This window comes from Pinus tabuliformis, chromosome 6, assembly GCF_031772625.1.
Source record: "Pinus tabuliformis cultivar Carrire ecotype Pingquan chromosome 6, CPIR1, whole genome shotgun sequence".
Lineage (NCBI taxonomy): Eukaryota > Viridiplantae > Streptophyta > Pinopsida > Pinales > Pinaceae > Pinus > Pinus tabuliformis.
Window position 1 is genome coordinate 1,781,123,102 of NC_142292.1, and position 72,089 is coordinate 1,781,195,190.

Genomic DNA, 72,089 nt, shown 5'->3' on the forward strand with positions numbered 1-72,089 from the left:
GGGATTCATCTATCTGGAAAAAGAGCAAAATCCAATGGCAATCGTGAGGCAAAAAATTGGCATCTCCCCTCAGGCAAGTTCGACATAGTATGAGGCAAGTTCGGGAATGTTCTACGGCCAGATTTCAAAGGCAAGTTCGATTTTGTCTAAGCTATTTTTTAGGCAAAGTTTGGCCTTGTCACTGTGGCTTGGCTCTGAGGCAGATTTCAGTGCTCTCCTGAGGCAAAATTTCAGTGGTATCCTCAAGAAAATTTCAGTGATTTTTTGAGGCAGTGAATTGAATATTTTTTATGCAAAAGATTCCCCACCCCCACCCTTAGGGTTGCAGCCTACCACACGGAGACACAATTTTCAAGACAATGAAGGCAACAAGAAGTTCACACTACTACATCATTGACATTTAGCCCTCCAAGGGCTACTGTTACAAGGAAAAAAAATCACCCTAGGATATTACAATGAGATCAAAGTTGCGCATCCTGCCAACCTGTGAGTGCATGAACCTTGTATGCTTCTAGAAGATACTAGTGACATTACAATAAAAAGAAAAAGGAACACCCATCATTCAACTATGTGAGACAAAGTAGGGCAAGTAGGACGGTTACCCACCACCTGTGAATGACACCCAGGAGAATTTTTTATCCAAGATTGTCTTCATCCAATAGCCCCTTGCAGTCACCAGATAGCTCGATGTGCCACCATGTCCGCCACCTAAGCCAGCCATTACGAGCCCTTGCTCATTCTGTCATGATCATATGTTTAAAGGTGAGCCTTCCAATCCTAAAGGTATGGCTTTTCATTTTTGTGATTCAGTATCTTTGCTTATTATGGACACATTTGGACATGGATTAGTGGGGGAATTCAGTGGAAAGAGTGGGCTTGGTTTGTACTCTAGTTCCTTTGTCCAATTTCGTGGTTAGTCTTGTATTCTATGTTAGGATATTCCGACACATAGGAAATAGTTAAGTATAACTTGATCTAGTGATCCGACGGTTCATTCTCTCCTCGGTATTACCGACACTTGATCCGTGGCTTAAACACCCGATTGGTCCATGATCTCCATTTAAAGAGCATGGAGGGTCATTTGTAGGTTAACTGTTCATGAGAGAAGCTTATGTAAAATTTCATTCTTTTATTAATAAATTGCCTGAAGTGGCCGCGTTGGCTCAGGCCGTGGACTGTTTCCCTCTTTGAGGGTTTTAACCACATCAAAAGTACTGGTGTATTGATCTGTGATTTGTTTGTGAGCAGTGTCCTTTGGTGTTCTGTCTGAGGAACTTACCCTGTAAATTCCTACATTCTAGTCCCATGGGATCTCCTCTATTGGCTCTTAGCTTTAGGAATGGCACAACATGGGAAACCTCGATTTTGGTTGTGTGGTCCCGCTTCCTAACACCACATGCATCACTCTCCTCCACTCATAATAGCCAATTTCCACATGGGCAAAAACCCAACATGAGCTCTACCTCTACCCCCTATCATTATGGCCATCACCCTAGTTCCTAAGGCCCCTATATGAAACCATTGTATCATTAAGGAACCCATGATTGTCCCAACCCCTGGTTGAGTGATGAACTGCCCAACCTTAAGGGGGTAATCACTGCTATATCTTACACATCGTGCTCTCATTCCCTAAATCCCTGAGAAGTTATAAAAAGAAAAATCAATAAAAGGCAAAAGGCATATGAAGAAGGGTGGAAAAACAAAGGTCAAGATAAATCATGTACCATGATACACCCACATATACACCTTCATCTATACACCCATGTGTGGGCTTCCCTCGTTATTGTTGCCCTTGTACCATGGCATGTGGCTTAGAGCCTCCCCTGATGCTCCCAAACCACTCATCATTATGTCACATGACACCTGCCATTTAAGGGATGTACCATGAACCTGTCACTCCCTTGGAGGTTGAAACCACCTAATAGGGTCCTTGATTAACCTCTTTCTTGTACCTAGGAACACCTGTACATTCTAAAGCCCGTTATGGAAGGGCATGCCACTATGAAGTATCCACTTGGTTCCATAATTTGTAAGCTCAATTACTCAATTTCATTAATGAATTGTTGTACTGGAAGGTGAGGAGACACATTGGATCTTATATATGATTGCAAGTGGGTCTTCATCTTCGGGTTTGGTCTCCCTATACAGGGTCCAAGCCATCCAGAGGGTCATATTGGCATTTATAGGGTGTGTTGAAAGCCATGGGCCTCCAACTATAGCAAGGAGAAAATAGTCATGTCATGGGATCCTTCAACACCATTCATTGCCCGCTCATGTCCCTCGTATTTGATGATGATGATGCACCTAGACCTACACAATTGCACCACATACTTGGCAATTGATCCAGGGCCTAGATGGTGTTGTGTCTCACCATGGGAGACAAACGGAGGGCTTGCATCATTGTTCTAGCCCTTGCAGATGGTATTCATGCCTGTCTAATTCAGTTGGAGGCCCATGAGGATGATTTTGTGCCCCAATAGCCACTTTGGGCCAATACAAGTCATTTGCTTGGAGATCAAGGGGCCACCCCCTTCATCGCTATCATTGGAGCCCTTCTCATTTTGGCACATGAGGCCTTCCAAAGGGCCCTCTTAGCTACTTGTCTATCATTTCAGCCCTCTTGAGAGGCTAATTATTCATATTGTGGAGCAATTTGGTGGGCTTGTCACTAAAGTATTGTTATTTGCAAATTATTTTACTGTTAACGGCATCATTAGTCTAGAATAGGCCATTCGAACTCCTTAAAAGAGTGTAAAAATATAAGAGAGGATCATTTGATCTCTCATCATCACTTAGATTTGTATCTCTTTGGAAAAAAGAACACAGACCTGCTATTACTGGACAAATTGGGATGTTAATTGATGCATTTTGATGTTTGGAAGATTGTTATCTTCATTGTTGCAATTCTAATGATGGATATAATCTTTTTGTCATGTAAGTTCTCTTTTATGCGAAATTTTTCATGTTTATTATCTAATGTGTGGAACGCTATGCTTTGATTATATGTGTGCCCTAATTATTGATGTGAAATTCTTGAACACTTGATAATCTTGGTTTGTTGCATACGTTACTCATCTTGACAAGAAGATCGAACTATTCCTAGGGGTGGGTTGATATCTTTCACCTTGAAACATCGTAAATTTGCAAAAATGAAGTATAAATCCTTGTTGTGACCTTGTAGTTGCTTCTTTAAGGCATGTGAAGTTACAGTAGGGCTCATTGAAAGAGCGAAATCCTAAATCGAACTCTCTTTGACTGCATTCTCTAAAATTGGCTAGGCACTGGTCTACAAGCCCTTGGTCATCACCCTAAATTCTCCTCCTTTATCAATGTTTTTTCCCTAACCCTAGATAGCCTAGTTAGAGCATCCAACGAATTCCATTTTAGCCATCTATTTGTTGAGCAAGTTGGCAAGGAACTGCTTTGGGGCGTCCTCCACTAGCCCTCAAAGTTTGAAGCAAATCCCGTGATCGATTTGTAAGAAACACCAAGCCCTAGCTCCAAAATTACTTGGATTTAGGTCTTTCTAGGTTAGTGGATTTCCAAGGGGTCTTTTGTGCTTGAAAACTCAAAGGAAGTTCATCTATTATTGATCCCTTCTTCCCCCTTGCTTGAATATTGGTTGAAGATTACACCCTAAACCCTAGGTCTTGTTTGGGTGCCCTCGGGTATCTTTGTGGTCCCACATGTCTATCATTCCTTATCTCCCAATGCCACTTGGAAACCTTGTTCCTAAAAGGAATCTTATGTCTAGGGCACCCCTCATTAAAGAATACCTCTAATCGATAGGCCTAGGCTTCCATTGAGCCTTTCTTAGAGAGCCCCTCACCTTGCATCTAAAGCAAGCAAGCCCTATGATTTGACTCTCTTGTGAATGGGATTTAGGGATCACTATACACCCTATCATTAGCTTATCATTTCTTGTGATCTCCTTGTACCAGAACTCCTCCCATTAGTGAAAGTTTGTAAAGAGCAAGGGACATCAACTGAGGTGACAGCGGGTCCCTGTCTCATTGTTGCCACTTGATCTAGTAGTAGTCCCTTAGGAACCCTTCCTAGGACCCCTGCTAAATTGAGCGGTAACAAGGACAAGACCCTGGTGATCTCTTGCAGGCAATAATTCTGGAGCAGCAAGGAATGACTAATATGCTCATACAACATCAACATCAGTTAGTCGAAGGGCAACGACAAATAACGCAACTCATTTTCCAGGCTATAAATGGTTTAGGAAACAATGGTTTGAATGTTGGTAATAGGAAGGGTGTTGAAAGGAGCAACAACCACAATCAATGTTGTTGCTTAAGCAATCAATGGGGTGAATAGTGGAAGAATTCACAGACCCTTACTTCCACAATTTTTAGATAATCTAACAATGACAACCCAAGGAGTGGCAGAACATAATGGAATCTTTGATGAATACTTTCGGGAATGTGCAGCACTATAAGAACATACAAAGGCAACCATGTCTTTCTAAGAATTCAGCAAGATGAAACACAGGAATAGACCTAGAGGACATCAGAATTATGATCTAATGCACAAGGTAAGTAAATTATCCCTCCCTTATTTTGATGGATCATTTAAAAGTTCAGTAAGAGCTTGGGTGCAAAAATTGGACACCTACTTCCAACTCAATCATATGCTAGAAGCAAAGCTATCCAATTTGCCACACTACATTTGGAAGGAGAAGCACATGAATGGTGGTATCATGGACTGGTTACGTTAGGGCATGCGAACATCACTTCTTATTAGACTTTACACAGAGGTTGATAGATCGATTTGATTGGAAAAACCCAGACATATACTTTAGATCGTTGGAACAATTCAAACAGATGAGTATATCATAGAATTCAAACGAACCGTGATCATGGTTACACATATCTAAAGAAACACTAATCATTCTCTTCACAGAGGGATTATTTGAACCCCTACATTGTTGGGTTAACGCATTCAGTCCCGCACCCTAAGAAGAGAATATGGGAAATGTAATGACCAAATCTAAGACCCCATCCAAGCCTTTCATCCCTCAAAAAGACAAGTGTAAAAAACCCTTTCAACGTGATTGGCCCAGGAAGGTCAAGTTGGATGATGAAATTCGAAGTGAGCTAGAGAGAAAGAAACTATGTTTCACTTTCAAGGAACCATGGGAGCCACAACACCGATGTTTAGGCAAAGGAAAAATCCCTTACATTGAAGTAGTCTCTAATGGGAGGATGAAGAAGAAGAGCCCACTCCAAATGATGAACCTAGCTACCGAAAGGATGAACAGCCAAATGAGAAGGAAAATCCCTATGAGGAGAAGAAATCTCCACTGAAAGTTAAGATTGCTTGTCTATCAGGAACCCCCAAGTATTAAACTTTCAAGATTAGGGGAGTTATCAAGGGACAACACATCACATCCTTGGTTAATGGAGAAGCTATGCACAACTTATCGATGCAGCGTTAATAGCAAAAAGTGGTCTTCCCACCGAAGAATTTGAAAGCCTCAATGTGATAGTAGCAAATGGGTACAGCTTGAATTGGACATGAGTAATTCCAGGTGGGAGCATAACTCTCAATAATTACACTCACTAATGAATTTTATGTAATAAATCTTGAAGATATCAATTTAGTGTTGGGGATTCAATGGCTATACTAATTTAGGAAAATCACTATGGATTACCAAGAAATGGAGAATGAATTCAAAGCATTGAATGGCAATGAAGTAGTATTGGGAGGCATGACTAATGCCAGCCCTCAAGTTGTTTCCGCCAAAAGAATGGAAGCCATATTTAGCAATGGAGACGTAGTGTATGTTGCAAAATGTGTGATTACAAGCCGAAAGACACCCAGTAGCAACAACCCACAGCACAAGGCGAACATTCAACAAGTGTTGAGTAAGCATGGTCAGGTATTTGACGGCAGCCATAGAAATTCAAGGACAAGATAGAGAAGTCAATCCAAGAATTCCAAGCTATGGGCCACATTAGACCCAACTCAACATTTGCCTCATTGTTAGTTTTGGTGAAAAAGAAGGATGGCACATGGAGGATTACCGAGCACTCAACCATAAAACCATCAAGAACAGGTACCCCATTCCCAATATCGATGAATTACATGTAGTAGTATACTTTTCAAAGATTGACCTACGATCAAGATACCATCAAATTCGAGTTCGAGAGAAAGATCGTTTGCCTCATTGTTAGTTTTGGTGAAAAAGAAGGATGGCACATGGAGGATTACCGAGCACTGAACCATAAAACCATCAAGAACAGGTACCCCATTCCCAATATCGATGAATTACATGTAGTAGTATACTTTTCAAAGATTGACCTACGATCAAGATACCATCAAATTCGAGTTCGAGAGAAAGATGTGCCAAAAACAGTTTTTCGATGCCACTATGGGCACTTTGAGTTTTTGGTCATGTCATATGGGCTAACCAATGCTCCTGCTACATTCCAGTCTTATATGAATAGCATATTCAACAAACAGTTAAGGAAATTCTTATCAGTATTCTTTGACGACCACCTCATATACAGCAAGACATGGGAAGGCCACTTGGAACATCTAGATGAAATTTTGGGCAAATGAAAGAACAGCCACTCTATGCTAAGGCATCAAAGTGTGAATTCGAGAAGACAGAAATTCTTTATTTGGGCATATAATTAGTGCGTAAGGAGTGCAGGTACGCCAGAAGAAGATTCAAGCAATATTGGATTGGCCTACACCCAAGACCCTGACAAAGTTACGAGGATTCTTTGGAATTTGCAGCTATTATTTACAGTTTTTCGGGTGGACAAAATAATCAAACAAGGCATTCAATAAGCTCAAGGAAGTAATGGTCCATTCCTGGTATTGGCACATCCCAATTTCAGTCAACCGTTTGTATTAGATTGTGATGCATCTGAAGAAGGAATAAGAGTTGTATTGATGCAGAAGGGACACATTCGAAAGTCGGAATCTCTAAAAGATTCGGAGAGGCTTTACTCCATATATGACAAAGAGATCCTAGCTATTATGCATGCTTTGGCAAAGTTCAGGCAATATTTGGTAGGAAGCAAGTTCATAGTCAAAATAGAACACACTAGCTTACAACATTTCTTGGAACAAAAAGACATGAACAAAAGACAGCAAAAATGGGTAAGTAAGGTCCAAGCATATGATTTTGATATTGAATACGTAAAAGGATATAAGAATGTTGTGGACAATGCACTTTCCAGAAAACCAACAACGTGTTCCCTCATGGAGATCATCAAAGATGGGAAGGCTCACCTATTGGTAGAGTACTCCAAAAACAAATTTGTCTATGTACTAACAAATGGACACATCCAAGATGATAGGTACAAGATAATTAATGACATTATTTTCTATAAAAACAGGATGTATTTGGTCCCTGAATCCATGCTCAAGGAAAAAGCCTTTAAGGCTACATATGACATAACATTAGCAAGACACCAAAGGTTCTTCAAAGATTACCGATAGACTAGGGAGCAGTTTTCATGAAAGGCCTCAAAGATGACATATTAAAATACATCTAGGAACACATAATATGCCAACAAAATAACGTCGAGCACACACATCCCACAAACTTACTCCAACCCTTACAAATTCTAGAACAAAAATGGGAAAGCATCTCAACGGACTTCATTATAGGACTTCCCAACGTACAAGGCAAAGATTGCATCTACATAGTGGTTGACTAGTTAACAAAATTTGCACATTTATTTGCAATTCCCACTGATTATTCAGCCAAGCAAGTAGCAGAATTATTCTTCAAGTATTCAAACTCCATGGACTACCTAAAAATATAATCAATGATCGGATAGCAAATTTATGGGTGCATTTTGGTAAGAAATCTTTAGGCTAGTGGGAAAGAAATTGACCCCCGGTGCTAGTTTCCAACTGCAAACAAATGGCCAAACAGAGATCGTGAATAAGTGGATTGAGTGATACTTACATAACTACGTAGCTAGTCAGCAAAAAACATGGAACAAGTGGATGTACCTCGAGGAGCATTGTTACAACACCACTTATCATTTGTCTATTGGGATGACACCTTTCAAAGGACTATACGGCTATGGCACTCCGTCTTTTATCGACTTGACTTTTGGAGATCGCAGGGCCCTATTGGCCTAAGACTATATTCTCAAGATACTCAAAGAAAATGTGCAGGCTGCCCAAATACCAACAAAAGCTATACACATACTAGCATCAAACAAAATGCAACATTGAGGTAGGAGACCTTGTTTTTTTTTAGATTGCAGTTGTATAGACAATCTATAGTAAAGAAAAGCAGTGCAAAAAAGATGAAACCAAGATTTTATGGGCCTTACAAAGTTCTCTGAAGGGTTGGAAAATTGGCTTATGAGTTATAACTCCCAAGAGAAAGAAAAATTCATAACGTCTTCCATGTATCATGTCTCAAGAAGGTCGTCGACTAGCAGGTCACTACTTCTATCAAAATGCCCCCTTTGGGTGAAGGACAACTAGAGCTAATTCCAGAAGCAATCATGGTAGTATGAGAAAAGAGAATGAGGGGCAAAGCAATTTTAGAATATCTTATTAGATGGAAAAATCTACCGAAATAAGACGCCACATGGGAAGGAAAACGAATTTTACAGCATCCAAATTTGCAATTGCTTGAGAGCAAGCAATTTTAGGAAGGGGGACTGTAATGTCCTCTCCCAATTGATTGGCTAAGGGAGGACGAAATAGCCTATCCAACCCCATAGGCTATAGTCTTGATAAAGGTGTAAAACCCAATTTTTCCAATGTTGGGACAACACTGTATAAATTTTGGGTCGCCTAGCGCAAAAAAACCCAAAATTGGGTGTTGCATTCACAACCCTTCACATCTGGGAGCCCATGAAGGAATCTATAAATATAGCACAATTGGAATCAAATTGGCATTCATCAAATTGGATCAAATACATTTGTTTTCTTGAGTTGTGGCTCTAAGGGTTTTAAGCCCCATTTCCACTATAACTAATTTTGGGGGTGAAAGATTCCACCCTAGTTTGTAAATTTCTCATTTATCTTTTGTTCTAGTTTAAAAATCATGGGATTCATCTATCTAGGCAAACAAAAAAAGCAAAAAAAAATTGATGGCAACCCTGAAGCAAAAATTTAGCATCTCTCTTCGGGTAAGTTCGACATAGCTTAAGGCAAGTTCGAGTTTGTTCTGTAGCCAAATTTTTTAGACAAGTTCGGTTCTATCTCCAGCTAGATTTCTAAGGCAAAATTCAGCTCTATTATTGCGGCTTAGTTCTAAGAGAATTTCAATGCTCTCCTGAGGTAGAATTTCGATGGTATACTCGGGTAGAATTTCGATGGTATCCTGAGGCAAACCTCTATGGAATACTAAGGCAAAGTTCGGTGGTATCCTGAGGACAGTTTCAGTGGTTTTCTGAGGGGGCAGAGAATAGAGTTTTTCTATGCAAGAGATTGCCCCCCCCCCACCCTCTAGGGTTGCGACCTACCACAAGGAGACATGATTATCAAGACAATGAAGGCAACTAGAAGTTTGGACTGCTACATAGCTGACATTTAGCCCTCTAGGGGCTACAAATTGTTACAAGGACAAAACAATTACCCTAGATATTTCAAGTAGCTAAGTTGCACAAAACGTTGAAACCCCTAGAATTTTTTGAAATGGTTACAGCTGGAACCGCAAACCTTGGCAAATGAAAACGTAAACCAAAACATTAAGTTGACAACACATTATCTTGCAAGAAAAGAAAAAGCGAGACATATAAATGACATTTTAGAAGGAAAACCAAGTCTATATTAACTCTCATGTGATTCAATGATGCAAAATCCCAATATTTCACCCCTACAAGACAAAAGGCATAGGTTTGAACAGACATATACATGATCCTCAGCCTTCTATAATCCCCACATGTTGCGCTTCATAGAGTGAATGAAATTAAAAGTGTTTGAATTATGTTATGTTGATGAAGAGCTTGCCACTTGATAGGATACAAGTGGCAAGACTTTGCAAATAATTACCATTTACCCCATGATAAGTCCACCACTTAAACAAGTTCATGGTCGCCCTCTCATCCAAAGTTGATATGTCTGCAAAATCCTCTAATTCCGCAGCAAAACATGCAAATTCCTCCCTTAAATCAATTTGTCAAGAAGCTGGAAACAACCTCTAAAAGGATTTCTTCACTCAATCCGCCACCTCCTTGTCCTTATGTGGCCTTCAACTTCCCATTGACTTGAGCAGTGAATTCTTCATCATTATTGAACTAGAGCATGTGCGCAAGTGTACAATGGAGCGTTGAAGGCATTCCACCTCGTAACAATGATGGGCCTCACTTGCTCAGTAAAATCAAAATCCACAAAAAGAAGAGTGGGAACCTCTTGTGTAACAATGTCCACAGTTTTCTCAACCATGGTATCCATGCCATCATAGACCTCTCCTAGGAAAGATTTCTCTATGTCTGCATCTCAAATAAATCAATCTTATTCCACCAATCTTCATCAATCAACACCCTCCATACTTCCCTTCTCTGAATCTGCTTTTCTCCACTCAGCCCAAGTTGCACCCATCACCATACTTGTTACAGCAATTTCAACTTTAACAAGGTGATGCAACTTGATGAAGTCGGAGGAATACCTTTCCTGATCTTTGTCTAAATGCAATCATCCCAAAACCTCTCCCATGTGGGAAGGGTCTCATGTGCACAAACCCCATCAGCAAAGTTCATCCATGACCGGGGGAGGCCATTTACTACAATCCGCACCAACTCAGTGGGTGGAATGACCTCTCCAACTTCTGTCAACTCATCTCTCACATTAGTAATTTTTGTGAGATATCCAACTGCACTATCATTACCCATCTTAATGGTCTTCAGCTTCTCCTTCATGACCATTTTCTGGTTCTCATTGGTACTCTGGTAGAGATTGGACAATGCTGTCCACATCTCATGGGCATTTCTCTTTCCTCTCACATGAAGAATGCAATGGTCTTTGACTCCGTCTAGAATCAGTCTCTTACCCTTGTTGTTCTTTCTATTATAAGCAGCCAACTGAGTAGCATCAGTAGGCACAACAACAGGGTTCTGTGGTATGCACCATGATGTCCCAGACTTCTGCCTCCTCAAAGATACTCTGCATTCTCTCCTTCCAAACGCTGTAATTTGTATGCCCATCCAACCTATCCTCCACCCTCAATCCCAATAACATCCTGCTGTCCTAAAACTGAAAAATAGCACTGCTGTAGTAAAGATAAAATTGTTGTTTGTGACGAATCAGCTTGCTGGAATTTTCTGAGTGAAAAATCAGCAGACTGTAATTTTCCTCCTTGCTGTCCCAAATTGCACTTCAGCACTCAACCTCTGATACCATGTAAAAATTTCTCATTTCCCACCACGGTTTTCAGTTTTTCCTTCTTTCTACAAAATAATTAAATGCCCTTTCCCATATCCATACATTCAACAACAGGAAAATAAATTTTGCTGAAAACACAAATTTTGGAAATATAACAGAATGCTGAAAAATGCAGAAATAAATATCAGCACATACAAACAGCCATTTAACTCATTTAAACACAGTGATTTTTTGTCAAGGTGACCCTGGAAAAACCCCCTACAACTCTTGGGGAAAACCAGTTCGAAAGCTCCTTATTTCTGGAAAATGCTTTTACAGTAAGAGAAATATTCAGCAAAAAATCAGCAAGCAAACTTTTACAACTTATCTCGTTTTCCGTGCCTCACAACCAATTGGAAAAACTTGCAAACAGCAAAACAGAACAGCAATAAATGTTGTACAGCCTCCTCGATTTTTGTGCCCAAATTTCAGCCTTAAATGCTATTGTACGAACTGCCTAGAAAAGCGTGCAAGCTGCCATAAATGTTGTTGTACAGTTTTCCTCGATTTATGTGCAGAAAACAGTAGTATGGCTGTACAGATTTTTGCCTAGAAAAGCATGCCAAGGTACAGCCACTTATTGTACGACCTCCCTCGAAAAATGTGCCAACAAACTTTAGTTTTTCTTCTCCTCGATTTCTGTGCTAACTTGTTGTACGGCCTCCTTGGAATCTAAACCAAAACTGTTGTACGGCCTTTCTAGAAAATTGTGCCCAAAACCTGCCTTTCACTGTGTGCTAACTCAGTTGTACAGACTTGTTGAAACGCTGCCTTGGAATGTGTGCCAAGCTGCTACCCTCTTCTCCTCACTACCCAGAAATCTCTCTTACTCTCTTGCTCTCCTTCTCTCAATCTGCTCATGAAAGAATGAATGACCTTTTCCTCCTTTTCCTCTTTTAATCTAACCATAAGTGACTTTTGGGGAATCCCTAAATCCAATGGCTGAAATAGATTGAGATCTAGGGCTGAGATTAAATGCTCATTTAAATCTCACTTTCTATTTTTTAATTCACTCCACTTTAATAAAGACCCACTTAGTCATTTATTTCCAAAGTCACTTTTCCTTTTTAATTTTACATTGACTTTATTAAAGTCACTTTAAAATTAGACTTTAGTAACTTTATCACTTAAAGTCACTTTTAAATTAGATTTGACTTTATAAAAAATTATAAAGTCACTTTAGGAGAAAAATTAAATTCTTTTGGACACTCTTCCCTAGGCCAAAGATCAAAACCTTAGGGAACCACCTGTCCTCCGGTACCAAATTTTAACATAACTAGATTTGATGCCTTGGATAACTCTTCTTCTACTACTAGCATCCTCTTATTTCTTTCTTCATGAACAATCCATGGCTCATTACTAGCATCAAAGCAAAAATTGCTAATGCCACCCATATTGACTTTGCTTCTTCGATCCTTCAACCTTTGAGCATCATCTTGCTCTCTCATGAATGTAGCCCTCACCTTTGAATTTCAAGTGTGTGCACAAACTTCCATACCCTTTATATCTTCTTGCAAAATGTGAGCCTTCACTCTTGTGTAAGAGCCCTTGAAGGTCTTCTCACTTTTGCATAAATTGCACTTCCATTCCCATGTACCACTGACACCCTTTTGCTTGACTTTGGTAACATACCTCCGAAGAGGATAGTACTTTTGCTACCTAATTCCTTGAGTAAATCTAGGGGCACTAGAAACACCACTTTGAGAAGCCATGAAAGTTGCAAAAACAAAAAATAAATCACTCACCAAAACAATTGATGTTAATCACTCTTTTGCCCATGCCCTTCTCCTTTCCCACATGCTTCTTGCTAGAAATGCACCAAAGCTTGCTCCCAATGCTTCAAAACAAAACCAAAATGCTTGTTGCTACTATAGGAAGCTCCTCTTCTTGAATAATGTGCAAGAAATGACTTAATGAAGTGAATTTTTACAAAAAGGAAGCAATTGATAGGGTTTTTAAAGAACTCTAATTTTTTTTGTTTTCTAGAGAATTCTATTTCTAATTTTTTAATGAAATTAGCTTAGGAGCTATTTAACTTTAAAAAAAAATTGTTAACTAGGTGCTTTTGGGCCATAGAGAAAACAACCCCTCCCATCACTCTCTCTTTGACCCATTTATACTTGATTGGATCATCAATTCATGGCAGGGTTGACATATATAATCAAGAGAGTGGATTATTTTGTTCATGGAAATCTGGTCCGAATGACCCAAAATATTTTCATATTCCTTTGGCTCCTCAGGGGATTGCTTTGGTTCCACATGACCGTATGATGGGACCCTGTCTAAGCATGCGTTTTTGCAAATCTGGATCTGGGTCCACTCATATGCAACAAGTTCTTAGACATGCAAATTTCCATTCACGCAGACTCTAGGATACTGGAAACATTGCCCCCATCTCCCAAAAACGTCATTCAGCGTTTCAGATCCTGAAACGAGTGCGAAACGGCTTGGAAAAAGACTTGAAACGTTTTAGTCACGTTTCACTTTTTTGGAAATGGTCAACTTGAGATCCAAAACATTTCAACAAAGTTTCATGAAAAATTTGATCCATTTCCAAAAAATATGGATACGCATCGTAATAGGGAAACGTATCACGCGAAAACGTATGCTAAGAATGGATTTTATGTTTTGGCTTTTGGCTTTTAAATTTTAAATTTTTTTGGCTTGGCACCTTCTTAACTTATTTTATGATTCAACATTTTATAATTTATGATTTCATTGTTGCTTGGAGTTGTCGCCAAGTCGAAGCCATCGTTGCTTGAATTGACTTGGAGTTAGAGGAGTCGAAGAGACTGTCCGTCATCACCACTTGGAGTTGGAGGAGCCGAAGAGATTGTTCGTCGTCACTGCATAGAGTTGGAGAGGAGACCATCAACAAGAGCCTAGAGGTATTTAGTATTTGCCTATGCTCATCGAAATGCCTCAATATTTGCCTTTCAAGTTTAAGTATTTGCTTGAACTTTGAGGAAGGAATGAGAAATACTCGTTTTCCATACTAAGAGTTGTTTGCCATAGTTATAGGAATTTCCGAATTTGGTTGTTCACCCATTAGGCAATAAGTCTCACAGACCTTGAGGCTTAAGGCTTGGGGCTTGTCTTAGTTGTTGACTGTAGTGGCACTGTGGCATGTGTCTAGATTCCATTGTCATTCTCTATTTATATGTTTAAACTTTAATATGACGCTTACCCTAATACATTGGTACCACTCATGACTCAACACAACATCAAATATGAATATGCCCCACCATATAAAATAACGAACATAAGTAATTTAGATAGGGGCATAGCTGCATAAGTCACTTAGAACTTCAATTGTGGATTAATGTATTGTTGGGTTGTACACTATATTTATCACCAGCAAATTGTTGGTTGTTTGGACATCATGCAATAGCACCCCTATGCAAAGGGTATTGTTTTCTACAGTCCAAATGACTCTCTATATTGGTCATTGTTGAATCATGTATATGCCATTACAATGATTTTAGGACTACGTATTTGTTGGTCTCTTAAATTGATCACTACAACTAGAAATCAATCATTGGTTTAGTGACTCATTATTCCCAATGATCTTGCCCAACGTGTGTCGACTCCTACAACTTGAATCTTCCCTTAATCAACTTGATGGGATGGTTCTCTTGCTTGAATGTTGTGGGGGAATTTTGATACGGCCTATTAAGTTTGAAGCACATCCTACACGAAGAAATTGAAAATTATCATAATCAATAGTATATGTGAAAAGCCCAAAATCATTTTCAATGACTGCGTTATTGCAGCGAACAATGCTAATAGATGTTGATAGTTGGGAGTATGCTTGGTGTTTTTCATATTTTTACAGTTATAAATTTTAAAATTCTTTGAGCTTGAATTTGTAATTGTCAATTTTATTTTGCAATTTCCATTTCATCATCATGTCAGCTTCAAGTTCATCCATTCATAATGAGGAACACGAATTTGAATTTGCCCCTAAATTTGATCCAAAGATCTGGGGAAGGGGATCGTTGGTATGGGTTTGCAGTGAGTGTCAAACGCAGTTTGAGGGATCATACACCCAAGTTAAAATACATTTACTTGGGTTAAAAGCAATGGGATTCGAATATACATTGGCCCAAAAAAATGAATGGGGCAGAAGGAAAAACTTGCAAAACATCATAAAGAACAAGACGAGGCAAATACTAAAGAAAATGAGGCAAATCCTACCGCTCAATACAAACAACCAACAAGGTTGGTAGCATCTTCATCAAAGGCTCCACTTCCCTCTTATGGAATTGGTAACCCTGGTTCAAAGGAGGTTCTAATTTGGGACCACTTGAAAAGATTTTTAATAATGAAGTTCGAGAGAAGGCAAATGCAGTTATCTCCTTACTGGGCAAAGATGATCAAAGCAGTGAATAAAGCCCCAAAAGTGTATAAAAACCTTGGATATGAGAAGGTTTGCACTACATTGTTGAGTGTTGAGAAGTTAGATTTGGAGGCTAAATTAATTCCCCTTTTGTAATTCATGTCATATTTTATGGGTGTCCATCATTTCAAATGGATGGAAAGATCAAAGGAATAGGCCTTTCATCAATGTGATTGCTCAGAGCCCCAAGGGGGTAATGTTTTTGAAAGTAGTGGATTGTGAGGTGCAATTAAAAGATTCATAATTCATTGCTGACATCTTGATTGAAGCAATTGAATTGGTGGGGCCTAAAAATGTTGTCCAAGTAATAACTGACAATGCAATGTTGTGTAGAGCAACAAGCGTAATTATTGAAGGCAAATATCAGCGAGTCTTTTGGACCCCTTGAGTTGTACATTCATTGAACCTCATGTTGAGCAAGATGGGGAAGCAAATTGAGTGGATTCGAGTTATTTTTGAAGAGGCAAAAGAAATTCAAGCCTTCATCATAAACCACCACATGTCCCAAGGCATCTACAGGGAATTTGCGAAGTTGGAGCTCTTTAAAGTACCTAAACCTTAAAGTTTATTTCATAAATTCTAATTTCTACGACTCTAAATTCAAATGACAAATATGTAAATTGGGTTCTCAAATGTAATGATTCGTGAATCATAATAGGTATTAAATCAATTATGATTTTTATTTATTGAAACATTGGCACTTGCAGGTTGTCGAGACTCGTTTTGCTTCTCACATCATAGTCCTAACAAGGCTTATGCAGGTGAAAGAAGCATTACAATCAATGGTATGCAATTCTCTTTGGAACCAATGGAGGCAATCCCAATCTGAAAGAGCACAAGCAGTGAAAAGGTTGGTTGAATGGTGGGATAGGGTGGAGTACCTCTTGACATTTACGAAGCCAATTGTGAATTTGCTCTACATGTTTGACACAAATATGCCTAATTTGGGAGAGGTGTATGAAAGCATTGACTCCATGATAAAGAAGATAAGGGTGGTTATAAATGGCAAGGAGAAGGACTCGGATAAAGTCTTATACAAATAAGTAAAAGATATATTGCCCAAAAGGTGGAACAAGATGACCACCCTATTGCGCCTTTTGGCCTATGTAGTGAATCCAAAATATTATTATGCAAAATTTCTAAGTGATCCAGAAAGAACTGCACCAAACAAAGACCCAGAAGTCTCACAAGGCTATGAAAAAGTTTTTAGAAAGCTATTTGTAGATCCTGAAATTGGGATTCATATTCATTCAGAGTTTGCTCATTTTGTGGGATCAAAGGGTTTGGGTGCAAATATTGATTCTATGCGGGACAAAACTCGATTAAGTTCAATTGATTGGTGGAACTACAATGGTAGGGAGCTTCCACATATCCAAAAATTGGCCATCAGGATCTTGTCATAGGTTGATAGTTCCTCTTCAGCAGAAAAGAACTAGAGTACATATGCCTTCATCCATTCGATGAAGCGAAACAGATTGGGCTCCATGAAGCTTGAGGAACTAATGTATGTTCATTCGAGCGTTCACCTTCTATCACACAAGAGTAACGAATACAAATTCAATCCCACCAAACTATGGGATGTGGAACCAAAGTTTCCTGACTTGGATATGACGTTGAATGCCATGATGTTTTAAACTTTTGAACAATGAACATTGAATACCATAATATGCCATATGCTAGTAGATTGTCAATCATAGTTCATTTTGTACTTTGTACTTTGTAGTGTGTATTATTAATTTTGGTGATGATGTTATCATGTTGTTGATTGAAATTTGAAACAGAAACTTGATGATATGTTGAATGTTATAATAATCACTAATGATGTTGACAATGTGTTAAAATTGGCAACTAGGGCCAAACTCCATGTGGGTCATCTTATTTATGGAAGCTAATATTTTTCTTGGATTCCTCTCATCGAGAGGTATAGGATTGATCTAAATATCATTCGATTCCGGTAAGTATTCATGAGTTATGAATTTATTTGTGTTCTAAGGCAATTCGTCAAGGTCGGCCAGCAACCAAATAAACCCCACATGTGCTCAATGTTTTAGTATAAAAGGAGATGACTTGAGAGTCATTTCACACACACTTCACTCTTGATTTCTCTCCACTTGTTCTGGGTTTTAGTGTGAGAGAAATCTAGGAGGAAGTAGCCCTAAGACGCAGGAGGGAAGGAGGCCTACACGCTGCCCTCTACAAGCCCTAGACGCAATCCTAGATGATCTACGCAGTCCTAAGGAGGATGCCCTAACGTTGTCCTAACCTAGAGGACGCAGTCATGAAGAGATGCCCTATCCTCTACGATGTCTCAAGGGTATCCTAGCTGCTATCAAGATGAAGATAGACGTTGTCCTAAACATACCTATGATGCCATAGCCGCAGGCATATGGTGCCCTAGACGCAGGCCTAATGCGGCTAAAAAGGAGGTTTGTTTTAAGGCCTAAAACAAGGCACCAAGCTGCAAGAAGGAGGTTGAGGTTACTTGCTGGGTAGGCCGAGTTGGAGACCTCAATTACAAATCTGTTTGGGGCAACAAAAAGGTTTGAGTGGGTTGTAGGTGACAACGTGGGACTGTGGTAGGCCGCAGTCCTAACCACCTCAAAACAAGGACATCGTGGAGAGGATGAGGGCTCAAATATGCCTAGAACAGCAGCATGCTAGGGCAGGTGTCTCATGAGAGTATGTCGCAGTTTTCTTGAGGGTTGTTCGAGGACTGTGTGAGGAGTTTAGGGTTGCCTAGTGCCCTAACCAGATCAGTCATGAACAGCGGTATGGCAAGGCTATTGGGACAGTAGCAAGGTATGGCAATGGCATAATGCAATAATGGCACAATTGGGATAGCATGACTGTTAGGGATAGCAGCTACGGCAATACAACTAGGCAACAGTGGCAAGCATGGCGCTGCAAGGGACAGTTGCATGGTAAATAGGACAGCAATGACATTGTGCAGCAATGACATTGTGCAGCAATGACACAAATGAACAGCAGCAACAGCAAGATGCAGCAAGCAAATGGGACAACTAGGCAATGGTGCTTAGTACAACATGGTAAATGGGACAGCTAGGCATGGTGCTTAGTACAGTATGGCACATGGGACAACTGTGGCAGTATGGTGCAACAATGGCACATGGGACAACAATGTCAGCATAAGGTACAGTAGTATGATGTGTGCAGCATGGTCATGTGGTCCAACTTAGTGATGATGTGTGTAGCATGGTGTAGCACGATGAGGTGCAACATGATGACAAGGTGCAGCACAATTATAGGTGCATCATGGTACAGCACGATGAGGTGCAACATGATGACGAGGTGCAGCACAATGATGGGTGAAGAAGTCACCTTGGAGAATCAGTGGAAGCAACATGTCTTCAACTGAGTTCAGCCATCTCATGTATCACCTTCTTAGAGATAATCTATGCTCTTATTTAGATAAGTCAAAGTCTTGACTTTTGTTGTAAATGTACAATCTCTCTCTCTCTGCTGAACTATTAAAGAACATATAAGAAGATTTGATTAAGGGTTTCCCCACATTGGGGTTTGTCCCTGGATAGCGCCACATCTTGTGTCCTCTTGTCTTGGCTTGTCTTCTACGATTTATGTTTACGTTCTATCTACAGTTTACTTTAATGCTGATGTGATTGCTAATTTGGAAAAGATATTGAGCCTATGTTGCACGGGTTCCCGCACCCGGGGGTGGGGTTCTCGAACCCGTCCCGGGTTCCCACACCCAAGTACCGGATTCGGGTACGGGTTCTTCCCAGAAGAACCCAAAAGAACCGGGTTCTTCCATGAAGAACCGGGTTCTTCAAAAAAAAAAATTGGGTTCTTTTCCTTTAATGGGTTCTTGGATTCTTGGGTTCTTCGGGTTGGGTTCTTTGGGTTCTTTTGAAGGCTTGCCGGAATGAATGTCAGAATTTCTTGCTGTTTCGGACTGTCTGCAACATGAGCCACAACTGTCAGTCCACTTTTATACACTCAATTTGCCTCCTACAGCTGCGGCATAGTCCCTCCTCCTTGTTGTCAAACGCTGAGCTGTAGGGCTTGATTCATGCCACTGTTTACACAAAACAGCTCACTGTTCACTAAGGAACAGACCTTGACCTCCCTATGCAGACTCCTATACCCAACCGAAGCCCTAAACGGAGATGACAATGCCACAAACTTACCTCTACGCAGCCCAGACTTGTTAAATTTTTAATTTTTTATACTATATACTATAATATGAGAAGTATATGTTTCAGTTCTTTTAACCTGAAATAGTTGCAATTAGATTAATAAAGCGCAGAAAATCTTCATCATTTTTTGCATTAATGAATGGCATTACATAAATGCATTCATACACTGAATATAGCTCTGTGTTATTCTTTACAATATAAACCGTTTAGTGAGAATGTATTTCAACTCAATCATCTACACAACATTCAAGCCAGTTCATTATCTACCCTCTAACAATGGTGTTGCTTGCCCTTGCAATGTAATTTCACCATGGATCAACAAAATCTAATTAAATGGTTCAGAATTTGTTCAGGAAAAAGTAAAACAGTTCATAGTATATATATTTTAATTTTTGAAAAATTGAATCATTACATTAACATATAAATTCTGTGGTTTTTTTAAGGCTTGTGGCTGCATTAAAATATAAATTATGGCTGCTGGCAGCATATATTTCACTGTTGTCCCACCAAACACACAAGGCAGTCCAATAAAATGAAGTTTAAAATGTTGAGTCTTTGAGAACTCAGAATATTTAGGATTTTTGAGCGTACTCCTGAGTTTGTAGGAAACTTGGCTAGTGTATCTCAATCAGCTGTGTGTGACAAAATCTGTCCCATATCATGATTCATGTTAATATGTAAACAATGAACAGTTTTTTGGTGATAAATTTTGAAATTTCAATGTCAATGTTGAATGTTCAATGATGTGCATGTTTAAATGTTTATCATTAAAGTTTTCTTGTTTAAAGTTGAAAAAATATACAAATTCAAATTTCATATATATTATTAATTATAAATTTATAATTTATAAAATATAATTATTAAAATTTAATATTATTATATTACCCGACGAAACCACGCACCCTGTTTCCTAAAATGCCGTCCCCATCCCCGTCCCCGTTCCCGTCCCCGAACCCACGTTTCCCGGCAACATAGTATTGAGCTAACATACCTAAAATTAACACAATGTTTATGTTGATTTGATGATGATGATTTGTTTATGTTGAATTCATGATTATGGTTATGTATTTTTAGATATAGAATCTAGATTCTAAAAGATGAATTGTAATATGAAATTCTTATTTTGTTATATATTTATATATGTGTGTGTTTTGAACAATGAGCATTGAATACCATAATATGCCATATGATAGTTAACTGTCAATCATAGTTCATTTTGTACTTTGTACTATGTAGTGTGCATTATTAATTTTACTGATGATGTTTCATGTTGATGATTGAAATTTGAAACAAAAACTCTATGATATGTTGAATGTTATGAAAATCACTAATGATGATGACAATGTTTATGTTGAATGGATGATGATGATTTGTTTATGTTGAATTCATGATGATGATTATGTATTTTTAAATATAGAATCTAGATTCTAAAAGTTGAATGGTAATATGAAATTCTTATTTTGTTATATATTTATGTATGTGTGTGTGTCGTTTCCTTGTCATATCATATCCGGATTTTTGAAAATTTGTCGTATCCATTTCAAACCCATATCCGTATTTGTTCCCATATATTTTTCAATGCAACTTAAGCCCAAATTGCTTTTAACTCCAGCTCTAGGGCTACAATGACACCCCATATGACTGAGTGCCAAGACCACATCCTTAAATGGTTAGATCTGACTTGCAATCCAGATATCTAGGTCTTTAGATATTTTATGCATAGTCAAACCATCGAATGCACGATTACCTTTTAAACTTCACCACAAAACCTAGATCAATCTAGAACTTTTAATGCGCATCAAATGATCCAATTATGATTGACAGTAACAACATCACTTCGAGGGCACCTCACTTATCTGAATTTTAACAAGGGAGGTATAAAATTTATCATATATGCAGATTAAACTCCCACCAACTCTTTACAACACACCCTATGATCTTGTAGACTAGTTATATTTGACAACATAAACCTCACTTTGGGGGCCCCCCCGAAACTTTCCAGATTTTAACAAGGGGGGGTTTGAAGTCTTTTACCATTCATTGTCGTGCAATGTGATCATCCCAACTCAATTGTCATGTAATTTGTCCCAACCAATTGTGTCCTATCACATTATCTCTCTACCACTAGTCATGTCACATCAATACCATATGTCACTTGAAAAAGGCCCACTTGGCCACCCAAAAATCCCAAATCCACCAGTCTTAGAGTGCCATGTCATCGACCTGCCACCAATCTCTACCATGTCATCTACATGCCACCAGTCGCTCGCCGCTCTTTCAATTATGAGCAAATTATTTAAACCAAGTTGTCTAATAAGTGCCTAGACATTAACTATTGAACTCCTTGTGACCAGGGGATATGACCGATAGCCTTGCCGCTCCACCACTTTCCGATCATTGCGCACATTTCAATAGATGGGCTTTTGTGCTTCAAGCAGTCCAACAAACGCCTGGGTGCTTCTCGCTAGGGTGCCCATGACCAAGTGTTGTGACTAGTGGTCTTACCATTCCACCACTAGCCACTCCTCGATTGTGTTCATCATTTGCAACAACATCTCTAGTCTAGCAATCTGATAGATGCTTCGGCTCTTACCACAAGGCTCTTTGATGATTAACCTGTTAAAATTGGCAACTAGGGCCAAACTCCATGTGGGTCACCTCATTTATGGCAGCTGATATTTTTCCTAGATTTCTCTTGTCAAGAGATGTAGGTTTGATCTAAATATCATCCGATTCCGACAAATATTTATGGAAATATGAATTTATTTGTATTTACTTGACAAATTGTCAAAGTCGGCCCGCAGTTAAATGTGTGGCACACATGCTCAGTGAATCATATAAATACAAGAGAGGTTGATTCATTTTCTCATCATCTCATCTCCACATCTCTTCTCTCTCCTAGTATCTTGGGTATAGAGGACGCAAAAAGGCAGCAAGCTGTGACATGGAAGGAGGAGGACGCAGGAACGTACAGCAACACGTTTTGGGTGCTAGAGGACTGTGTTGACCAGCGTATAGGCTCCCTTGATTGCGGATTTGTGTGGGGAGTCTCTCTCTTGCTAGCTGCAATTGAGATCAGCCTTGTTGACCTCTGTTTGACCACTGTTTTGGGGCAGCGTTGACTAGTTAAGGTTGACTACAGGAACTGATATATTGACTGTTGTTTTGACCATGTTTTGAGCACTATTTTGGGCTGCTACTTATTGTTGTTGAAGACCAAGTTCTTCAATTTGACTAGAAGTCAATCCGGGGTTGTTTGACCAAGTTTGACTTTGTTGATCTAGGGTTTGTTGCTGCTGATATAAAATTACAGCAGATTCTTCTGATATATTGAAGATAAAAGAAGATTTGATCAAAGGGTTTCCCCGCATTGGGGTTTGTCCCTGGCAAGCCGCCACATCTTGTGTCTCTTGTCTTGGCTTATTTTCTGTCGATTGTTTAATGTTCTATCTGCACTTTACTTAATGTATATATGATTACTAGCCCACGGGGCTTTGGATTGACGGTGAATGGGTGCGCTGTTAAGGCACTCCTTGCGATAGGTCACCGGTTCAAATCCCCCGTGGGTACTTAGGTTAGTCTTAACTAGAAAGACAAAAAAAATGTATATATAATTACTAATCTGTGGTTAATAAGAAAAAAAAAAAATTGCTCTAAGAATAGAACATACCATAATTTAACATGACCGCTATGACCAACACTTTTTGAGTCACCATCCATTGGCCATCGATGTATTCTTCCTAAGCTTCCGCCTTCCGCTATCAATTGGCACTAATCCGATGAGGTGAGGCCCTCACAAAGACTTGAGCCTTTGGAACCATGACTGAACTTCAACATTTCAAACTCTGATTTGTCCCCATCCCTTGGGTGTTAGGCTAAGTGCAATATTCTATTGGAAAGGCCTTTGAGAGGGCTGTCCAACTATACACTTTACATTCACATTTGAACCAAGGAGCTGAAGAAGGTCTTTAAAGTTTGATTATGCAACTCCATTCATTACACCAATCTAGACAACTTACACTCCAAAAGCCATGACAACACACATCAACAAGCTCCCCCTGAACTTGACATCACTTGACACCAATGAATGCAGTTGACATCAATGCAACATATGTGCAACACAAATGGAGCCTAACAGAGATATATGGAGAAGCCACAGTTGCAGGTTTCTCATAGCAACAGTCCAACAGATATTTAAGGAATAAACAATAGTAATTGTACCTTCAATGAAAAATAATCTGGATTAAATTTGTGAAATAGATGGAAGTGATCATATTCTGCCCCAACGGTTGTGAAATAATAGATGCATGTGATATCATTCCATAAATCACCTATCATATTGTTGATTCTTTAACGCTATCTGGTTGAACTTACTTAAGCCTGGCCGATTGTTCAGCATAGAAAAAATTACAACCTGCTCTGTTCTGTCTTGGCAATTTTTATCCTTCATTGACATTTCGGTTCCTCTCTACTTCACTCATGACTTAGTCTGTGCACTATGCTCCATCATAGCAGTTGAATGTCTGTCACCTAACTATTCATTATTGTAGTTGCACCATGTAGCTTGGAGCCATAAGGACGTCCATGATATAGTACAATCCTCAATTTTCATGCTTTGCACCATAAGCAAAGCATACTCAGGTTTACCATCAATAGAAGTAGTTATAGTACTGCCTACTGACAAGTACACTTTAACAGGGTAACTTCAATTTCTATGGTTCATACCCGCAAGAGCTTGGATCAGAATCAATTTCTCTCATGACATTTGTTTGATGATTTTATGAAGATGGATGTGTGTAATCAGCCCCTATGATTTGATTAATATCTGTGATTGAGCTGGGTGAGTGAACTTCTTGTGAAGAAGACAAGAAACACAACACCATTTGAGAAACAGATACTGGAAAATATCACTCCAAATGGAGGAAAAAATGATCAGATCTGCTCAATGGGAGCAAAACAATTATCCGGACTCAGATAAAAGGGTGAACAAGACTCGAATCAATCCAAATCTCCTTTGTGTGGGGTGAAATTTGAATCAATTGAAATGGGGACAAAATCAAACAGATCTGTCTATGGGGTGAAAATTTGCAGGAAGTCAGAAAATAGGGCAAACAAGATTTCCTTTTGGGTTTGTAATTTTTTCTATATTTATATATAACACTTCGTAGTGTTGGTTCAGGGCAAATAAGATATATATATATTTACTAAAATAATTCATCTACTTCAGAAAATCCAGAAAAATTCAAATTGCCACTACAGATCACCCCTAGAAGCATTCCCTAGTGCCTTGATGTCATTTAGATAGTGGATTTGTCAAAAAGAAAATGGGTACATTTGCAAACCATTCCCAATTGTATTCTTTCAAATGCGGCAAGCTCTTCATCAACAGAAAGAAACCGCAGCACCTACAGCTTCATTCATTCCATGAAGGGCAGCAGATTGGGATCACAAACATCCTAGGATCACCAAACCTAGTGCCATTCAAACCTTCACCTAGTGCTTGAAGGGATGAAGAATATACTGATGTGCCTCAAAAGGAGTGGGATGACGTGCCTCATAAAGAGTGGGATGGAATCCCCGAAGCCTATGATTTGGACCTCTTTCTTGCTGCACTAAATATTGATGAAACTAGAAACACTACTGCCAATCCACAATCGATTATTGAACAAAATTCTTGTTATACTTTTTGTTGATGAAGATGAAGATGAGATGAAAATATGTTTTATTTCAATTTTTGGCACAAATAGCCTATTAGCCTCCTATACAAAGGCTGTTTTCTATTTTGCATAATTTACTTATCTATGGCAAGTCAATATACATCAGAGTTTAGTGGTGCTTTAAGATATTAAAATTATGCTGGGTTGTGATGAAATAAGTTCTAATTTTTGTCCTGTAGCTTTAGCAGAGGTTGATGTAGTCAGGGCTGGAATTTGACGTTCAAATTGAACACTTTTCAAATGTGCATTTTTGTTTGAAAGAAAAGAGAAAGCTCAATGAAATTTTAAATTTGTGAGAATCAATGAATTCAGAAACAACGGAGAACTATTGAAAGTTGATACTATTGAACAAGCCAACCATAAGAAGAAGCCAAACATACCATTACATTTATTTGTGCAAAATCTCATTTAACAGTCTATAGCCATCAAATCAAAAATGTATTAAGATTAAATTGACTATGTTACAGAAACATCAAACTTACATTATACAAATAAGTTGCAACTTGCCTCAAAATGAGTTCAAACTGAATTCGAATCCATGACAATGGTCCAAAACAAATTTCAAATCCTTCCACAAATATTTGTTCTTGAAATTAGTTTCTACCAAGAGGAAGAGCTCTGCAAGAATAAGTCTCTTTAAAATCTGATTTCTTTGAGGATGTGAAAATAGAAGCATATACTTCCTTCGATGCATGGGCAGGCGCATGATCTATTGCTCTGAATTTCTTCAATGCAGCTTTCGCCTTGTCTTCGTCGTTGCCATCTTCACTGTCCCTACTTTCTTCGCCCTTCCGCTTAGCATGAATTCCAGATACCTTAACTATAGGCTGCCCTATCGCATCGTCCTTCTGCCCAGTTTTGTCAAGAGGGACCCCATCTGCAAACGCATCCCCATTCTTGATCTTTTTCTGTTTCTTTTCCCTTACCTTAGCCCTATCCTGCTCCATTTTCAGCCTCAGGGCTTCAACTTCCTCCTCATTTCCATTGATGACAATCTTCTCCGACTCAGAAAAAGCAGCATGGCAGACAAGACAGGATGTGGATTGCAACTCCTTCAAGGCTTTGGCACTGAGCACATGCCCACATCGCTCGAGTGCAAAAAATTTATATTTGCCATTGCATTCAAGTCCGGTGATAGGACACTGAAATTTCGTTTCAGAACCATCATGATAAACCCTGACACCCGGAATTGGGTCAAGATGAATGGTGATCATGTCCTTCAAACCCCTGATATGGCTAAACTGGCTAGGCAAAGTCTTGTCCAATAAAGCCCTAACCAGAGACTCCTTGTTGAAAACGTTGCCCAAGCGATCAATTGCGCATGGCGGTTTTAGGGTTTCTTGGGACAGAGCACAGGTGTTCCACTTGCAAATTCTGGTTTCATTGGGATCAACTTTGTCTGGTTTTTTTTCCGCATACATTTTTAAATAGCAATCCCTGGACTCGGCACCAGTAGCTCCGCCATCTCCGCCACCGCCGCAAACCCTAGGTATCAACTGTATAAGTGAATTGTGACCGATATCCATATCTATCAATCTACAGTTATCTGCTAAAGCCTTCCCCCCGCAGGAAAAATAAAATTGACCCGTTTGCTTGCCTCTCTTCTTGATATCGATGCCATTATTTGCATTTGTTATCGATTGCAGGACCGATAGTTTTAATTGCCCTACTGTTTCACTTGCCGGCATTGTAAATGCACGGATGCCATCGCCTGGCCCTTGAACGAGGATCTGCATCGTGAATTGCTACGTTGCCTGATCAGCTTCTGTAAAATATGGATGGTGTTTGTAATCACTTCGCCGAATGGAGCTCTGTTTTTTTCCCTCAATCCGGAGTGTGGAGATATATATATATCAGAATTTCCATTCACATTGGTAGGGTTCGATGTAACCGACCTATAAATTATATAACCATTTATATTAAGCATATATCAATGGAATAGGCTTAATCTCGCAAAAGCGTCATATGTTTATCATGGTGTTAATCATGGTATTGTTAAGATTTTTATTAACTAGCAATTGTCTCAAAAGGTATAAAGAAAGGTTGATAGGATTATTAAAAGGAAGAAATGGTGTTAATCATGGTATTGTTAAGATTTTTATTAACTAGCAATTGTCTCAAAAGGTATAAAGAAAGGTTGATAGGATTATTAAAAGGAAGAAACTTCTATAAATAGTTATATAAAGCTTACTAGTGACGAAGGCAATAACCACGATGACCATCCTGTACCAGCACATTTGATATTAAAAAAACAAAACCAAAACCAAATCATTCATATCAATATATTAAGTCTATAACGCGTTCATACTTAAAACTCAATAGACTATTGGCAACACGTTTTTTTTAATAAAAAGTAAATTACCGTGTTTTACATGGTAAATGAAAAGCCGAGAAATTTGTGATTTGCAAATATTAAAACAAATCACTTACATTGTTGGTTGACACTACAACTAAAACATTAACTAATTGTAAGATACTTTTCGTAAACATTATTATTATTATTTTTAATAAAATTCATTTAATAAAAATAATTTAATTAATTATGGAAATTAATATTATTAAAATTTTGAAACTCATTTTAAATTCATGTATTCTATTTTTCAAAGTATTTTGGGAAATCTTCTTAAAATAAGTAATGCAATTGCTTGTATAACCAACTTGTATATAAGATATTTTTTTAATAAGTAATTGATTTTAAAATTAATATATTTATTACTCATTTAGCCTTATATAAACCCACGATAGAAACTTCGCCTCGTCTATAGATGAACCAAAAAATAGTCTTGTGCAAATGGATATCTTTGTGTAGAAGGATGAATTTGGACCTTAGATTGTATTTTTTGAAGTCCAAACCCTTGCAAGGAAGTAGGGTAAATATGACCTCTAGGACCTGTGCATGTAGCCTCAGAAAGGGTCCATAGAAGTCTATTAAAAGAGAGCGAAATAAGGGACAAAAATCCCACTCAGTTGATTACAAAATCCCAACAAAAAAACATAACCAAAAACATAAAAGATAAACCCAATCAACTCCAAAAATGTGACCTATTACTACATGTGTGCGTGATTACAGAGACAATTGGTTTCACATTGTTGTTTTTTTGGGGAGAGTTTTCCCTTATCACATCTTGGCCTTGAACTTGGGGTGAGTCTTTGGGATTTCTACATCTGGGTGGAAACAATATCCGTCTACAATTGGTTTTTTCTACTGAGATATGTTATCTATTGAACAGTTGTATTTGTAATTTACAAGAAGTTTCATGGTGTTGTTTATGGTTATTTTAATTTTGACTTAAAAATACACGCATATATTTCCTTCCATTTTCTTATGCAAAAAGGCAAATACAACATGTTGGAAAAAAATTATGTGCTCCAAAGAAAATTGTATTCTAGGAGCTTCAATTTCATTTCTTGGAAGTTGGAAACATATTTTGAAAATTTAAATCCAGGAGCTTCAACTTCATATATTGGAATCATATTTTTAGTTGAAGAGCAAATAAGATACAGAAATTTGAGAATAACCCACTAAAGTTGAAATGGCCCTTACAGAGTTCATGTTCCATACCCAAGGATAGAGTTTCGAACACATTACAAGGATCTATCAAACTGAACTTAATAAATATCATAAAGGTAACCTTAATATGACTTGATCAAGAAGGATGTTCAGAGATCACTATCATTATAATTTTATATAGAAGGAAACCATTAACAATTTGAAATTGAAAACTTCAATATTTGGAAAGACATAAGCTCTTACTTTCAATTCCCAAGAGGTTTTTTTAGAAAATTGTAAATAGCGATGGATAAGAGAAATTTGCAAAGGACAAATGAATCTGGAAAATACAAATTTGCAACTCCATGGGATACCTGGTTAACTATGTGGACGAGTCGAAGACAAAAAGAACCATGTGTGTCGTGATTTCATACAATATCTTTCAACTTGGATAAAGAAACCAAAATACGGCTTCTTATCATTTGTAATCTTGACATTATTGGACATGGTAAATTGATATTGGAATTGGATTTTTGTCCATATCTGCAAATTTCTAAGCAATTGAGAGCATTAGAATACAGATTAATAGCAGTGTGCAACCCATTGTGAGTGTTTGGAGCATTTTCCAAAGCTGAACATCCAAATGATATAAAACTCAAGTATGTGAATGTGACGAAAGGCTAAAATGCTTACATGTTTTTGTTGTTTAATGTAGAAGGAATCTTGCCATTTGGGCTCTAGAGCCCAACCTGCTCTCTCTTATTGCAAAACACAGAGCATTTAACCAACGAAAAACACAGAGCAGTGGACCATGTACTCGATTATTTTTTGTTCATACCACAGAGAACTGTTCTATCAAGTACGCGAACCCCTGTTCTGGGGTATACTGCATTCAATGGAAAAACAACTCATCTCAACTACCTGCTTAACCATTCAGAGAATAGAAAATGCACCGTGTTGTTGATCCCTTAAATTTAATAGACCTTGGCCATACTATGTTATGAAGTATGGCTCTGCTGGCTATCAAATTATTTTAGGATTGTGATTTTGGACACCAAGGTTTAGATTATTTCTTTATTATGGTGGTTGTAATGAATGAATTTATATTCCATTCATTCTTACTACATTTGGATAAATGCCCTTACTACTTTTTCAATAGGTTGTTGTAAACATCGACCTATCTAAAGTGAGAAACGTTTTTCTTTATAAAAAAAGTTGTTGGTTGATTCATAAAACCCAAAACAAAGAGCAGTGGACCACGTACTTGAATACTTTATGTTCATACAACAGAGAACAGTTCTATTAAGTATGCAAACCCTTGTTCTGGGGTATACTGCAGGCAATGTAAACACAGCTCAGTTCCATACATGGGTTACAAGTTTACTCTAAGGCATGGCCATTGAGAAACCTCAATTTGTAAATTAATATAAGTCCCATCACCCTATTTACTGTCCCTAAATTTTTTAATGAAATTAGATTTGAACTGAGTACAAATCCCATCTCGTCACCTCACTTCTTCTACCTAAACTTTTTAGTGAATCTAGAGTCTATCTGCATAGCAAAACTGTGTTCTTGGCAGTAAATATTTCCCTTCATTATTGGATAGAGAATATGCAGATCACCTTGACAAGAATGGAACATTCAGGATACCGAAACAAGGTGGTTGAGGAGGCCTGAAGCCTCAAGGTATCTAGCCATCCAAGTATTTTGAGATTAGAATGTTTAGGTGGTTCAATCTTCGTATGGGTTCAACAGCAAAAGATAGACTATGTAGCACTGACCTTACAAATGCACGTTGTGTAGTTTGCTGGGAGATGCATAACGGTTAGGCATGTTATGTGGATTTGCAAACTTGCCAAAACATTTTGGGTCTGGATTGCCGCATAGTACAGGGGTGTCTTTTTCTCTCCTTCACATAGGAAAAGGATTTTTTTTGGGGATCAAATGAATGAGTTGACAAATAGTAGTGGGTGAAAGGTGATAAGATTGATTGGCATATTTTTGTTCTGAAAACCAAGAGAAACAATTGGTCCATTCAGCTTGAGAGAAGTTTTAGCTGTTCAATTTTTCCTCTTTTGAATTCAAAGCACTACAGGTCAGATATATCAACTTGAAGAGACTGGGTACTGCAAACTCAGTTATAAATCATTTCAGTATACATATATACTCTCCATTATTCATAAGGACGTTGATGATTTATTTGGTAAGAAAACATACTTGTTCTACATAAACGAATTTACGGTTTGGATCTTCTTGCAATGAGTAGACCAAAGAATCCAATATGTTCCTCACACAGGTAGGTTGCGCCGGGTGCAGATATGATTCACAGTTCATGGTAAATACATTTCATTCAGATGCATTACAACAAACTGTTTTAATGTAGAATAAGGCTTGATATTTGAATAGAGGAATTAATAAGACCTGAAGACTGTCATTAGAGCCTACGTAGTACTGATCAACGGTCTTAAGCCACCCCACGTCGTCGTGTGTATGGGGGACCAAATGCACATTAAGCTTGCCTTCCACAGGCCCAGCTGTTGTATTGTAGTGAACATACACACCATTAATCCCATGCTGGGATAACAATACTGAGCTTACCAGTAACAAAACCAGTGCCCTTAATGCAATAATCATTCTGGTTTCAGAAACAAAATGGCTAAAAGCATGTTAAATTCAGCAAGAAAATTGATTATTCTGTACATAATTTGCTATATGATCTACCTATTTACAATGCTACACATATCCTTTCATCCCCCACTGAACGTAAAAGCACCAGATGCATTTCACAGACACGAAGGCCAAAACATGTCAAACTCAAACCAGAGAACTGATCCTTCAATCTATAAAAGATCCTTTCTATTTATTTACATGGCTGGAACGTAATAGATCTCTGACATTTTCCAGATTAGGCCTGCATGCATGCACGTTGAGAACATTATTTACTGTACAAATTGTAGATACCCATCATATCACATTTTGACAGTTACAGCCAGTCAAGCAAACGATGGGGTTTTCCTGCATATATTCTCCTCTTAGTCCACATCAATAGTGTAGAGATCTGCCATAGAGAGGTCCCAGGTTCGCCTCAAGCAGTTTGATAGACATTACAAAGTTACAGATGCCCGAAGTATCACTCACCAAATAGTTGATCATCTCTTTAGAACAGAGGAGCAGTAAGTATAAATGGACATGAGAAGCCTAGCACTGAACATCTCTACCTTGAAGGTCTAGCCTCAAAAAGGGAAATAAAAACCCTCTGTTTATTCTTTTTTACCTGTCCACCACAATCAATTTCTTGCCTGACAACTTAGAATCCAAACCAGAGATGCAGCAAAGTAGCTTTATAACGTTGGTATGCCTAATCGTTCCTAGAAGCTCTATCTCTGCTTGAAAACTCTTTTCTTGGACAGATCGTGGGTTCTCGTTATTCCAGATCCTTTTCACAGCAACAATATTACCATTTTCCAGTGCCACCTTGTAGACTTTGCCAGCATGTGCACTTCCAATAACATGATACTCTGTCAATCCATTCAGAATGTCTGACACTTCAAATTCAACCATGTGAAAGGATGTGAGTGTCCAAGACTCTGTACTTGTGTTAACCTGCACGAAAATCTTGTGTCTCTTATGGAGGAAACCTATACCAATCAAGCAGACTACTATGGCCACAACAATAACCGAAATCAATACCCTATGTATATATGCCAGATTATTGTAACCAATAAGGACAGAGCCAGACAAGTGGTTGCCAAACACATTAAGAAAGCTCAACTTGAGGTTATCTATTTCAAGGGGTATTTCCCCTGAAAGCAAATTGTTTGAGAGGTTAAGGCTGTTAAGAACAGGCAACAGCCCAAGTGACGCAGTAATTGATCATGTGATTTTGTTGTTGGCAAGGTTAAGCTGAGAAAGACCTTTCCATGATATTATCGTTCTTGGAAGCTCCCCATGCAACATATTGTGATAAAGAGAAAGTCACGACAGTGAGGATAAGTTAGTAAGTTCCACTAGGATAGTCCCTGATATATTGTTGTGACTGGTGAGAAACTTGCTGAGAGTCCACAATTGTCCAATGCCAGAGGGAATACTTCAGCTGATTTGATTAATGCGTGTGTAAACTAAAATGGTATAACGTAAAAGTAGGGTATTTGATGCAGGAGCATCAAGACCATTTTTTTCATTGTAAATATGTGATTAAAGGGGGTGTGACAATTTTTAATATTTTGTTAATTAATTTGTTATTTTTAATAAAATAGGACAAAGTGAGGATTTTGTAAATATTCTTTTAATTAAAAGGAATATGAGAGAAAATAGAGTTAGATAGAAATTCTAGGAAGTAGAAATGCTATGTACGGGACTTAGTTGAAGTCCACACCTAAAATCTATTTAAATTAGATTTAGTTGCAAAACTTTAGGGATAGATCTAGACTTTAGGGATGTTGAGAGATTTAAGGGTTTGTTGAGTAATTTTAGGATTTTAGATCATGCTAAGTTTAATAAATTATGAAGCCTCAAAGGCATGGAAGAAGTGAGCGTGAGGGAGTGAGTGTGAGAAGTTCTTCTTGGGAGCCTTCGGGCAGTTGTAAAAGGGCCATAGATTGTATATCTGGCCATAATGTAAAGTTCTGTATAAATGTTTGTTTATGTGAATATGACCATGTTGAAATTGCATATGTGCTGATGGATCGTATTTGTTAAATGCGCAGCTGATGATTCTTGAATTTCCGTCTCTGTTTGTAATTGATTTTATATGGCGCACATATATGCAGTTATATAATGTTATAATGGATGAGCGTAAGGGGAAGTATATGCCATGGTGCGTGCATTGATAAATTGCCGGTGAATGGGTAAAGATCTGTGTGTTATAACTATCGGAGCTGTCCCATGTGAATTGTCGCTGTCCCATATTCATTTATCGAAATATGTTCTGTAATCAATATTTGATGGCCGTCGTATGTATGTAATGGTGGGTTGCTGTTAATACTAACAGTGTAATGTTATAATGCAGCCGATGTATATGCGTTATAACGGTAAAGTGCTTGAATGTCGGTCGTATGTGTTAATTGCCGAAGCAGTGCGCTCTATTTACAAATCATGGCTGTCCGCGTGGTTTATTCTTCGGTGAAACTGTATTAGGGAGGAACGACAGTCACAGGTTATATCTTTGAATGTATCGGCGTTATACCTGCAATAAATATATATATAGAGCCGTCGCCGAGTAAATAGCCGTCGATTGGAGGGAGCAGAGAAAGAACTTCATGCGGAGGAGGTATGCTTATGTGTAATAGTCGTTTGAAATTTCATTGTATATATGCGCAGATGCGACTGGTGGTTATAAGACCCAATATATATATATCTATATATATATAGTAAATCGACAGCCTGCGCCGGGCGTAAGTTGAATTCTCCAATTCTCTATTCTCTGCGTATTATATGAATATTCGTGGGTTATACACTTGTTGTATGTTGCTTGCGGTGGAAGTTTAATGGTGTAACAATGTTTTATAAAACTGTTGATGCGATTTATGAACCATGACTGTCACATATATAGAGCTATGGTTGCGCAGGGAGGAGTAACGCTGTTTGATTAGCGTATACATATATAGCGTGGGAAAATATATATTAAATGGCGATCTATGGTGACCCTATGGTATGCGCATGACAAGGTTCTTTTAAGAGTTCATTAGAGGACATGTATGAATTGACCGAATATATATAAGGGAATATGTATACCTTTCTTATGATTGCGTATTAATGAATTCTTTTAAGGAGCGGTTTTGAAACTGATATAAAAGTCCGAAGTTTGAACAGCTGTATATGTATACAATTCCGAGATCAGAATTATATGTCTTCGCCATAGAGTAAAATCACATTTTTATCCATATGACTCAGGACTGGGAGCATGGCGTAGTATGGTTATTATGCTGGGTAACCGAATTGTGAAGATGCTGAATTGAAAAAAAACCTCCGCGCTGTTTTGTTAACAAACCTTCGAACTGTTTGTTGTTAAGATAAGATAGTGGCAGTCATATGGGTTCTGTTGTGGGTTGAAATGACCGTAAGGGCGCACATTTTTTTTTTTGAGTTGGGAATTGGACTTAATGCCAGCGTGGTTTTTATAATTTATCTTTAAGCGGACACTTGTGAGTGTTGAATGCATGGTTTGTATGCATGGAAGTTGTAAAAGATCCTGGTAGCTGTGGCCTAGGAGTGGCCTGGGCTGCATCAGTATTGGTCTGTAGTAGGCTCTTGATCTAGTCTAAAAACTGTATGCATATTCGTTGCACAGACAAGATTCCTTTGTGATTTAAAATACCAAAATGCATATATGTATACTCCAAGGAAAAGGAAAATGCCCAACCCATTTACTGATTACATTCACAGCCATACAAAACTCTGCGGAGAATATAACCACTGTAAATTATGAAGAGAAATTTAAACATTGTAATTCCATGAATTGCATAAATAGATCTTGACAAAACGAGAACAAAACAACGGAGTTTGGTCCAGAGCTAAAATTCTCAACATCCATAATAATCTGAAGACCCTAAAGTCGACAGGGACAAGTCACTCTAGACATGGAGATGTGTTTGGTAAGATATAACTAAACATATATACAATGAAAGTATTCGTTGGCTTCTAAACATATGTACAATAAAAGCATTCTATTATGTAGAGATGTAATTGAGAATGAGTAGCTAATCATATATGCATGATGGGCCATGGCATTGCAACACCAGTTAGTGTTTATTGTGGTGCCATATTGTGCGAGTTGTTCCTGCAATTGATGGCGCATTTGCCTGTGTGCATCCCTTTCATGGATGTGAATTGTTATCTTAAGTATTTTCCTTATTTTCTTTAACAACTTAATGGCTGGGCGCAAACGGTAAAGTGGCATTGATTGTTGTGGCAGGATCCTTGTCTGCATATCTTGTAACGTAAGTTCTTGTTGCTGAATTTCTTCGCAACACTCATACAACCTTCGTAGGTAGCATGTATTCATACCTGTTGCCATCCAAAAAGGAAACATTGTAAGTGACAATGAATATGTTTGACGATTTTGTTTGAATATTCAAAATAAATTAAACGATTCCAAACGAGTATAAAATCATATGAAACTAAATGTAATAGCAAGCAAATCTATGTGAAACTTCGTTATGTAGTGAGTGGTGTTTACCATGTGGGTAATTCTGGAAGACAGGTTGTACGATTGGCTAAAGTGTATTATCCTGAATAGATTTTGATGCAAGGAATGATTCCTCTTGCTGTCTACGCTTAAGATATGGATTCTTGTGCATTTGTGCAATGCGGGAGAATGGGAATGCTGGATTGATGTGTATGTCTGCTAGTGACCACACTCTTGAAATTGCAGTGAATGTTAGCCCTTGGCGTTCTCTAGTGTCGATGTCCACTGTTGCTTTGTCTAATGTCATTCCTTGTGACTTGTGTATCGTTAAAGCCCATGCCATTTGAAGTGGTATCTGACGGTGTGCACCCCTTGTGATGGGAGGAATGGGTACATATGTTGGGTGTGAAATGTCCCACGGTGTTCCTCTGTATTGTCGAAAGTCAACAACTACAAAGGATGGTAATGCTGGGGGCTTTGAGTCAATTGAATAAAATATTGAGATGACCTTCCCAAGCGCACCATTGACAAGGCCTGCATTTACCCATAAGTTGCTGGTGAGCATAACTTTTTGTTCTCTGCATAAGAGCACCTTTGCAGGCAGGTGCTCATCTTCTGTTGTAGTAGGAGTTTTCTACCTTTGTTGTTCCGCATAGCAAAGTGCTATTGGGATGTTCAATTTTTTGAGCATTTTCTTATTATGCAGGACAATTGCGTTGTTTGTTGCGAATAGGTGCATGGACTCGTCGAATGTGCATTTCTCTTCATGTGTAAGAGATGAACTTGTTCTTGACATTAGGTGTTGCCAATCTTCAAGTGTAGATATTCCATTCCTAAGATTTGCAAGTATTTGCCGGAAAGCAACTTGGGACGGGCTAGCTCCTTGTTGACGGAAAATAGTTGAAAGTGTTATGAATATGTCGAAGCTGCGCCAAAGTGCAGTGCCACGCGATGTCCCAGCGTATAAAGGAATGTCTTTTATAGGTGGTAGTTGGCCTAAATCTCCGACAAGGATAATTGAGCGATTACCAAATGGTGTATTCCGATGAAGAGGGAATGCCTCTCTTAGACGATCGTCAATGCGAGAAAGCATTTTTGGACCAATAAAGCTCATTTCATCAATGAGGATGTATTCTACATGACAGAGTTGCTCTTGCAGGTGTAGGAGCGGTTGGCCTTCGAGAGGATGCATTGTCTGGATAGGGATATGAAGGGCAAAGTGAATTGTGAGGGCATTTATGTTGAAAGCTGCAACGTCGGTTGGTGCAAGTAACAATAAAGGGTTTTTGTTGGCTGGCGAGTTTTCCACAAATGCTTGGTGCAGACATTTAATCAAATGGGATTTTCCTATGCCAGCTGTTCCTTGTACGATGATTTTGCGTGGGGATTTTGGCGAAGGGGTTTTGAAGTGTGAAAAAACAGTGGTGAAAGCTATGCTTTGGGTAGGGGATAATGTATGATCATGGGGAAGGTTGGAAAATGAATGATGTTGGTTTTGAATGGTTGAGCGGTTGAATTCAATGAAATTGATGGCAGTTTCTTACAAGGGGGGAGGGACAGTATTTTGTGACGAATTGTGGTTGACATCGAAGTTGCGGTAGCCAATCATGTCGAGGTCATCAACTGCAATATTGTAACCTGGGTGTAGTTGAGAGAGGATTTGCCATTCATTCATCTGCATGAAATCAGGGGGGGTGTGTGGGGTAGGTTGATCTTCAGTAGGTGGGCTTTGTGTGTTTTCGGGTTCTCGATGGACATGCCATGGTGTATATGCACCCTTTTTTTGTTCCCAGTGTGCAATAATTTCTGCATCAGTTGAACCGATATCATCAGGGAGTGTTCGGAAGGGGAAATACAAGAGTAATTCACTCCAGCAGAAGGTGGCATAAGAAGGATTAGTAGAGGAAGGAATGACATTGTAATGGGGCAAGACATGTACAATCACTGGGGGGAATATGTGTTTCCAGTGGTTTCTTCTCCGCTGGGCAGAATATGACCACGAGCGAGCAGCTTCAAGGAGGGGCAGTGGTTCTAGTGAGGCAGGCTTGTTCATATATGCAACGATAAAGTTTGGTGTCGAACCAGGATTTTCAGTATCTTGCGAAACACGTTTCAAAACAGCCCTGTTGACATTCAAAGAACGGAATGTACGGCTGCAAAGAGAGAGAGGTAGCTTTTGTAACATATGGCATATTTCTTGTGCACCAATGTCTCTATCTGCAATGGTTTCTGTAAGGAGTTTTCGGATGACACCACCAGTAGGTGCTTCTGGAAGGGCACTTTGTGATAGCCGCGATAGCATTTGACGGTAGCTCTCGGATCTTGTCTCCGCTTTTGTTGCATGCTTTGAAATATATTTCAATACAGCATGGCGAGAAAGGACTAGTTGGCAATCAACATTTGCTCTCCAAATATAGAGTAGATTGGCGTTGTGAATATTCAATCTTTCATCATTGCAAGCAGGGACGTAGGTTTTATGACCCTTACCATCAATGAAAAGTGAAGAAGTGGACTTCAATTCCCACGGTACTCCATATCGGCAGCTAAGCACATTGTCTTTCTTACGAAGACAAGAAGATTCATGACACTTTGTATGACGTTGAACGCAGTTGACGAGCTCTATGTAGTCTTCAAACTGATTGGACGCGAATATTGCTGCTGTGTCAAGGAGACACGGGTTATGAATTGTTGACTAGTGAAGCGGAATAGTTCGGTGTTCTGCCTGACGTGGATTCCAAGCAATTACGTAGTGGTCGAAATATTTCTGTGCATTAGCAACTTCTAATGCATTGTCCTAATCAAGTGTGTCCATGTATGGTGCCTTTTGTAACCAGAGGAAGCCATGTATGTGTGCGGATCCTCTATGTTGCCATTCGTATCTGAATATAACATGAAGGGTACATTTAGTTAATACATGTATATGCAATGTATAAAATTAATGTAGAGGGAAATGGATATTAAATAATACCTGCACCAGTAGTCGGTTGCATGGAGGCCTTTTTGAAGGATTTCTTCAAGGAAAATTGTAAATCTACAATGCATATATTGGGCTGTTAGATGTGGGTTTTTAATTATGTTTCGGATTTTCCATTGGAAGGGGTTGACTGAATTAGAAGGAACACTGGTGGGCATGATCGTGTGCAAGTCATGCCATTTAGTATAAGTTGCACTGAGAGTGAAGAAGAATGTTGGGCTTCCTATTTGCGTGATCATGTCAGTCAGCTCAGATCGGCGTTTGTTCCAAAAAGACCGTGTTCCTCGTAGAGCTGACCCGAACATCATTATTTTCTCTGGCAATCTTGAATCCGGAGAGCCATGAAGACACTGGCGTAGGTCTGATACCGTTGTTGGCAAGTTGTTCTCAATGTACTTCTTCACGAAAACACTGGTTGTTGCTTGGCTACGGTGGCGCATTAGAATGTTATAAAGATAGTAGCAGAATCTTGGGTGTTGGCCAAAGCGGTTATCATGGTAGTGCAACAAGTGCAAAGCATATTCATGCATTTCAACTTTTGTAAGTCTTGGTTGCATGATCATTGCGATGCCTGTAGGGAAGAGTGTGGGGAATGCCATGGCAAGGAGGCCGATGGTGTTGTATTCATTTATAACAGTTAAAGATATTGGAGGCCAATCGATAGAGCTTGTTGAACTTGAATGGGTCAAGTGAAAATAGTTACAAATATGGTCACGCTCAGTACATGAATTTGGGAGGACTGGAACGAAAGAAGAGGGTTGGATTTCTAATGGAGGTAGCATGACATCAGGTTTATAAGTGGAATCAGTAGTGGTTTGATGGGGTTCAAAAGAGGAGGTGGTTACACTGTGGAGAAGAGAAGAAATGTCTGTAGGGAGATTTGGCAGCGTAGAAATTGCAGATGAATTCAATTGAACATCACGGTAGTAAGGGTCATATTTTATTTTGTATTCAAGTGCTGCAAGGACACGTGATTTGCAAACGTAGAATTCGTAAGCCTTTTCAGATGGATTTTGCCTTTTCACAATGAGGATGTCTAAGTCAGAGAGCATCCGGGGTAAGTATTTGGCAATACTGGTGATATCTTGAGGGAAGCTAATTGTATGGCCACTATATTTGTATTGACCACCACGGGAATGAGTGACTTGTAGAATGGGGTTGACACGTGCGATGAGCATTTCTTCAACTTGTGTTAATTGGTGAAGGACACAGGGTTGTTCTCCAGGGTCCATGTTGTTTAGTTCAGAAAAACGATTGGTAGATTTAGATGATGCACAACGAAAACAAGAGAGTCTACCGTGGAAGAGCTTTGTTTTCATTCCTGGGTATGCTTCCTTGCATGTTGTGCAAACATGCAAGGTAGAAAGTCCATCAATCCTTTCTCGAAAGCGACGGTGTTCTTCGTTAAGGGGAGGGTTATATTGGATATGATGAACGTGTGGTGGGTTGGTTTGTATAGGTGGGAGAGCATTTGAGGTGGGAAGGGATGTAGAGGAAGTAGTAGGGTTGTTGTGGTGTTCATAAAGTAGTCGACATCGTGCATTTATTCGATCCTCTTGTTGTGCATAAAGAATACGCCGCCGCTTGTTTTTGGCCGCAATTTGATTGTTTGGTGGCATATCTAAACAAGTACAAGTAATAGTTGTTAGTTTTCATAAACAAGTAGTGCATGTTTGGTATCTCATTTTATTGGGTGCACATCCATTGTGAAATTAAAACATTACATTTTGAACATAGATTTAATTTAATTTTTTTTTTCAACATCGGTGAAGGTAGGTAGATTAGGTAGAAGGGAAAACATGCAACTAAGAATGCTATGAAATCATATGTTATTTCAGCATCTATCATTGAGAGGAGAGAAACAAGATTAAAAATATTTCGTTCCCTTCTTCTTCAAATTTTTTTTGTTTGACATGTTTGAGCGATAAAATGAATAGCTTAGCAAGCAAGGGATCAATGTATAGCATGTAGACAACGAACGAGAAAAATATGTAGTGACTCTTTACAAATGTTGATATCTATATTATGTAAAATGTAAATGGCAAACATACATATGTTGGAATGGCTAGAAGAGAGTATTTGCACTGAAAACTACAGGTTGCATCATAATAACATGGGTGTGTAATTTACAAAGATGAGACAATTAGTTGTGTGGAAATGTTTGTTTATGTACAAACAGGCGTGGTAGATGAAGCCCTAAGAAAAAGTTAAAAGGCGGCGAACAATAGGTTGTTTTGAAGCGGACATTGCTTGAATGTCAGTGAGTGCTTCCTTGCATGCAGAGGCATATTGAATTTCTTCTGAATTGATCAGTATTGGTTGCAAGCGTTGAACACCATTGAAGTAATCTGTTTTAATGGAAAGTTTTAGCTAGAAGCGGTGCCCTGAAATCCGGCCACAAATTTCCTGTAGATCAGTTGGTTCAATAGAAAGTAGGAATAGGTCTTTTGCTGTGATGCCCATGAGCTCGTTCCCTGCATCATTGAAAACTGTGACGTTCTATAGATTCCCGGTGTGGTCATGTAGCTCAATTTTAAGTTTGTAACGGTAGTCACATTCTGGGAAGTCACCGTTACATTTTGTACAATGCCAAAGATTGTTAGAATGCTCCACAACCTTCTTCATGCATTGTTTTCCATTGAAATCTAATGGACATGCTAGAAAGTAGAAGGCGTCCATATGAAGAGCAGTAATTGTTGCTCGAACTGAAACCCAGATTGCTTTATCAGAGGGCTTCATGCCAGCAATTTCATGAAACATCTTTCGTGGCAGGGCACGTTTCGAAGCAACACCATAGTTTCTACTCAAAGATGGAGAAGAAGAGTTATAGCCGATTTCACGGAACCATGCATGTAATTGGTGAGTTTCTTCAACTTGTGCATTTATTGTGAGAGTGCTCGTTGGTATCGTCCCTATTGTGGTGCCATTAAATTCAGACACGCGACCTCCTTTGATTTCAAGAATTGGTGGGTTGTCGAAAGAGTAGAATTCAGAAAGATTATGTCCTATATAGTCATAGTGGTCTCCCCATAATGTTACATCAATGCTAAAACCCGAATTGTCCTTTAGTATGAGTGTTTTCCTTAATGTTTCACTTCCATCTTTTCGTCGAATTGTTGATGCAGGTGACGTGGAGGTAACAACACCAATGACATCCACATTTGTATTTGGATTTGCACTTTTTACTTCAGCAATAGTCTTGAAGTGAAAGCTCTGGTAAGGAAACGTTGGATCATCTATAGGACATGGATTGATAGTGGAAGCAACAAACAAGTAAATCTCCCATTTGTTCTTGAGGTGGTTGTAGTTTGGATTTGCTTCTCTCACTGTGCCATTTGAGACAATGTATAGTTGCCCAACCTGAATTAGATTGTAAAGAGATTCGGCCAGTTCAGCAAATGCAAAAAGGTGGATCTCTTCCTTATCACGGTTGATAAGGTCAAATCCGAAAACTTTTCTTGAGCCTCGCACATTTTTGTACGCCTTCAATGATGTCTTTGCAGATGCCCTACCTTGGATTGACCAATATTTTCGGTAAGGGTTGAGTGCCATGAATGGAATTGTTGTAGTTGTTGTCGTAGTCGGTGGAGTAACTACAGAGGGCAAGGTATCTTCAGCTGACGAAGAGCTAAATTGGGCTGAACCCGCCTGTGCATGTTGCAGCATCGATGTGTCCTTCATCAACGCTGTTGTGCGCTTCACAACTTCAAGCTCAACGACTCGGATGGACCTTATGTAAACAAGTAAGAAATGAATTAATGAAGATTCCATTTTCCTTCTTTTGATACAAAAAACGTCTAGGCGGGCAAAAGTAAAAGAGGGTGATTTCAAATGGTGGGCCTTACGAGGAGTTTTGGAGCATTGTGCAAGCTGCTTTTTTAAGCAGAATTATTGAGCCAATTTGGATGTCTCCAGAGACAACTTGTGGGCCATATGCGGATGGTAGCAAAGTCTTATGTTGATGTGTTCCATCAGATAGAGTAATGTGGAAGTGCGAGGATGTTGTTTTCAATGAGGTAACGGAACCAACATCGATTATCTATAGTGGTTGAATCTCGGTGTAACCATTCAGCAATAGAGGAATGGCATTCGTTGTCAAGGTTGTCTCCATAATAGAACAAGAGGTTTCTTTTTCCCGTGATAGGAGTACCTGCAATTCATCAATTTCACCACAATACAAAATTCTAGTCAAAGAAGATGTGACATGAATGCGGAATCTAATCTAACAAGGCTAACTGTTGATGGTGAAACAATAATAAGGGCACAACCTACACGGGGAGGAGAATAACCTCTCATATTAACCACCCAAGGTAGTCCACGTTAACAAAATGCTTGTTATTTGATTCAGGGACAAGCTACATATTGTTCAAATTCAGAAGCACCTCAAGCGGCTCAAAGATGCTTATAGTCTTACAGTACCGTCAAAACATCAATGAAATAGGAACATTTCCCAGCCAATCCTAATACTGATCCTACACATTAAGAGATGTGGTTCAATCGAGGCATTTGCCATGTATTTCGCTCACTTAATTTACCCTTTGCAGACCCTTCTAAAAGGCTGACTGGACTCCATATGGCTTTGTAATAATTTATGATATATTAACTATTCTGTGAACAAGGCACAATTTTTTTTTCTTTAATATGCTATATTCGGGTGTACTCACTGTGCTTGTGCATTTCTGCACATTTTAGGGATGTTGAATAGCAGCCATTGCATATAGCGAACACGCTATTCAAACACCATGTATAGCTATTGAATCTGAAAGTTCACACATTCCTTCAGTCCAGGCATATAGAAGAACTATCTGGGGCCAAGCTCATGTTTGTAATAAGAGCTATCTGGGTCCTCCCTCTTGTCAGAAATAGGACCCTGAAAACAGCGGCTAGACCATAAAAACCATCAGATTCCATCAGTCACACAACAGTGTCCAGATTGCAGACTATCATGGGCAGTTTCTATTTATTTGCAGCCTGACCAACCCATCTAAATGCAGCGATCTGGAAAAGAGGAGTAATTCAATTCCCATTTTCTTTTTGTACAAAGTTAAAAAGAGGCAAATGGAGTATGATGTGAAAGGGGAAAGAATGTGGGCAGTTTCAATATAATTTTAGCCTTACCAACCCATGTAATTTCATGACCTGAAAGGAAGGGCTTTGAATGACCTCACCTCCTACCTATCCTTAGGTGTGGACAATCAAAATTTGCTCTAAAAATGTGTGCTCACACCATGTTTTGTCTACTGGTATTGTTAGTATGTCAGTTTCTTACGCACCACACATGCAGAATTCAGAGTAGAATGACATATGTTGAAGAGAAATAGGGAGGAGCCTCAGCCCAATAAATAGATAGATCATGAGAACTTGCCCCTACTACGGACTGTGTTCTCCTTGGAAACCAGCAGATGTTGATGTTGGAGACATGTTCACCACAGAGGAAATTAGGGGTGAGTGCTTAACAATAGGGCTGACACAACAGGTGTTACAGTCCCTGCCTTCCAAATTTCAGAGGTAAACTCTCTATGTATACATAAAGTTGGTTGGGTGAAGCTACATATTTATTGGAATCCAGTTTGTTTCCACAAGGTTCTGCTATATGGCTGCATGCTGGAAACCATGGCTGAAGTAATGTTGGGCTGCATTTTTACAACTAATTATGCACACACTTACCATTCTATGAACAGTGCATGATGTCTATAGCATACAGAGCGTAAGTGAATAGAAGGATGTTGCATTAGATGTCACGCTAGCAGATGGATTGTCTTGACTCTACTAGTTGTGGAAGCGAAGGTTACAACTCATTTGGTGGTGGTTATTGCTAAGGTGACAACCCTTAACAGGGACATTGATGGTGCAGGGTCTTATGTTGAAGGGCATGGTGATACTATACTCCTTTCAAGTGTAATACACCCTAGAAAGGAGGGAAGTGCGTGAGGTTGGCAAAAGAAAGGACGTATTCTTTTTCAGGCATTCCTTCCTTGAATGAGGAGAATCTGGTTTATGGTCACCAAAGGCTGGCAATGATAGAGGACCATATTTGTATTTCCAGCGACTAACAAGCACCAGATACTTTGATAGAAGTGCCACTACTTATCATGAGAGGCTGCTAGCGTAGAGTATATATTCTGAAAATGATCTAGTTTCTCAATATGATTATTGGATACTTTGCTTCATCTAATACAGTGGCATGGGCAAGTTGTGCTTTAACTGCTGTAGATTTTCTACATTGTTGGATAGATCAAGGTATATGAGGGCATGTTGTTGAAGGAAACTCGTGTTGCAGAAGGTATGTTGTTGAAGGAAGTTCTTAGCTCTGAAGTACAATAACTCCAAATAAAATTAAAATGAAAGTGAGAGCATTTTTTTGGTATGCCAGAGCAATTTGTCTTCTGATCTGTATGCCAGCCATTTGCACAATATTATTCAGCCTAAATTTGCTTTCCCGTGGGTAGCAATGCTGAAAAGTTGACAAGTTTCACCTTTACAATGCTAGAATTATCTTTATGCAGGAATTCCAGGGATTTTATAACAGTTTTGAAGGTTAGGTGCTGAACGTTACCTCTTTATTTGGTGCTCTCAATGGAACGGCTCATGTCTACCCAGATGGAATGCAGTGAGCTTCCCAGAAATTGTTTGATTGTTTGTTTTATGATTTCTTTTCAGAGTATCCTTGTTTTTGATTTGGAATTTCAGATTCCCAAACTATGAGAACACTATCCTAACAATACTTGATCATACAACTCAAAAAAAATGAAAATAATGTTCATGGTGCCACTCAAGCACCAGATACTTTGATAGAAGTGCCACTACTTATCATGAGAGGCTACTAGCGTAGAGTATATATTCTGAAAATGATCTAGTTTCTCAATATGTTTATTGGATACTTTGCTTCATCTAATACAGTGGCATGGGCAAGTTGTGCTTTAACTGCTATATATTTTCTACATTACTGGATAGATCAAGGTATATGGGGGCATGTTGTTGAAGGAAACTCGTGTTGCAGAAGGTATGTCGTTGAAGGAAGTTCTTAGCTCTGAAGTACAATAACTCCAAATAAAATTAAAATGAAAGTGAGAGCATTTTTTTGGTATGCCAGAGCAATTTGTCTTCTGATCTGTATGCCAGCCATTTGCACAATAGTATTCAGCCTAAATTTGCTTTCCCGTGGGTAGCAATGCTAAAAAGTTGACAAGTTTCACCTTTACAATGCTAGAATTATCTTTATGCAGGAATTCCAGGGATTTTATAACAGTTTTGAAGGTTAGGTGCTGAATGTTACCTCTTTATCTGGTGCTCTCAATGGAACAGCTCATGTCTACTCGGATGGAATGCAGTGAGCTTCCCAGAAATTGTTTGATTGTTTGTTTTATGATTTCTTTTCAGAGTATCCTTGTTTTTGATTTGGAATTTCAGATTCCCAAACTATGAGAACACTAACCTAACAATACTTGATCATACAACTCAAAAAAATGAAAATAATGTTCATGGTGCCACTCAAGTAGTCCCTGCCACAGGTATGCAATGTGATGCACACTTGGCTCACCCCTTCAATGCTTTTTGTGTTATTCAATTTGGTCATTGGGACTATTGCAGACACCTCTAGCAGAGGTCCCACCAATGGCAATAATAATAAGAAGAAAGCTGGCAATATGCGTAGGACTACATTTGATAAACATGGACAGAATTTTGAAGAAGAAGAAGAGGAGCTGCAATTTAGGCCTCCACTGGTTGAGCCTTCAAGGCCGAAAAAACATAAATTTCCTAAGGGTAAGGCTCCAAACCCACCAGTTTTTTCACAAAAAACCCATCGTTTGTCTCCCCAGCTTGAGTCTTCAAATCCTCCAGAGTTTCTGAGAAAAACCCATCAATTTTCTCCTCCGATTGATCCTCCATTTCCGCCTCAGTTTTCAAGAAAAACCCATGATTTTTCCCCCCTGGTTGAGCCAACCCAAAGCTTTTCTCATGTGGGAATGAACAAATCTAAAGTGGCCGCATCCAACGTCTTGGAAGTTCCTCATAATGAAGATATGCCCAACTGTGTTAGGACTGGAGATGGCACAAACCCAGATGGCCTATCCACGAACGAACTGAATGCAATGGCTAAAAATTTTATTCATAATTTCAAGCAGCAGCTCATGTTACAGAGGATTCAATCCCGCAACGAAAGGAGGGGCAAATAGCCCAGCCCCATGGAAGGCCTTGGGCTATATCATTGTACTTGGAAATTTTAGGCCGATTGCTTTAAATCATTATATTTTTCGATTACGAAGAGAGATCCCAGTTAAGAAGATACGTATTGGGATAACGCAGGTCCGGGGATAACCATAGAGTCCCGGTAAGTCTCAGGACAATCTCACAGTAGAATAGTGAAATAGGTCTCGGTAGGTATAGGAAATGGACCCGGGCTTCTGAGAATACAAGCAGTGAAAATTAAACAGGACTGAGAGAGCTTGAAAATTAAACAGGACTGAGAGAGACGATGACCTGACCTGGAAGAAATGATGTTGTGCAGATGTTTTCTAAACAACAGCTCCGGCTCACGATTTCCAGCTCCGATACCCGTTCGTGAGATTGTCAAACCAGGCTCCTCTGTCAGTTTGAACAGTGCTATACTCTGTGAGATTGATCGAAGAAGGCTGCCGGTAGTTTGATCCAAGAAGGCTCCCGGTCATGGAAGCACGGAAACCGCAGAACAGTTGATTGTGCATCGCAGAACAGCTGTGCACCGCAAAACAGGGACCGCATAACTGGGTAGCTGCCAAACGGACAGAAGGTACCATAACACAATGCGCCATTACTACTGGAGCTTAAGAATGCATAAGCTGCGGAAGAGAACTGCACGAATTTAGCCGCAGAACTGCCTTCATGAATATCCATGAATACACGACGCCGCTCCCTTGCAGAACTATGCGGTTATGCCCGCTCTATTTCAACGCCACGTGTTAGCGCGAGATTATAGAACTCCCAGTTGTGCCGCTCTATTCCGACGCCACGTGTCAGCATGAGAAACAAAGGGACGACGAAAGTCCCTTTCAAAGGAAGGCCTATCGGCCTAATTAAAGTTTTATAAATTATTTTGTCAATAAATTTCAAAATTTTGATGCACTATAATTCCTACCTCTACTTCTAATTAGTTGATTCTCTTTGCACAAAACTTTTCACATAATGAAGATTCTTTGCACATGTATTTATTCTTCTCATGAGTTTCTTCCGAATATCCACCTTCGTAGAGTTCCACGCAAGCTTCCTCCGAATAGCTACAGAGCTCCACACATGCATTTGTTTTCCACACACACTCCTTACACACAGCTACCTCTCTACTCAACGACGCCTTTTGGTCAGTTGTTGACAGTCAAAGTTGTTATTATTTGATGTGGGTCCCAGATGTCATGGGGAAAAAAAATTGTATGTGTGGAGGGATGGTGTGTGGAGCAAGGAACATAAACCTTTGCACTCACACACCTCTAAATAAGCAAAGGTGCTCTCATGCCACGTCATCAAACATGGCAATGTCATTAGATCTGCTTTTCGAACTGGAGAAAGAGAGGCAAAACATTCTAAATCATTCTCGCACAGATAGTCACACAAGAATTGTATCAATTCTCGCATCATTGTGCAAAAGCTTTGAAATTAGGCACATGTGCGAAAATGCGGAGGAAGCTTTCAATCTTTCATTGTTCGGATCTCCACACTCCGCACTAAAGGTTTTTATTGTTAATATTTTAATATTAAACTATTATTGGTAATATTTTAATTTAAATAATGCATATCTATGTATTTTGAATCACTAGTCAATTGAGTAAAGGTTGTGCGGAGTCCGAACAAATTTTTGTACGGTGAAATCTCTTCGCACAATCAAATATTTTTGCACAAAACTCTTAGCATAAGCATTGTAAGATTTTTTTATGGTTATTTTTGTGAAATTAGGCATTGGATATAGCTTTGAAGCTTTCATTGTGCAGGTTTTCGCACTCAACACTAAAGGTTTTGTTAATTGATTAATTAAATGTTATGCTCTCATAATGAAAGATGTACATCATTTTTGTAAGAGGCAAATGTGAAATATCATTAAATTACTAATTAAAGTTTTATAGTTCCTTTTATAATACAAAAACGTGATTCTCTTTTCTTAACTAAAGAAACAAAGACAAAAAGTCTTGGATAATTCTCATGTACATAGCCGCACAACGAAACATAATAATATTAATTGGAGATTTGTTCAGCCCCCTATGTAAAGAACTTGAAATTGTATCAATTCCCGCATCATTGAGCAGGAGCTTTGAAATTTGGCACAAGTGCGAAAGTTCGAAGGAAGCATTCACACTTTCATTGTGTTGATCCCAGCACTCCGTGCAATATTTCATTGCTAATAGTTTAGTATTAAATAATTCATGTATGTCATTTGCAATAACGTCGAGAGAAGCGGTGGACCCATACAATATTATTGGTAATATTTTAGCATATCTTTGTATTACGAATATCACTAGTCAATTGAGTAAAGGTTGTGTAGAGTGCAAATAAAATTTTGTACAATGAAAACTCTTTTGAATAAGCATTGTAAGCTTTGTTTATTGTTATTTTTGTGAAATTAAGGATATGACAATGCCCATTGTGTGAAGGAAGCTTTCAATCTTTAATTATGTAGGCTTTCGCACTCCGCACTAAAGGCTTTGCTAATTAATTGATTAAAGGTTATGTTCTCATAATGAAAGATGTACTTTTATGTAAGAGGCAAATGTGAAATTTCATTAGATTTTGAATTGAAGTTTTAAAGTTCTTTTTGCACCTTACGTTTTCTCGCACATATCGTGCATAACTAAATCTATAAAAGACACAATATTATTAAAGGCAATATTATTGGTAATACCTTATTAATAAATAATTAATATCTTCGTATTCTGAATATATTTAGTCAATTTGTGGCAAAGACAAAGGCTTAAAATCAAGGAAAGTTAGATTGATCATATATTTAGATTGCTAGAGTGACTTTGCAAGCACAAACTTGGGGATTAGAGCCATAATTTGTTAAGTTTATTAGGTGATCAGAACTCACATTATATTAAATTCTTTGCACAAGCATTTGTTGTTGAGAAATGGCAACAAGAAATTCCAATTTAATTTGTCCTTGAATTAAACTGAGAATTAAAATCGAATTCTATTCTCATAACAACTTGTAAAATATTTAATTAGCTTCGGAATTTCGAGTTGGAAGTCTTTCTGAAGTCATGTATATGTTCTCCCTAAGATTTAGGGGTCCAGTATGAGTTCAAATTGAGTTGGAAATTAGATCACTCAGTTTACTGAGTTAAGTTCAATTAAATTAGTTCTAAATTGTTTTTGGAACTAATAGAGGACTAACAGTCAGTTGGTACACTAGTGCTACTCCAGTTAATTGAAGACTCCTTCGTGAGAAACTCAAGCATGTCAGTTTAGAGAAAGACCCATTTGAGACTAGAGTGCAGGGACAATGTATTATCAGTGGTATTATTTACTGGAGTGTAAATATCATGCATGCATCAGAGATTGATCCTATGTTTGGATTGCGCAGTTTTGGAAGCATGAATTCCTCTAAATACGACATATTCATCCTAGGAATTACACGAGATTAGGGGCTTGGAGAGCTACAGAATTGGCTAAGTGTTGGCCAAGAGCTAGCTTGTGAGCCGAGAGAGTTGAGCATACAAATAACGGGGTTTTGAGCAGTGGCTTTCCCTAGATACATCTTGTATTATGTTCCATTGATTTATCTTCTTCTTGTTCATATTGTTTTCATCGATCTATTGGCTTCCGCTGGTTGAAAGTAGAAGTAGATTCTTGTCTTTTGCTTTAGTACATTGCATGAGCTTGTGAATCTACAGGATTTTCTACATGGTATCGGAGCTGAGAACAATATACTAGAGGAGATTTCGATTTTTTGAGCTTTGGGTTACATGTAAAATTCAAATTTGCAATACATACTTCAGAAGCGACAGATGGCGTTCTACGGTTTACGGCTCAAGTATGCCTTGGAAGGCAATGCAAATTTTATAGCCTGGAGGGACAAAATGGAGGTTGTGCTGGAGGATAATGGCTTTAAGGAATTCGTTGATCAATAATTCCTAAGCCAACAACATCGAATCCACAGAATTTGGTCGAATGGAAGAAGTGTGTGGCGAAGGTGAGGCGGATAATCCTTGAGGGAGTTCGAGACCACATTGTCTCGAGTCTCCATGGCAAGGAAACTCCGCATGCTATGTGGAAAGCATTAACAAACTTGTATCAGAACAACAGTGACCAAAGGAAATTGGCATTGAAGGACAAACTTCGAAAAATCAAAATGTAGAAAGGTGAAACTATTCCAAAATACTTAACCAAGTCCACTCAATGTTGTGATGAACTTGTAAGTGTTGGAATCATGGTTGTCGAGGATGACATGGTGAGTCTTGCTCTTCTAGGACTCCCAAAGAGTTGGCATAGGTATTAGGACTCTGTCAATGGTTGGGAGAAGCTTCCAGATTGGGAACGACTATGGTCGGATTTGATGCAAGAGGAGATCAGGAGGAACACCAGGGATGGCTCTTCATCAAAGACTGATGATGAAAAGAATTGTACCTTAGCGATTAAGGCGAAGAAGGGGAAAGGGAAAGATTCCCATTCCAAATCGAGTTCTTATCATGGAGGTAAGAAGAAAGACATGACGAAAGTGAAATACTTTCACTGTCATTGTCTAGGCCATTTTTCTACAAATTGTCCACTTAAGAAGTCTAAGAAGAAGCCCTAAGGAGGAGCGGTGTGTGAGGCTTTGGCCTCTCAATTCGAATTGGACTTTTCCCTCATTTCATGCATGGTGTCATCAATGATGGGAAGTGTATGGTACTTAGACAATGGAGCTTCATTCCACATGACTGGCGACAAAGAGTTATTTAGTGACCTGGAGGAGAAAGATCTCCAAATGCATATCGAGATGGGTGATGACGAGAAGTATAGTGTTACTGGATTGGGCACGATTACTTTTCAGAGGGAGCATGGGGCTCCACTCACCTTGAAGAATGTTATGTATGTGCCTGGGCTGAAGAAGAACTTGGTATCTGTTGCCATGCTTGAGGATAGAGGCTATGATGTGATCTTCTCGAAAGGAAAGGTGTTCCTTCGACACATAGCCACGGGTCAAGTAAAGAAGATAGGGATTTAGGTGAAGAATCTCTATAAGCTGGAGGTAGAGGAGTGTGCTGCTTTGAGCACAAAATAAGAAAGGATGCAGAGCCGAGACGTTGGCGAGTTATGGCACAAGTAATTGGGCCACTTGCATCATGGGGCTTTGAAGATATTGCAGCATATCTCTACCGGTCTTCCCAAAGGTACACTTGAGCAAGTTGATACATGCAAGAGGTGTACTTTAGGAAAATACGCCAAGTCTTCCTTTCACGACAAAGACTGTCGAGCAGAGGCTATTCTAGAGCAAGTCCATTCAGATGTTTGTGGAGAATTTTCGACAACATCCACGACCAAACACAGGTATTATGTTATATTTGTTGATGACTATTCTCGTAAATGTTGGATATACTTCACGTAGAAAAAGGATCAAACTTTCACAAAGTTTTGTGAGTTTAAATCATTGGTGGAGAAAGAGTCGGGCAAGAAGGTTAAAGCTCTATGGAGTGATAACGGTGGTGAGTATGTCTCAAACGAGTTTAAGAACTTCTGTGCAGCGGAAGGGATTAAACGGGAGTTGACGACACCCCATAACCCTCAGCAGAATGGGGTGGTTGAGAGGAAGAACAGAAGCATAGTAGGGGCAGCGAAGGCGATGTTGCATGATCAGGGCCTACCACTACACTTGTGGGTTGAGGCATGCAACACAACGGTTTATGTCCAAAACCACAGCCCACATCAGATACTTGACATGAAGACATCAGAGGAGGCTTATTCCAATAAGAGGCCAGATGTTGGTCACTTCAGGATTTTTGGGTCATCGATATATTGTCATGTGACTAAAGATGCATGGAAGAGGCTTGAGCCGATAGCAGAGTTGGGGATATTTGTGGGGTACACTGATACACCTCACAACTATTGGGTGTACTTGCTGACCAACAAGATGACAGTGGTTCATAGGGATGTCAGATTTGATGAGGAGAAGCCCATGCGAGTTTCCCTTGAGAGAGAGACTGATCTACATATGGATGAGGAGCTTTTAGCTCTTAAGGTTGAGGAGCCTCAGATTTATGTGGATCAGCACATGCAGAGGATCTAGGAGTGGAGACATCCACTCAGGCAGAGTCTTCCATAGAGGGAAGAAAGTGCACCAGAGAGGCTGACAGATTGTTGGATGATGCACGGGAGAATGTGGGAGCACCCACTTCTCAGCGCAGGCAGAGGAGGTCACCTGAGAGGTACACTGGATACATGGCTCTTATGGGTGAATGTGTTGTGACAGATCCATCTTCCTTTAAGGAAGTAGTGTAGCAGCCGGTTTGGGTTGATGCCATGGTGGAGGAGTATGACTCCATACTTCGTAACAATGTTTGGGATGTGGTCCCTGTTGAAGGAAATGTAACTAGGCTAGGTCTTCATAAATATAATTTTGATATTTGTACTTATTCAATAAAAGAGTAATTACTTTGATATTATTTGTCAATGAGTTTCTTGCTCATTGAAAATAGGTCAAGCGCATTTTGAAGTGCTTCTAGAGAGTCAAAGTCAAAATGTAATTATGATAAGACCCTTTGAGGGCATGTTATATTATGTATGTCAATGTAGAAGGTCATGGAAACCCCTCCAAGATAAGTAAAATATCTCCTAGTATCAACGAAGTCTCCAAGCAACAAAACGATCGATAAAAGATGAATTTTAGTGTAACTGTCATGTCGGCCTAGAGGATAGTCAAGTCGGCCTAAAGAGGAGGGACAAACCTCTATTTATAGAGTTTGTCCACTCCTCATACAATGCACAACCAAGTTTTGAAATCCTCAAGCAAAAGAGGATGAAGTAAGACAAGGACAAGCCAGGGAAAAGGGTTACAAGGACAACGTGATAAGGAGATAGAATAGCGAGGGTAAGAAGACAGTTTCCAGGTGAGCTACAACCACACGTGTGAGGTTCAAGAAGGCCTACTTGTGGCCATAGTAGTAGGAAAATAAATATCATTATATATCACTATTTTGGGTGCAAACTAGGCCTACAAGGCCTCTCTCTCCAACGAAGAAGGAAGGAAAAGAAAGCGAGGAAAAAGAAGATTGTTTTAGGGTTTTGTCCACACGTGCAGCAAGGAAAGCTTTGTGGATTTGACAGCAGTTGTAGACAGCAACAGGAAAAGCCTTTTTTAGATGTGCGTCTAGGTCTACAAGGTATCCAAACAAAGGAAAAGAATGTTATCTCTATAACAAATCAAATAAGCCCTAATGTTCTAGGGTTTTCTAACTCATATAAGCAGCAGAAGAAGGACAAAGTGCTAAGGATCATGTGTCGAAAATTATAGTGCTGAAAGAGGAAGGATTTGAATTATGCTTGGAGGATATCCTAGTCAAGGGTCTAGGGTTTCGCAGTTGTTCAAATAAGAAGCTTTAATAAGAGAAAACTTACAAATGGTTTTCCTCTCAAGAGTGGAGAGGTTTTGTCCCTGTCAGAGAGCTAAACTTTATGTTCTTGTTATATTGTTTTGATAGCAGTTTGATGAAGTGCACATATAAGCAATAATAATAAGAAGAAGAAGTATAAGTTAACAATAAAAGTAAAAAGACTCCACAAATTGTTATCAAGTAACGAAGAATCATCACAACACTATTTTGCCCTAGATTCTTCAACATGGTATCAGAGCGTAGGTGACACATCAAGGAAAGGGCAACTCAAGAACACCCATCAAAAGAAGCATCTACAAAGTTGAAGCATTAAGTATATAAGTCTCAACCACTTCAAGTACAAGAAGAGTCTACGATCCATCATTCACTGAGGAGGTCTACAAAGCTAGAAGAAGAGCCTTACATAAAGACACCTACAAAGAAGAGCATATTGGAGCAGGACCTACATCAAGCTACAAGTCATCAAGAAAATCCACTTGAAGAGCATCAAGATCCAGGGAAGACAAGCCACCAAGCCTTCAAGGAGGAAGCAATCCCATTACATCTCAAAATCTATCAAGTAAGTACATGTCCCCTTTTGAATATACATCAATTTATTTTTGCAAGGAAAGCAATAAATTGGTAGGTACCAATAACTTTCTTGCATGGAAGGAGAGGATTGATCTACTTCTAAAGGAAAATGAACTCCTAGAGCATGTCAAAGGGAATATCACTATCCCTGCTAAAGAGCAGAGTCAAGCCTTAGCCAAGTACAATAAGGATGAGACAAGAGCTCAAAGGATTTTGATAGAATCAATCAAAGACTCTCTCTTTCCCTATGTCTCCAAGTTTGAAACATCGAAAGAAACTTATGATAAGCTAGTAGAGCTATTCTCGGTATCCACCACCGAAGAAGTAATACCTTTGATGAATGAATTATACAAGATGAAGATAACTAAGGAAGGAATAACTCCCTACTTCATGAAAATGTTTGAAATGAGAGGTCAACTTCAAGAGCTTGGGGAAGTCATGTCTGACAAAGAGATGACAATTGTTGTACTCAATGCTCTACCTTAGGAGAGGGGAAACTTCACATCTAGCATTTATGCCAAGAAGGAAGCAACCAATTCCAGTAAATGTGGTCTCTATGTCGAATAGAGGAAACCAGACTTAAGGCAAAAGAAGATGTGGGATCAAAGGAGCAAGCATTTTCTACCATGGCCAAAAGAAAGGGTAAATTTGACAATTTTGGTCCACAGAGAACAAACAACAAAGACATGTCCAAGATCCAATGTTTTGGATGCCAAGAATATGGACACTACAAAAGGAATCGTCCTAAGCTTAAGGAGGACAACAATAACAAAAGGAAGAGGGAAGAAGCTCACATAACTCAAGAGATTAAAGAAGAAGGAAAGAAGCAAAAGAAGGAAGATCCTCTGGATCTCTACTATGACTAGGTCAAACTCTTTACTTCTAAACTTCTTTCAAAGTTTTGAGTAGAATAGGAGCATGTAGGAATAAATTAAATTGCATGGCTAGAATCACCCTCTATAATATAACAACATAATGTACATAGAGTTCTAGACACTCATGTAGATGTAGCATTCGTGATAAGAACAAAAATGCATAAGTAGAAATATCTTCTAGAATATAGGAGCATGGCAGATATAGCTCAAGATATCGATATAGAAGAAGCATACCTAGTATAGGACCTCATACACGATGAAAGAAAATTGATCATGATAAGAATCTTAGAAGACCTACTTCATCAAAAGAAAGGAAACATTTGCAAGGCAAGGATCTTTAAGATCCTATGATGGAATCTTCAAAAGAAGGTTCATGAACCAAGGCAAATGTCTCATTGGGAATCCCATTCATGGGATTCAAGAAAAGGGATGATATGCAGGGAAGCTAAGATGAAGCAAGAAGGACCACACCAAGGTCAATCAAATGAAGCAAGGATGATCAAAGGAGAATCAAGATGATGTATGCATGCATCAAAGTTTAAGTCATGTTATCATTTGTATATTATTGAGTCATGGGTATAGTTCTATAACATGATCAAGCATGAAAGAATCTCTTTCACTAAGGACATGCTTGAAGGAATGCACTACAATGCGATGAAGGTCAACAAAAGAATATGCTCACATAAGAAGCATAAGATTTTTGACTAAGAAGCGAGAAGAAATGTTGACAAGTCTAAAAAGCAAGCAATAAAGGAATGCTCTCATAAGAAGCATTAGATGGTTGACCCATCTATCTAAGGAGAAACAAATGAAGAAAAGAGAACAAGCATGTGAAGAACACCATGATCACCGAGAATCACTATCTGACAAAGACCTTGAAGATATCTCCTGAAAGAAGGTTGGACAACTCTGATAAAGAAAATACCCTTGACACCTATGAAGGCCTTGGAGATACAAAAGGTGCAGATAATTGATTCTACTCTACAGAGATGTCATGATGAATAAGCCATCCAACAAAAGAAAAAGCAATGTTGAAGCAATATCAGGATGAAGTCATGATGGCTACTAGGTCAAAGCATGTAACCTAGCAAGTACTATGAAGCATCCATGAGAAGAGTATTATGAAGCATGGATAAGAATACAAAGGAGTAGCCAAGATGACAAGAAAACCTGATAGTCACTTTCCACGAAGCAATGACATGACAAACTAAGAAGGAAAGTGATTCATGGATGGTGCCCTACCTAGAAGAAGTTCTAACAAAGACTTCATGACATCAATAAACAAAGGAGATCAAGCAGCTGAAGGACCCACAAAGAAGTTGTTGATGAAGGAAAGAATCTCTAGTTAAGAGGAAGCTCTGACAGGTCCCTGATCAAGAGGGAGTTTTTTTAATCATCCCTGATTATAGAAGAGTGACAATTTTTTTTTCCATTTCATGGGTCATGCACTAGACCAAGACTAACAGTCGTAAGTCTAGATGAAGGTCATGAATGGAAATGTAGACACAAGGTAGACACAACATTCTTGTCTTCATTGGGAAGAAAGAATGGGAGGATTAGGTAATCATCTTACTTTCGATACTCTTTGAGGATGTGTAGGGCATCCAAGACAAGAGTAGGCAAGAGGACCGATATTCTTTGAGGGCTGGTAACCCAAGATAAGAATAGTCCTAGAAGGTCACACTCAGAGAACACTCGGGTGGGTATGTACCTTGAGAGACAATGACGAAGGTGTCTATAAATCATTGGTCTCGTTAACATTGTAGCTCATGGTCTCGTAAAGAGATGGAGTTGTTAGTCAAGGCCTTGCACTATGACAATGTTGATGGATATGATGCTATAACATATTAATTGTTAATCTGGTTTCTCTTTTGTGAATACTTCAAAATTGAAAATTGCCAAAACACCTTGTAATATTGTATGAATACCTCCCTAGTTAATAGGGAGTGTTGAAGGAAATGTAACTTGGATAGGTCTTCATAAATATAATTTTGATATTTGTACTTATTCAATAAAAGAGAAATTATTTTGATATTATTTGTCAATGAGCTTCTTGCTCATTGAAAATAGGTCAAGCACATTTTGAAGTGCTTCTAGAGAGTCAAAGTCAAAATGTAATTATGCTAAGACCCTTTGAGGGTGTGTTACATTATGTATGTCAATGTACAAGGTCATGGGAACACCTCCAAGATAAGTAAAATACTCTCCTAGTATCAACGAAGTCTCCAAGCAACAAAACGATGGATAAAACATGAATTTTAGTGTAACTGTCATGTCGGCCTAGAGGACAGTCAAGTCGGCCTAAAGAGGAGGGACAAACCTCTATTTATAGAGGTTTTCCACTACTCATGCAACGCACAACCAAGCTCTGAATTCCTCAAGCAAAAGAGGATGAAGTAAGACAAGGACAAGCCAAGGAAAAAGGTTACAAGGATAGTGTGATAAAGAGATTGAACAATGAGGGTAAGAAGCCAATTTCCAGGTGAGCTATAGCCATGCGTGCGAGGAAAAGGAAGGCTTGCCTGAGGCCATAGCAACAGGAAATAAAGATCATTATATATCACTATTTTGGGGCCAAACTAGGCCTACAAGGCCTCTCTCTCTAGCAAAGAAGGAAGGAAAAGAAAGCGAGGAAAAAGAATATTGTTTTAGGGTTTTGTCCACATGTGCAGCGAGGAAAACTTTGTGGATTTGACGATAGTTGTAGATAGAAATAGGAGAAGCCTCATTTGGATGTGCATCTAGGTTTACAAGGTATCCAAACAAAGGAAAAGAAGGTTATCTCTATAACAAATAAAAGAAGCCCTAATGTTCTAGGGTTTCCTAACTCAGATAAGCAGCAGAAGAAGGATGAAGTGCTAAGGAGCAAAAGTATGGGAAGACAGAGGATCATGTGGTAGAAATTATAGTGCTGAAAGAAGAAGGATTTGACTTATGCTTGGAGGATATCCTACTCAAGGGTCTAGGGTTTGGCAGTTGTTTAAATAAGAAGCTTCAATAAGAGAAAACTTACAAAGGGTTTTCCTCTCAAGAGTGGAGAGGTTTTGTCCCTAACAGAGAGCCAAACTTTGTGTTCTTGTTATTTTGTTTTGATAGTAGTTTCATGAAATACACACATAAGCAATAATAATAAGAAGAAGAAGTATAAGTTAACAAGAAAAGTAAAAAGACTCCACAAATTGTTATCAAGTAACAAAAAATCATCACAACGCTATTTTGCTCTAGATTCTTCAACAGTCCCGAGATCGGAGGACAAGTTAGTGGTGAGCTCCCGTTGGCTTTACAAGGTAAAGCAAACTGCAAATGGTAATGTGGAGAAGCATAAGGATAGATTTGTTGCCCGTGGCTTTTCACAGGTAGAGGGAATTGACTATGATGAGACCTTTGATCATGTTGTAAGGTACTCATTAATTGTATCTATATTGGCACTATCAACACAAATGGGTTGGAAGATACATCAGATGGATGTGAAGACAACCTTCCGTAATGGCATGATTGAGGAAGAGGTGTACATAGAGCAGCCTGAAGGTTTTGAAACCTTTGACCGTGAGTCGCATGTGTGTCGGTTCAAGAGAGAGTTGTATGGGCTAAAGTAAGCACCCCGTGCATGGTACACCAAGATAGATGGCTACTTCACTGGGTTGGGCTTCACGAAGAGTCAAGTGGATGAGAGCCTGTACCACGTAGTGGTGGAAGGCAAACTGTTGATCATTGTACTTTATGTTGATGATCTCATGCTGATAGGTGATGATCAGTTGATCAAGTCTTGCAAGGAGGACCTTGCAAGAGAGTTTGAGATGAAGGACATGGGGCTCATGCATTACTTTATTGGCATGGAGGTATGGTAAGGAGATGGGGAGTTGTTTGTGTCTCAGGGCAAGTATGCCAACGGGATACTCAGGAGATTCTGCATGGAGAGCAACAACCCATAGAGATTCCTCTAGTAGGTAATTGGAGGAAGGAGGATGCTACTTCAGGGGAAGTAGTGGAAGTATTGTTTACAGGCAGTTTGTGGGTTCACTCATGTACTTGGTGAACACAGACTAGATATGTGCTATTTAGTTAACCAGATTAGTCAAGCGATGGTTGGTCCAACCAAGCTATATTGGAAGGCGGCAAAGCATGTGCTGAGATACCTCAAGGGCACTTCTCAGTATGGATTATGGTATAGACGGATAGAGGGAGTGCATGGGGCTTCACTGGGGGAGCAATACCATACCACGTGCATTCATATTGGGGGATATATATTGAGGAAAAAATGACATAATATATTGAGCATATAATAGGGAGTAAAGGGTTTTTATATTGGAGGGTATAAAAAATCAAGCTCAAAGTTAATGAGAAAATATAAGAGGGTATAAAAAATGTTAATGAAAAAATGGATACCTACAATATTTAGTGAAAGTAGGGGTTTTTTAAATTGGTAAGGTGTATTGGGTTCATATTGGTAGGGGGTTAAATAATGTGATTTTTAGAGGTATTTTCCAATATGTAGTCAAATTAAGGGTATTCTTTAGTATGCCACGAATGCATGCGCTATGTCATAGGTTCATTGAGTGAAGCCCCCGTGAGGGAGTGAAGCTTCAAGGCTTCACTAATGCAGATCGAGCAGGGAGTCCATCCGACAAGAAGAGCACATCAGGGGGGATCTTCAGTATTGGGTCAGCGATAGTTTCTTGGTACAATAGTAAACAGAGATTGGTTGCACTCGGTTCGGCAAAGGCAGAGTACATGGCTACGAGTCAGGCAACATGTGAGGCCATCTAGATGAGGAATATCTTGGTTGGTTTGTTTGGTCAGCAAATGGATCCAACCGTGATTTATTGCAATAATCAGAATTGTATCAAACGAACTGAAAATTCAGTTTCTCATGATTGGTCTAAGCATATTGATATCCGATATCATCATCTCAAAGATTGCGTATTGGGCTGGATTATGTTGTTAGAGTACATTCCCATGGAAGAGAAAAATGCTGACATTTTGACAAAGGCAATGTCAAGATGTAAATTCGAGTTTCACAGAGACAAGACCGGGGTAGCTAATAATCCCTTTCTTGTTGAGAGAGAGTGTTGAGAAATGGCAACAAGAAATTGCAGTTTAATTTGTCTTTGAATTAAACTGAGAATTAAAATCGAATTCTATCCTCATAGCAACTTGTAAATAGTTAATTAAGTTTAATTGACTTAATTAGCTTAGGAATTTCGAGTTGGAAGTCTTTCTGAAGTTATGTGTATGTTCTCCCTAAGTTTTAGGGGTCCAATATGAGTTTAAATTGAGTTGGAAATTAGATCACTCAGTTTACTGAGTTAAGTTCAATTAAATTAGTTCTAAATTGTTTTTGGAACTAATAGAGGACTAACAGTTAGTTGGTGCACTAATGCATCCACTAGTGCTACTCTAGTTAACTGAAGATTCCCTCATGAGAAACTCATGCATGTCAGTTAAGAGAAAGGCCCAGTTGAGACTAGAGTGCAGGGACAATGTACTATCAATGGTATTATTTACTGGAGTGTAAATATCATGCATGCATCAGAGATTGATCCTATGTTTGGATTGCATAGTTTTGGAGGCATGAATCCCTCTTAAATATGGCCTATTCATCCTAGGAATTACATAAGAGATTAGGGGCTTGGAGAGTTGCAAAATTGGCTAAGTGTTGGCCAAGAGCTAGCTTGTGAGCTGAGAGAGTTGAGCATACTTGTGCGGAAATGTTCTAGTGAGAACAAGCTTTGTATATTCACTCATATTTATGATATATGAAATACAGATAGCAGGGTTTTGAGCATTGGCTTTCCCCATATACATCTTGTGATATGTGACATAGATTTATCTTCTTCTTGTTCATATTGTTTCATAGATCTATTGGCTTCCACTGGTTCAAAGTAGAAGTAGATTCTTGTCTTTTGCCTTAGTATATTGCATGAGCTTGTGAATCTATAGGATTTTCTACATAGTTGCGCAGAATCATAGAAGGAAACATAATAATATTAGTTGGAGATTTGTTCAGTGCCCTTGCCCCCGGGCCTATTAATTCTCACATTTTTTAACATATGCTTTCAAATTAGGCACATGTGCAGAAGTACAGAGGAAGCTTTCAAGCTTTCATTGTGCGGATCTCTGCAACCTATACTAAAGGCTTTTATTGCTAATATTTTAGTATTAAATAATCCATCTCTATTGTTCGCAGTAACATTGAGGTAAGCAATGGACCTATACGATATTATTGCTAATATTTTAATTCTAAATAATGCACATCTCTGTATTCTGAATACAAGTAGTCAATTGAGTAAAGGTTGTGGGCAATGCATACAGAATTTTGTTCAATGAAAGCTCTCTACACGATGAAAGCTCTTTGCATAATGAAATTTTTTTGCACATAACTCTCCGCATAAGCTTTACAAGCTTTGTTTACGGTTATTTCTTGTGAAATTAGGCATACATGCGGCAGTCCGAAGGAAGTTTATTGTGTGGAGGAAGCTTTCATCATATGAGCTTCTGCACTTTGTATTAAAGGCTTTGCTAATTAATTGATTAAATGTTATTGCGAAGGAAGTCCATTGTGCGGATCTCCGCACTAAATGATTTTATTGTTAATAGTTTAGTATTAAATAATCCATATATGTCTTTCTGAATAACATCGAGGGCATCAGTGGACCCATATGATATTATTGGTAATTTTTTAATTATAAATAATGCATATATTTTTATTATGAGTATCACTAGTCAATTGAGTAAAGGTTGTGCCGAGTGCAAACAAAATTATGTACAATGAAAGCTCTCCGCATAATGAAATCTTTTCACACAAAACTCTCTGCATATGCATTCTAAGATTTGTTTATGGTTATTTTTGTGAAATTAGAAACATGTGCGGCAACTCGGCGGAAGTCCATTGTGTGGAGGAAGCTTTCAAGATTTCATTGTGCAGGGCTTTCACACTCCATACTAAAGGCTTTGTTAATTAATTGATTAAAGGTATGCTCTCATAATGAATGATGTACTTTTATGTAAGAGGCAAATGTGAAATATCATTATGTAATAACCTTGGTGAAAATTCCATGTAAAAATATATAAATACCACGGCTGATGGGACACATATTCCAAGTTGAATGGTGGGCAAGACATCCTAGGGGGTGTTCATTTGGTTGTTTATGGCTAAGGAAATTGGCAAAGGCAACGACTAAGGCACTAAAGAGGCAAAATGGCATTTTTGGCACAATTATTTATGAAAATAATGGAAATTAGGAGAAAAGGAAGGTGAAAGGTCACATGTTGCATGTGAGGAGGAAATTGAAGGAAAATAATGGAAAATGAAGAAAATAGAGGCCTCATTAATAAAAAGGTTTCTGAGGATTAGTGAGCAACACTTGGTCAGTTCAGTTTTGGAGCTTTCTCATTATTCTCTCTCTCTCTCTCATACTCTTGGAAACTTAGAGTTTTCTTGGAGCACTTTGGCATTGGAGCAATAAAAGAAGGCAAGAGGAAGCAAGGATCAAGCAAGGAAAGGCAGGATCAAGAAGCTACAACAGGCTTCATTGTAGGTATCAACTTGCATGTGTATTTTCCTTGCTAGATTTGGCATGCATGGGATTGCATGTGTTTCTTTTCTACCATGGCATGGGTCTTTCCAAGCGTGACATTATTTTCAGCCTAGCCTTGCCATTTCCTGATAGCTTTGATGAGATGGGTTCTCTCATGCGTTTTGTGGGGAATGGTCGGATTGGATTCGAAGCTGAGTGGGGTGGATCTCTGAATTGATAAACACATGGTGGTAGTGGTCCTTGAACCGAACTGAGGATGCACGAAGCCACTGGCCTAGTAACCCCTGAACCAGACTATGGGTTGTGTGCCTCAGTGGGCCTATGAATCCTTGCCGGTCAATGGCGAGATATACAGTAAAGCCAAGAGGTGGATTTTCTCTCCGTTGGGCCTAGTGATTCCGAGATGGAATGCATGGTAAAGCCTAGAAAGTATGTCTCAGTGTAGGGCCTAGTGATCCCTGGATCAGACTGCGGATGCACGGTAAAGCCTGAGAGGCTAGGAGGCACTCAAATTCCTCACGATATAGGTGGAGAACTCTGGTGGCATCCACATTGATTGGTGTTTTTTGATGTGTTCTATGAGTCCCACATTCATGCTTGAAATATGGCACGGGGGTGATTGGCAGAAGAGAGACTTGGCTCAACCAATCTATGGTTGGGTGGAACGTGGTAGTCCCATCACCGGTTGGTTCATTGCAATTATTAATGAAAAATTCATTCCCTTGATTTTCATGTGCAAATGTACTTATATATATATATATATATATATATATATATATATATATATATATATATATATATATATATATATATAGATATATATATATATATATATATATATATGGATTTTGATGGTTGATATGTTTATTGTATTTCTGTTCCTATTATGTTGTTTATATGCACATTTACCCCGGAGGGTGTTATAGAGTGGTATCAGAGCTTCCAGGTTCAAACACTTGGACTGGATGGGCTATATCATAGGTGAAATGAAGAACAAAGGTTAAATTTTAGACATTTATGTCATATCTGTTATAACTTTTCTTATGTGGCATATTAGAAGTTGAAAATTTGTCCATATTGAAGGTAAATCCCAATGATAATGTGGTAAAAATTTCAGATATTGGTTCACAATACTTTAGGAATTATGATCTAAGGAAGATGACCTTCCTGAATGCACCTTTAAACATGTCATGTTGGTATTTTTGCAATAACTCATCTTATGTAGGCTTTCAGAAGCTGAAAATTTGTCCACATTGAGGGGACATACCATTGATTGTGTGGTATAAATTTCAGATATTGGGTCGCAATATGTTATGATATATGAGTAGAGGGAATCGAGCCTTCTGAATACTCCTAAAATCAGGCCTCAAACAGATCATGCTGACATTTTTGTTATAACTTTTCTTATGGGCACTCTCAGGAGGTGAATTTTTTTCCACAATGAGGGGAAATCCCATTGATGTCGTGATAAAGATTTCAGACATTTATTCACTATATTTTAGGAGATACGACGAGTGGAAGTCAAGCTATTCTGAATACTCCTAGAATTGTGCACCAAATAGGATTGTGTTGGTATGTTTATTATAACTTTTCATCTATGAAATCTCAGAAGTTGAAACTTGAACCATAGAGAGGTAAAATACCACTGATCATATGGTTCAGTTTCCATAACTTGTACTACTACATTTTAGGATATATGCATTGAATCATTCGCTATATTAGTTTACATGCAAAGTGTTTGATGAAATGCTTAAATGGTTCAATGATTAATTGCATACAAACTGTTTGATAAAATGCCCCATTGAGTGTGTTGTTTATGGTTGGGGATAATATCGATGTGTAATAGTATTGTTGTAGTTGATATATGCTTACTTGTATGAAAATAGTTTTCTATATTAGTTTGCATTTAAAGTGTTTGAAGAAATGCCAACATGCAAATGTAATAGTATAGTAGTTGTTTGAAGAAAATGTAAAAGTATGGTAGTTGTTTGAAGAAAATGTTTTTTTTTTTTTTTATGGCATAATATTGTAGTATGATAATATGGATGTAGCTCATATATGCCTATTTTCATGAAAAGAATTTGAAGAGTTGCATGCAAGGAATTTGAAAGGTTGCATGTAAGGAAATGGAAAAGTGGCATGTTTTTAGTTATTATGTTACTAACATTTGCACCAGATGTTGCAAAGGAAACGCTGTAAGGCATAAAGTGTGGAAATCCATTATCCATGTAGTGTGTGCATTATTCATGAGGAATATGTGTGACAATCCAGATGCATTGTATCCTGTGGCTCTGGTCTCCAAACTCAGCTCCAAAGAATCCATCACATGACTAACAGCCTCTGCAAGGCTTATGTTGTTCTCCATTCCCTAGACCATTGCCATAACCTCCTCATATTCAGTCAACATAAACTTGAGATAATTCACAACGTAGTTTGTAAGCTTTGGTGGACTCCCATCAACAAACAATCCTGAATCCTCCTCTACCTGTTTCCCAAAGTCCCACAAAACTTGACAAGCACTGTGCAACAAGTGCTTCTCCATTTCGCTCAACTGAAGCCTGATCTCCAGGCATCTGGGCCCTTCAAAAACCACCCCGAAGTCCTCCTTCAATCTCTCCAATGCTTCAACCATGTACAACAACTTGAACAACTTCTGAGGCTCTCTCTAGCTCAGGGCAATAACCTCTCCAAACACTATCAGTGCTTTCATACCGCTTCCTAAAACCAATTTCTGAAAGAAATCTGTCCACAATTCAATATCAAATGTCTGAAAAATCCTGTTGCGGAGCTTCCTCTCAGAAGAAACCAAGACCTTCACTGTCTTCCTTAACACCTCCAACCGTTCTGCCACATGGTCTTCTAGAGCAGTCCACTCAAGCTTATCAATAGATGATGAAGAATTATATCTCAGGTAATCAGTTTCCATGCTCTTGAAGCTCGCTCTCATGCTCTCAATCCTAATCGAACCATAAATCTTCAAGCACTTTTTAGCTCTGCCAAAGCTCCCCAAAATCTCTGCAATCATTAACCGAAACAATTGGTTCAACATTTAGTCATTCTATGTTTCTTCAATAACATAAACATGGGAGCATGGCAGATGACTCACAATGCTCACACCTTTTTAGAACATTGATTGAAGGGGATTTGGCTTACTTATTTGTTTTATATTTCATTGTATATTTAGCAAATTAGAACATAAATTATGGACTAAACAGGAAAATGCCCAGGGACAGACAATTCTTAGAAAATGGTTGTCCGCATTCTAATCCAAAGAATTGGAAAGAATGCCACTCTTAGACTATCAAAAACAGTTTGAGATCAATATCAAAAAGGTTGTTTCAATCTAAATAGTATAAGCAAAAAAGCTTGTATCATATACTGTTATTGCCAATGCCACAACAATAAAGTCATATGCTTTCAAATAAACTCTAACCTTAATCACATACATTAACCAAATACTACCACTTATTGCAATTTTACTACACCTAAATTTAGCAAACCATATACTGATCATTCCCAAATTAAACATAAATCATAGACAACACATAGGATACTTGTCCTGAGACTTGGGAGACCATTTTCTACTTACCAGTTCCTTTTCCAATCTAAATCTACGCTATACCGAGTTTTTCCAAACCATATGATGATCTATTCCCAAATTAAACACAAAATTTATAAACAACGAAGGTAAATGGAATTGTAACTTCTGGTGCTTTAAAAAAATTCTTAGTAGATTATAGAGGGGATTTCAAATCAATGTAGATACGTTTCCAAGAAAACATGAACATAATCCATTACGAAAGGGATAGAGGAGATTTTATGCTTGTAACAACAAGATAAAACATCTTACTCTAGGCCACAAGATACACAATAAATAAGTCATATCAAACAGGTTACAATCTAATTTTGACATCTTTTACACCAAGTGAGATGCCTTTTAATGCAACCACCCTATACAATGATAATGCTGAGAACATATAACTAATTTGAATAGTCATTACTGTCTTGTGCAATGCAAGGCCAAGTTTTTAGTTGGATTCATCCCCACTGGTGATATGGCCTTTTAAAGGTATTTATGAATCAAGGCTCGTTGGCCTTGAGAGTTGGTACCATTTTGTGTAATGACAATTAATCAGTGCTGATCCTTCCACAGTCAATAAAAGAATATCACAAATCCTCTCTTAAGAAAAAGAGAGTGCAGTGACTTCTCATGTTACACAAATGTATTTACAATTGTGTGGCCCTCGACCTCTCAAGCCATAGTGAGAATATGGCAAGGAGTTACTTTTGAGCCACTTCAAAATAAAGATTCAGGTACTCATTTTGCCTATGAAAGAAATAGAGAGGATAATATCTTACATTTATGCCACTGCTACCCAAAATACAAATCCTTTCTCTAAACAAAATGGAGTGCAGTGATTTCTCATGTTACAAATAAGTATTCAGCCCATAAGTTATGCTGCATGGCCCTGGACCTCTCAAAGCATGGTGAGAATTGTAAGTATTCAGCCCACAGGTTATGCTGCATGACCCTGGACCTCTCAAGCCATGGTTTCTCATGTTACAAATAAGTATTCAGCCCATAAGTTATGCTGCATGGCCCTGGACCTCTCAAACCATGGTGAGAATTGTAAGTATTCAACCCACAGGTTATGCTGCATGACCCTGGACCTCTCAAGCCATGGTGAGAATGTGGCATGGAGTTACATTTGAGCCACTTCAAAATAAAATATTAAGTTCTCTGTTTTTGCCTATGAGAGCAATAGAGAGGACATTATCTTACATTTATGCCACTGCTACCCAAAATGTAAAAGGAACATAATTTCCTCATTAGAACAGTGGTACAACATTGATATTGGAATCCGGAAGCCCTCTCTCATAAGTTCTCCATGTATCCAGTTATCCCGTTTACAAGTATTCCATGTACTCAATTATCCCCTTTTTTTTGTCAAAATAACTTACAGTACATTGTAGCATTGTAGCCACTCTTAGCAGATTGGATAATTTGCAATACTTTTAGCTTGATCTATTCCCAAATTAAACATAAAATTTATAAACAACGGAGGTAAATGGAATTGCAACTTCTGGTGCTTTAAAAAAATTCTTAGTAGATTATGTAGGGGATTTCAAATCAATGTAGATACGTTTCCAAGAAAACATGAACATAATCCATTACGGAAGGGATAGAGGAGATTTTATGCTTGTAACAACAAGATAAAACATCTTACTCTAGGCCACAAGATACACAATAAATAAGTCATATCAAACAGGTTACAATCTAATTTTGACATCTTTTACACCAAGTGAGATGCCTTTTAATGCAACCACCCTATACAATGATAACGCTCAGAACATATAACTAATTTGAATAGTCATTACTGTCCTGTGCAATGCAAGGACAAGTTTTTAGTTGGATGCATCCCCACTAGTGATATGGCATTTTAAAGGTATTTATGAATCAAGGTTCGTTGGCCTTGAGAGTTGGTACCATTTTGTGTAATGACAATTAATCAGTGCTGATCCTTCCACAGTCAATAAAAGAATCCTCTCTTAAGAAAAAGAAAGTGCAGTGACTTCTCATGTTACACAAATGTCTCCATTCCCCAGACCATTGCCCTAACCTCCTCATATTCAGTCAACATGAACTTGAGATAATTCACAAAGTAGTTTGTAAGCTTTGGTGGACTCCCATCAACAAACAACCCCGAATCCTCCTCTACCTGTTTCCCAAGGTCCCACGGAACTTGACAAGCACTGTGCACCAAGTGCTTCTCCATTTCGCTCAACCGAAACCTGATCTCCAAGCATATGGGCCCTTCAAAAACCACCCCGAAGTCCTCCTTCAATCTCTCCAATCCTTCAACCATGTCCAACAACTTGAACAACTTCTGAGGCTCTCTCTGTCTCAGGGCAACGACCTCTCCAAACTCTATCAGTGCTTTCATACCGCTTCCTAAAACCAATTTCTAAAAGAAATCTGTCCACAATTCAATATTAAATGTCTGAAAAATCCTATTGCAGAGCTTCCTCTCAGAAGAAACCAAGACCTTCACTGTCTTCCTTAACACCTCCAACCATTCTGCCACATGGTCTTCTAGAGCAGTCCACTCAAGCTTATCATTACATGATGAAGAATTATATCTCAGATAATTAATTTCCATGCTCTTGAAGCTCTCTCTCATGCTCTCAATCCTAATCGAACCATAAATCTTCAAGCACTTTTTAGCTCTGCCAAAGCTATCCAAAATCTCTGCAATCATTAACCGAAACAATTGGTTCAACATTTAGTCATTCTATGTTTCTTCAATAACATAAACATGGGATAATGGCAGATGGCTCACAATGCTCACACCTTTCTAGAACATTGATTGAAGGGGATTTGGCTTAATTATTTGTTTTATATTTCATTGTATATTTAGCAAATTAGAACGTAAATTATGGACTAAATAGGAAAATGCCCAGGGACAGACAATTCTTAGAAAATGGTTGTCCGCATTCTAATCCAAAGAATTGGAAAGAATGCCACTCTTAGACTATCAAAAACAGTTGTAGATCAATATCAAAAAGGTTGTTTCAATCTAAACAGTATAAGCAAAAAAGCTTGTATCGTATACTGTTATTGCCAATGCCACAACAATAAAGTCATATGCTTTCAAATAAACTCTAACCTTAATCACATACATTAACCAAATACTACCACTTATTGGAATTTTACTACACCTAAATTTAGCAAACCATATACTGATCATTCCCAAATTAAACATAAATTGTAGACAACACATAGGATACATGTCCTGAGACTTGGGAGACCATTTTCTACTTACTAGTTCCTTTTCCAATCTAAATCTACGCTATACCGAGTTTTGCCAAACCATATGATGATCTATTCCCAAATTAAACATAAAATTTATAAACAACGAAGGTAAATGGAATTGCAACTTCTGGTGCTTTAAAAAAATTCTTAGTAGATTATGTAGGGGATTTCAAATCAATGTAGATACGTTTCCAAGAAAACATGAACATAATCCATTACGGAAGGGATAGAGGAGATTTTATGCTTGTAACAACAAGATAAAACATCTTACTCTAGGCCACAAGATACACAATAAATAAGTCATATCAAACAGGTTACAATCTCATTTTGACATCTTTTACACCAAGTGAGATGCCTTTTAATGCAACCACCCTATACAATGATAACGCTGAGAACATATAACTAATTTGAATAGTCATTACTGTCCTGTGCAATGCAAGGCCAAGTTTTTAGTTGGATTCATCCCCACTGGTGATATGGCCTTTTAAAGGTATTTATGAATCAAGGCTCGTTGGCCTTGAGAGTTGGTACCATTTTGTGTAATGACAATTAATCAGTGTTGATCCTTCCACAATCAATAAAAGAATATCACAAATCCTCTCTTAAGAAAAAGAGAGTGCAGTGACTTCTCATGTTACACAAATGTATTTACAATTGCGTGGCCCTCGACCTCTCAAGCCATAGTGAGAATATGGCAAGGAGTTACTTTTGAGCCACTTCAAAATAAAGATTCAGGTACTCATTTTGCTTATGAAAGAAATAGAGAGGATAATATCTTACATTTATGCCACTGCTACCCAAAATACAAATCCTTTCTCCAAACAAAATGGAGTGCAGTGATTTCTCATGTTATAAATAAGTATTCAGCCCATAAGTTATGTTGCATGGCCCTGGACCTCTCAAAGCATGGTGAGAATTGTAAACATTCAGCCCACAGGTTATGCTGCATGACCCTGGACCTCTCAAGCCATGGTTTCTCATGTTACAAATAAGTATTCAGCACATAAGTTATGTTGCATGGCCCTAGAACTCTCAAACCATCGTGAGAATTGTAAGTATTCAGCCCACAGGTTACGCTGCATGACCCTGGACCTTTCAAGCCATGGTGAGAATGTGGCATGGAGTTACATTCGAGCCACTTCAAAATAAAAGATTAAGTTCTCTGTTTTTGCCTATGAGAGCAATAGAGAGGACATTATCTTACATTTATGCCACTACTACCCAAAATGTAAAAGGAATATAATTTCCTCATTAGAACAGTGGTACAACATTGATATTGGAATCCGGAAGCCCTCTCTCATAAGTTCTCCATGTATCCAATTATTCCGTTGACAAGTATTCCATGTACTCAACTATCCCTTTTTTTTGTCAAAATAACTTACAGTACATTGTAGCATTGCAGCCACTCTTAGCAGATTGGATAATTTGCAATACTCTTAGCTGGATAATGAAAACCTAATAACTTAGGGCCCACTAAAGACCATAAATGCCTACAATACTACATG

At 38.6% G+C, this 72,089-nt stretch overlaps 1 protein-coding gene and 1 pseudogene across 1 annotated transcript; one reads left to right on the forward strand and one right to left on the reverse strand.

Annotated features, from left to right (window-relative positions):
• Positions 1-26,065: 26,065 nt before the first annotated feature.
• On the reverse strand, positions 26,066-27,493 carry LOC149266107 (RTF2 RING-finger protein). Its single transcript, XM_089430021.1, has one exon. It carries the CDS (start codon positions 27,380-27,382, stop codon positions 26,240-26,242), a length of 1,143 nt encoding a protein of 380 aa, XP_089286147.1. The 5' UTR covers positions 27,383-27,493; the 3' UTR covers positions 26,066-26,239.
• Positions 27,494-46,717: 19,224 nt separating this feature from the next.
• On the forward strand, positions 46,718-47,413 carry LOC149266108 (uncharacterized; annotated as a pseudogene).
• Positions 47,414-72,089: the final 24,676 nt, after the last annotated feature.

Bases quoted from the DNA above. Each gene is read 5' to 3' on its own strand.
- LOC149266107 (XM_089430021.1), bottom strand. From the start codon at position 27,382: ATGCAGATCCTCGTTCAAGGGCCAGGCGATGGCATCCGTGCATTTACA.